The sequence below is a fragment of the Hemitrygon akajei genome, chromosome 14 (genome assembly GCF_048418815.1).
Source record: "Hemitrygon akajei chromosome 14, sHemAka1.3, whole genome shotgun sequence".
NCBI classification, from domain to species: Eukaryota; Metazoa; Chordata; class Chondrichthyes; order Myliobatiformes; family Dasyatidae; genus Hemitrygon; species Hemitrygon akajei.
In genome coordinates this window covers 85,241,319-85,313,407 of record NC_133137.1, presented here as the reverse complement: position 1 = coordinate 85,313,407, position 72,089 = coordinate 85,241,319, and positions in this window count along the sequence as shown.

Sequence of the window (72,089 nt, the reverse complement as noted above, 5' to 3'; positions counted from 1 at the left end):
TACATGTCACAAATAAAGCTTTTGTTTCCTTCTTTCTTTCTTTCATGATACATAGTCACTACTGGACCAGTGGTCTTCTCGGATGTTCTTTATCTCAGCTTTCTAAGCACAGCATCTGCCACTTGTAAAATCAAAAACAGATGTAAGTAACCTTCCAGTTTGTTTTGTTTCTGGTTTTAAAAGGAAGTCAGTCTTCAGTTTTTAAAATGTAAATGGAAAGCAGTAATCAGCTTGAAGTTAAAAACACAGCTTTGAAAACAAGCTCTGCTTATAGCACAGACATTTTGTCTTTGAAAAACAGATGCTAGCTCACAACATCTTATCCTACTGCCCAAGAGTAGAGTACAAGATCACTCAATCTATATATCAGACATGCTAGTAAATCTGTTTGGTGGTGATTGATTGAGACAGGGAATCATTGTTATTATTAGATGGGAATAACAACAGGGTTAAAACTGGGAACTGGAAATAACTGTGATGCATCAGTTTGCAAACTACAGACCAGGAATGGCAAGATCCTTGCAAATGAAGAGAAACCATTCAATTTTTGCAATATGTATAAATGCATTTCTAATCCCAGTTACAATTAATCTGCTGGAGGAATTTAGTGGGCACTTGTGGAAGGAAATGTGTTGATGTTCCAGAATCAGACTCAGATTTATTATCACTAACGTTTGTCATGAAAACTTGCAGGAGTAGTACAGGGTAGAGGCTTGATTGCAGTGGTTTGACCAACAATTCCTTTCCTCCTACAGTTAAGTTCCTCTTGCAGATTGATTGATACTCCAGATTCCAGCATCTGCCAGCGTTTGAGTCTGCTTTGCCTTTTCTAATTCCAAAGTGCATGACTGCAGTTGTTAAACTGCACGCTCTACTTTGTGTATGCCAGCATCTTAGAGAGCACTAATTACATACTTCTGGGCCACACTCACCTACAATAATCTTCAGCCAACATAACAGAATAGAAGGTAGTTTTACAGCAGCATCCAATATGTAATTCGTCAAGATGTGAAGAGTGCAGAATTAGCATATTAAACATGTAGTAAATCTCAGTTCAGGTAAATCCTATCCATTTGCATTGACACAACTGATGTGGTCCATCCCTTGATTACAGGGCTCACAATTGATGTTACTGCACTTAATTATCTCATGAGATTTAGGATGCCATCAGCCATTATCTAAATGAATCTTTCTCCAATGTGAAATGCTCTAACAATCTGCTAAAGCGAATACATAAAGTGAAAGCAAACTACACAGATATTTTTCACAATGTACATTAAAGAACTAATAATGTATGAAAACATTTTGTCTTTGTGGTGATTAATCGAATTCAAATTACAGTTGCATACACCTGTGTCCTGGTCTCATTTTCCATTCTATTCACGAAAGCCATTTCTCAATTGTGCCGGACAGTGATATTTGGCCATTTATTGGAAATGAAGAGCAGCTGGTTTGAAGTCGGTTTGTTAAAGTTGTGAATGAAAGACTCACCAGCTCCAGATCTGTTCATCGTGTGTATGCATTTGTCGAGCTGCCCCTGCAGAGAGTGCACGTCTGGACTGCAGCGAGATGTACAGAAGTCATTTTAGAACTTGACTGGTGATCTGCTAATAATAAAGGAACAGATGAATGTACTTATCACATGCACATTGAAACTTACTGTGTAATGCGTCATGTTAACAACCAGCACCTAAAGGTGTGCTGGGGGCACAGTGCAAGTGTCAACACAGCTTGCACACAATGCCCATCAGAACAACACAGGACACAAAATGACGACAGCAAAACAAAGCCCTTTCCCCTGCACACCCACACAGAGAATCCTCCAATCCTGGGACCTGCCTTCGGGCCTCCAGTCGACTTGCGGACAATGGGCCTTTGACTTCCCCAGTGGATTTCAGACTCGCGGACATAGGGCTTCAGCCATCGGACTTCCACTTCCGAATATCCAATTGACAATTGGCCTTTGAACTTCAGTATCAACCTAAGGATTGGCCGTTAATGGAAACGGAGTCGCTGACCTGCATAGCGTGGGTATCACCTCTCCCAATAACTACCAGAAAAATATTGAAATTCAGTCAATTAAAATAATCCAGAAACAAATAAACTTACATCAACAATAGCACTAACAGCTTCTCTTAAAGAAAATCCATTTCACTATCATTAGGGTAAATCCACAGCAATATGGGCAACAAATGACCTAAGGAAGCACTCTGCACCAGATAATCTGGAGAAGTTGTTGGTTGGCCACACACACAGTTCCATAATACCATAAGACATAGGAGCAGAAATAGGCCATTCGGCCCATCAAGTCTGCCCGTTAATCCATCATGGCTGATTTAGAATTCCTCTGAGTCCCATTCTCCTGCATTCTCCCTGTATCCTTTGATGCCCTTTGAACCAATCAACCTCCACTTTAGATATGCTCAGTGATTTAGCCTCCTCCATGGTCATCCACGGCAATAAATTCCACATTCACTACCCTCGGGCTAAGGAAATTCCTTCTCATCTCTGTTCTAAAGGATGTCCTTCTATTCTGAGGCTGAACCCTATGGTTCTGGACTCAGCCCCTATAGGAACCATCCTCTACATAATCATTCTATCTAGGCCTTTCAACATTTGATAGGTTTCAACAAGATCCCCTATTATTCCGGTGAGTACAACATCCACTAACTTTCCTTTCTGATATAGCAGGCCAAAGTCAGGAAACCAGGCTAACTTTGGTCTACTTCATCATATGCCTCTTATCCCAAAACCTCGCATTCTCATCTTTAATAATAGACTCCAACATCTGCCCAACCACTGAAGTCAGTCTAACTGGCTAGAATTTCTATTCTTCTGACTCTCTCCCTTCTTAAAGTGTGGAGTGACATTTGCAATTTTCTAATGTCTGGAACCATTCCAAAACGTAGTAATTCTTGAAAGATCATTACTAATGCCTCCACAATCTCTTCAGCTACCTCTTTCAAAACCCTGGAGTGTATTCCATCTGGCTAAAATGACCTATTTTGAGCTTACATCTTCCAAAGCATTTTCTCCTTGGTAAAAGTAACTACACACACTTCTGCTCCTGACTCTCTTGAATTTCCGACATGCTGCTAGTGTCTTCCACAGTAAAGACTAATACAAAATACACATTGTTAGTTTGCCTTTTCTTTGTACCCCGTTACTACTTTTCCAGCATAATTTTCCAATTGTCCAGTATCCATTTTCACATCTCTTTTACTCTTTACATATCTTTAAAAAAAATTTTGGTGTCCTTTTTCTATTATTGGCTGGCTTACTTTCATATTCCATCTTTTCTCTCCTTATGGCTTTTTAAGTTCCCTTCTATTGTTTTTAAAAGCTTCCCAATCCTCTAAATTACTACTCATTTTGGCTATATTCTCAATCTTTTGCTTTTACGCTATCTCTGACTTTCCCCTATCAGCCATAGATGCCGAATCTTCCCTTTAGAATCCTTCTTCATCTTTGGGATGTACCTATTCTGCACCTTCTGAATTGTCCCCAGAAATTCCTGCCATTGCTGTTCTGCTTTCATCCATGATAGTGTCTGCTTCCAATCAACTTCAGCCAACTCCTCTTTCATGCCTCTGTAATTCCCTTTACTCCACTGTCATACTGATACATCTGACTTTAACTTCTTCGTCTCAATCTGCAGGGTGAATTCCATCATATTATGATCACTGCTTCCTAACTGTTCCTTTACCTTAAGCTTCTTAATCAAATCAGGTCCACTACACAACACCCAATCCAGAATTGTCTTTCGCATTGAAGACTCAACCACAAGTTGCTCTGAAAAGCCATCTCGTAGGCATTCTACAAATTCCCTCTCTTGGAAACCAGGACCAACCTGATCTACTTGAAAATTGAAATTCCTCATGACTATTGTAACATTGCCTTTATTAAATGCTTTTTCTATCTCCCATTGTAATTTAAATACCAAATCCTGGCTGCTCTTCAGAGGCCTGTATATAAATCTTATCAGGGTCCTTTTACCCTTGCAGTTTATGAATTTTACTCACAATGTTTCTACATCTTCCAGTCCTATGTCACCTCTTTCTAAGGATTTGATCTTATTTTTTTACAAACAGAGCCACTCCACTCCTCTGCCTACCTGCCTGTCTTTTCAATACAATGTGTATCCTTGGGTACTAAGCTCCCAACTGTGATCTTCTTTTAGCTACGACTAGCAATGCCCACTATGCCATATCTGCCAGTCCCTAACTGTGCTACAAGATTATCTACCTTATTTCATTTACTGCGAGCAATTTCATCAATTAATTGAGAAAAAAGAACCTGCAAAGAGATTTGTTTACCCTTGTAAATACTTTAATGATCTTACAATTCCCAGAGATGGAAAGAAGCAGAAATATTCATGTTCCATGCCTAATAAATGTTTATTATTGTCACCTATACTGAGGTATGTGAAAACTTTGTTTTGCATGCCATTCATGCAGATAATTTCATTACAATAGTGCATTGAAGTTGTACAAGAATAAAATTATAAAAGAATACAGTATAAAGTATTACAGTTACAGAGAAAGTGCAGTGCAGACACACAATAAGGTGCAAATCTGTGATGAGGTTGATTATGAGGTCGAGAGTCCACAGCATCACACAAGATGTCTGTTCAGTAGTCTTATAACAGCGGAACAGAAGCTGCCCTTGAGCCTGGTAGTAAGTGATTTCAGTATTTCTGGTTGTCTGCTCAATGAGAGATTCTCCAGATTGGGTGGGGGGTTTTGATTAAGTTGTCCGCTTTACTAATAAATTGAAAAATGTCAACAGAGTCCACACAGGGGAGGCTGGTTTCCATGATGCACCGAGCTGTGCTCACAACTCTCTGTGGTTACTTGCAGTCTCGGTCAGAGCAGTTAACGACCCAGGCTATGATGCTCCCAGAAAGGATGCTCTCCGTGGTGCATCTATAAGTATTAACCTCTCAAACTGCTGAGCTCATGACAGGAGTATGACAAATTTCCTTAGACTCCTGAGGAAGTTGAGGCGATAGTCCGCTCTTTTGGCTATGGTGTCTACATGCTGTTGATGATGTTCACTTTTAGCTACCTGAAGTTCTCAGCTTTCTTTTCCTCAGCCACATCGATGTAAACAGAAGTATGTTCACTGCCCCCCACTTTCCTGAAGTCAATGACCAGATCTTTTGTTGTTTTCTACCTTTGTTGTAATCTACCTTGTTTGCAGACTTCATTTATTTGTGTAAATTACATTTAACTGAGAAACTTTAGGGTAGCTCATCCAAGTGGTCTGGGATTAACATTACTCCTTTTAACCACTTTTTTAAAAAAATCCTGTGATAAGCATATTACCATGTGTAGTGGTTTGCTATGTTTAAATTAGCTGCCATGTTTCATGCATTTCAGAAGTACTTAATTTGCTGTAAAAAATACTGTAAATACTTTACATATTTAAGGATAAAGCACAGTAACAGGCCTTTCCAGCCCAGTGAGCCTGTGACACCCAATTACACCCATGTGACCATTTAACCTACTAACCTAATGTCTTTGGAATGTGGGAGGAAACCGGAGCACCTGGAGGAAACCCACATGGTCACAAGGAGAATGTACAAATTCCTAACCAACAATGGCAGGAATTGAATCTGGGTTGCTGGTTTTGTAATAGTGTAGCACTACTACACTAAATATAACATCTAGCTTTATATGAAGTGGGCACAAATCTTTTATTTAGATGCGGTACAGCCCCTGCTTTTTGTCACCCTGTACTTTGGATAAGCAGGTTATCAAATTTTGGCAAATGAAAATCTTGCCTGTTCTGATACAAGAAGACTGTTTACAAGTTTCCTCTCTGTATCATTTCCTTCTAACACATAAAGCCTATAAAAGAGGTACTTACTGTGCTACGCTCTGTCAGATGGAATCTTCTGTTTAACTTAAAGCAAATATTCATGTTGCAAATTCCCTCCATCTTGCTAAACATTTTTATGTGTTAATTGCTGGTGAATTTGTAATGACTCCCCAAAACGTGCATACAGAATTATTCCAGCAGTAAAGTGGAAGGGGGGAGGTGGGGGTTGGTTGGATGCAAAATGGCAATGGTTGCCTAGGTTACCTCACTGATTTCGGTTTTGATTCAGGCGGTTCTAGATGTGTTGGAGATGTATTTTTGCACTTGTTGACGTCATGCCTGTTTGATCTATGCCAATGCAATAATTTTATAATAATTGATTCCTTACACAGTGCCATTGTGAGAGCTTCTGATATAGCCCACCTGAAATCAGTGACAGCTACACAAAAAGCTCACACAATTAAGAATTAAATACTTTCATCCTGTTAAGCTGACAATCGGCAGCAGCCTTGTGTCAGCTTTTTACTGTTGCAAAGAAAATATCAACCCTATTCGCTGGAATTGAAAGCCAGCGGCACCTAATCAATTGGACCATGGGGCAGGAATCCATCCAAAACAATTTATTTGATGGTGTTACCATGGCAGAAGTTCCCTGTGGGGGCAGAGATGAAATGAACCATCTGGAAAGCTTTCAAAAGACTCTGCGCCCAAATCAAGAGACAAGATGATGTGGTGGGGTTACACTCCAATATCTGAGATCACTGACTGTGATGAGGGGTTAATCATGTGACACACATTGGTGTGACGAAATACTCATGCAGAGCTTGGAATCTTAATGAAGTCAACTCAAATAATGCCTCACTGGATGGATGGTACCATCTTCCTTGAGTCAAACAGTCTCTATCAGACCATAACAATTCACAATAAAACATGAAAAATAGCACCAAGAATAGACCATTTGGCTGTTCAAGTCTGTCCTACTATTCAATGTTATCATGGCAGATCCACCAAAAATGTCATCTCTCCCTCTGCACCAAATCCCACAGCCCGATCTTTCAAAACTGCATCTCCCTTCACTTTAAATACTCTATGGACACTGTCTATACTTCTTCTCATTGCCTTGGTAAAGGAAAAGTTTTGGGCCCCACATCTTAGAAAAGATGTGCTGGTATTGGAGAGGGTTCAAAGGAGGTTCACAAGGATGATTCCAAGAATGAAAGGGTTATCATGCAAGGAACATTTGATGGCTCTGGGTCTGTACTGGCTGGATTTCAGAAGGATGAGGGGGGAGCTCATTGAAACCTTTCGAATGCTGAAAGACATAGACAGAGTAGATGTGGAAAGGGTGTTTCTCATGTTGGGAGAGTCTAGGACAAGAGGGCACAGGATAGAGGGGCACCCTTTCAAAACAGGGATGTGAAGAAATTTATTTATCCAAAGGGTGGTGAATTTGCGGAATTTGTTGCCACATGCAGCTGCGGAGGCCGGGTCATTGAGAGCATTTAAGGCAGAGATTGATAGGTTCTTGGTTGGACAAGGCATCAAAGGTTACAGAGAGAAGGTCGGGATCTGGGGTTGAGGAGGAGATTAAAAAAAAGGATCAGCCATGATTGAATGATGGAGCAGACTTGATGGGCCAGATGGCCTAATTCTGCTCCTATGTCTTATAGTCTTATGGAACGCAAAGGACCCCACCCACCCTGGAAATTCACCCTCCTCCCCCCTCCAAACAAGTAGATACAAGGGGGACTATTATAACACCATTGAATGGATCTGATAAGATGGACTCCTGGTCTCACCGTCTACTTCATCATACACCTTATTGTTTGCCTGTCTACACATTCTCTGTAACTCAAACCCTTTATTCTGCATTCTGTTGTTGCTTTTCCCTTGTATTTCCTTGATGTATTGATATGAAGAAATGATTGGTACAGATAGCATACAAAACAAGTTTTCTCATTCTTCCTCAGTATATGTGACAATAATAAATTAATTTATTAATTTACTAATGATCTAGATCCCTCAACTTTATGGGACAGAGGCTCCAGCGACATGTTATTGCCCTCTCCTTCTAATAAGTTTGTTAACATCCTGATTCCAGCATAACTGAACATCAGCTGTGGCTTGAATACCAGATGAAGAGTAGACGAGAATAAGTTTGTGTTTTAATGGAAGAAAAAAATACTCTGCTTTGAAAGTATTTATCCAAAGTTCAAAGTTCAAGATTAATGTATTATTAAAGCAGGTATTTGTACTGGTAGGTATACAGAGGAGGTGGCGTGGCTCTGTTGATAAAAAAGTGCAATCAAATAATTAGAAAGAGGAGACATAGGGCCAGAAAGGGTTGAATTGTTGTGGGTAGAGCTAAGAAACTGCAAGGGTAAAAAGACCCTTATGGGAGCTATATACAGACTCCCAAACAGTAGTAAGAATGTAATATACAAATTACAAAGGAAGATAAAAAAAATGCATGCCAAAAGGGCAATGTTACAATAGTCATGGGGGATTTCAATGTTAATGAGATTGGGAAAATCAGGTTGGTGCTGGATTCCAAGAATGGGAATTTCTAGAATGCCTATCAGATGGCTTTCTAGAGCAACTCATGGTTGAGTCCACTAAGAGACCAGCTTTTCTGGATTGGGTTTTGTGCAATGAATTGGAATTGATTAGCGAGCTTAAAGTAAAAGAACCCAAAGAGAGAAGTGATCATAAATAGATGCTGACTAGCTTGCTATGTTCCTCTAGCATTCTGGGTGTTGTGTTTGGATTTCCAGCACCAGTAGATTTTCTCATGTTTCTGATAATATGATCGAAGTCACCCTGAAATTTGAGAAGAAGTTAAAGTCAGATATAGCGGTATTATAGTGGAGTAAAGGGAATTACTGCGGCATTGGCCAGAATTAATTGGAAAAGAACACTGGCAGGGATGATAACAGAGCAGCAATAGCTGGAATTCTGGATGATACAATATATATACACCTGAAAGAGGAAGAAATATTCTAAAGGCAAGATGACACAACTGTAACTAGCAAGATAAAGTCAATCCAACATAAAAGCCAAAGAGAAGGCATATAATAGAGCAAAAATTAGTGGGAAATTAGAGGATTGGGAAGCTTTTCAAAACAAACAGAAGGCAACTAAAGAAGTCATTGAGAAGGTAAAAATGGAATACAAAAGTACGCTAGTCAATAATATTAAACAGGATACCAAAAATTTCTTCAGATACAGTACATAAAATGTAAAAGAGGCAAGAGTCGAAATTGGACCGCTGGAAAATTATGCTAGAGAGGTAGTAATGGGGAACAAAGAAATGGAAGATGAACGGAATAAATATTGTGCATCAGACTGCACTGTGGAAGACACTAGCAGTATGCTAATGTCCTGAAGTATATGAAGATGCCATTAACAGGGAGAAAGTTCTTGGCAAACTGAAAGGTCTGGAGATAAATAAGTCACCTGGACCAGATGGTCTACACACCAGGGTTCTGAAAGAGATGGCTGAAGAAATTGTGGAGGTATTAGTAATGATCTCTCAAAAATCACTAGATTCTTGAAGAGTGGAAAACTGCAAATGTCACTCCACTCTTCGTGAAGGGAGAGAGGCAGAAGAAAGGAAATAATAGGCCAGTGAGTCTGACCTCAGTGCTTAGGAAGAAGTTGGAGTCGATTGTTAAGGATGTGGTTATGAGGTACTTAGAGGCACATGGTAAAAGAATCAGATCAGGTTTAATATCACCAGAATATATTGTGAAATATGTTAATTTAGCAGCAGCAGAACAATGCAATACATGATAATATAGGGAAAAATAATTAAGTAAATCAATTACGGTAAGTATATATATGTGTATTAAATAGTTAAATTAAACATAGTGCAAAAACAGAAATAATAAAAGCGGGGTGGAGTTGCTGGGTTCAATGTCCATTTAGAAATCAGATACAGAGGGGAAGAAACTGTTTCTAAATCACAGAGTGTGTGCCTTCAGGCTTCTGCATCTTCTTTCTGACAGTAAGAAAGAGAAGAGGACATTTCCTGGGTGATGGGGGTTCTTAATGATGGATGCTGCCTTTCTGAGACACCGCTCCTTGAAGATGTCTTGGATACGATGGAGGCTAGTACCCAAGATGTCACAGATAAAGGGAGTGCAGAGCAGTGGGGTAAGCACACATCCCTGAGGTGCGCCAGAGTTGATCGTCAGAGAGGAGAATATATTAATACCAATCCGTACAGACTGTGGTCTTCCAGTTCAGAAGTCAAGGAGGTACAGAGACCCAGGTTCTGTAACTTATTGATCAGGACTGTGGGAATGATGGTGCCAAACACTGAACTATAATTAACAAATAGCATCCTGATATGGGTGTTCATGTTGTCCAGGTGGTCTAAGGTCATGTGAAGAGCCATTGAGATTGCATCTGCCATAGACCTATTGTGGCAATAGGCAAATGGCAGGGGGTCCAGGCCCTCGCTGAGGCAGGAGGTGATTCTGGCCATGTCCAACCTCTCAAAGCATTTCATCACCAAAGATGGGAAAGTAAGAACACAATACAGGCCCTTCGGCCCACAATGCTGTGCCGAACAGGTACTTACTTTAGAAATTACCTCGTTACCCGTAGCCCTCTATTTTTCTAAGCTCCATGTACCTATCCAGGAGTCTATTAAAAGACCCTATTTTATCCACCTCCACCACCATTGCTGGCAGCCCATTCCATGCACTCACCACTCTCTGCGTAATAAACTTACCACTGACATCTCCTCTACCTACTTCCAAGCATCTTAAAACTGTGTCCCCTCATGATAGCCATTTCAGCCCTGGGAAAAAGCCTCTGGTTATCCACACAATCAATGCCTCTCATCATCTTATACACCTCTATCAGGTCACCTCTCATCTTCCATTGCTCCAAGGAGAAAAGGCCAAGTTCACTCAACCTGTTCTTATTATAAGGCATGCTCACCAATCCAGGCAACATCCTTGTAAATCACCTCTGAACCCTTTCTATAGATTCCACATCTTTCCTGTAGTGAGGTGACCTGAACTGAGCACAGTATTTCGAGTGGGATCTAACCAGGGTGCTGCATAGCTGCACCTGCACTTAATCCCACAGTTGATGAAAGCCAATGCCTTCTTATGTCTTCTTAACCATAGAGTCAACCTGTGTAGCAGCTTTGAGTGTCCTATGGACTCGGACCCCAAGATCAACCTTTGATCCTCCACACTGTCAAGAATCTTACCATTAAAGCTATATTCTGCCATCGTATTTGACCTACCAAAACAAACCACACTTATCTGGGTTGAACTCTACCTGCCACTTCTCAGCCCAGTTTTGCATCTTCTCATTGTCCCTCTGTAATCTCTGACAGCCCTCCACACTATCCACAACACCACCAACATTTGTGTCATCAGAAAATTTACTAACCCACCCCTCCACTTCCTCATCCAGGTCATTTATAAATATCACGAAGAGAAAGTGTCCCAGAACAGATCCCTGAGGCACACCACTGGTCACTGACCTCTATGCAGAATATGACCCATCTACAACCACTCTTTGCCTTCTGTGGGCAAGCTAATTCAGGTTCCACAAAGCAAGGTCCCCTTGGATCCCATGCCTCCTTACTTTCTCAATAAGCCTTTAATGGGGTACCTTATCAAACACCTTGCTGAAATCCATATAAACTACATCTACTACTCTACCTTTATCAATGTGTTTAGTCACATCCTCAAAAAATTCAATCAGGCTCGTAAGGCATGACCTGCCTTTGAGAAAGCCATGCTGAATATTCCTAATCATATTATGTCTCTCCAAATGTTCATAAATCCCACCTCTCAGGATCTTCTCCATCAATTTACCAACCACAGAAGTAAGATTCACTAGTTTATAATTTCCTGGGCTATCCCTGCTCCCTTTCTTGAACAATGGAACAACATCCTCAACTCTCCAATCCTCCGGAACCTCTCCCATACCCATTGATGATGCAAAGATCATTGCCAGAGGCTCAGCAATCTCCTCCCTCGCCTCCCACAGTGGCCTGGGGTATATCTCGTCCGGTCCTGGTGACACATCCAACTTGATGCTTGCCAAAAGCTCCAGCACATCCTCTTTCTTAACGTCTATATGCTCAAGCTTTTCAGTCCACTGTAAGTTATCCCTACAATTGCCAAGGTCCTTTTTCATAGTGAATACTGAAGGAAAGTATTCATTAACTACCTCCGCTACCTCCTCTGGTCCATATACACTTATCGACTGTCACAGTTGATTGGTCCTATTCTCTCATGTCTTATCCTGTTGCTCCTCACATACTTGTAGAATGCTTTGGAATTTTCCTTAATCCTGCTCACCAAGGCCTTCTCATGGCCCCTTCTGGCTCTCCTAATTTCTTTCTTAAGCTCCTTCCTGCTAGCCTTATAATCTTCTAGATCGCTATCATTACCTAGTTCTTTGAAGCTTTCGCAAACTCTTCTTCTTGACTAGATTTACAACAGTCTTTGTACACCACAGTTCCTGTTCCCTACCATAACTTCCCTGTCTCATTGGAATGTACCTATGCAGAACTCCAAGCAAATATCCCCTGAACATTTGCCACATTTCTTCCATACATTTCCCTGAGAACATCTGTTCCTAATTTATGCTTCCAAGTTCTTGCCTGATAGCTTCATATTTCCCCTTACTCCGATTAAACACTTTTCTAACTTGTCTGTTCCTATCCCTCTCCAATGCTATGATAAAGGAGATAGAATTGTGATTACTATCTCCAAAATGCTCTCCCACTGAGAGACCTGACACCTGATCAGGTTCATTTCCCAATACCAGATCAAGTGCAGCCTCTCCTCTTGTAGGCTTATGGACTGGATGATAGTCATTAAGGCAGCTCACCCTTCTCTTCTTGGGCACTGGTATAATCGTTGCCCCTTTGAAGCAGGTCGGAACTTTTGACTGTAGCTAGGAGAGGTTGAAAATATCCTTGAATACACCAGCCAGTTCGTTAGCACAAGTTTTCAGAGCATTACCAGCTACTCCATTGGGGCCTGCCGCCTTATGAGGGTTCACTTTCCTGAAAGACAGCCTGACATCAGCCTCTAAAACAGAGATCACAGGGCCACTGGGTGCAGCAGTGATCTTCACAGCTGTAGTTATATTTTTCCTTCCAAAGTAGGCCTAAGAGGCACTGAATTCACCTGGTAGTGAAGCATCGCTGCCATTCATGTTTTTGGGTTTCACTAAGTCGGAAGTGATGGCCTGCCAACCCGGACATAGTTGATGTGCATCTGATGACACATCTGACCTCATTTCAGGATTGTTTTTTCACTCTTGAAATAACCCTCCACCAGTCAGGCGAGTTCTTTTCGTACTGCCCTGAGTTGCTAAGTGTAAGCAGCACAGATATAGTCCTCAGCAGATGACAAACATTCTGGTTTATCCATGGTTTTTGGTTTGGGAATGTATAGCAAGTTTCCATAGGTGCACACTCATCCATACAGGCATAGATTCCACAAGGGAAAACCTTACCTGACTAATCTGTTGGAGTTCTTTGAAGAAATAATAAGCAGGATAAATAAAGAATTGGTGGATGTTGTGCACTTGGATTTTCATAAGGCCTTTGACGAGGTGCTACACATGAGGCTGCTTAACAAGTTAGGAGCCCGTGGTATTGCAGGAAAGACACTAGTACGGATAAAGCAGTCGCTGATTGGCAGGAGGCAAAGAGTGTGAATAAAGGGAACTTTTTCTGTTTGGTTTGGCCATGATTATGATGCTCCACAGGGGTCTGTGTTGAGACTGCTTATTTTTACATTATATGTCAATGATTTGGATGACAAATTGATGGCTTTGTTGGAAAATTTATCAATAATACAAAGGTAGGTGGAGGGACAGATAGGTTTGAGGAAGTAGAGAGGCTACAGTAGGACTTAGACAGATTAGGAGGATGGGCAACAAAATGGAAGATGCAATACAGTGTTGGGAAGTGAATGGTCATGCACTTTGATAGAAATAAAAGGGTAGACTATTTTCTAAGTGGTGGGAATATTCAATAACCTGAGGCACAAAGGGACTTGTTTGCTTCCTGAAGCTCCTGTACCTCCTTCCTAATGGCAGCAAGAAGAGAACATGGCCTTGATGGATGCTGCTTTTCTGTGACAGCGCTCCTTGTTGATGTGCTCAGGGGTGGGGTGGGCTTTACCCGTGATGGACTGGGCTGTATCCTTTACTTTTTGTAGGCTTACCCATTCAAGGTTATTGGTGTTTCCATACCAAGCCATTATGCAAACCAGTTAGTATACTCTCCATTACACATGCAAAGAAGCTTTTCAAAGTTTTAGATGAGATCCTGAACCTTCACAAACTTCTAAGAAAGTAGCGGCGCTGCTGTGCTTTCTTTGCAATGGCACATACATGGTGGACGCAGGACAGATCCTCTGAAATGATAAACCCAAGGAATTTAAAGTTGCTGACACTCTCCACCTCAGATTTCCTGATGAGGACTGGCTCATGGGCCTCCAGTTTCCTCCTCATGTAGTCAATAACTAGTTTTTGGGTTTGCAGACATTGAGTGAGAGGTTGTTGTTGTGGCACCATTCAGCCAGATTTTCAACCTCCCTTCTATATGCTGATTCATTGCCACCTTTGATTCAGCCAACGACAGCAGTGTCATTAGCAAAGTTGAATATGGTATTGGAGCTGTGCTTAGTCTCACTGTCACTAACTACAGCAAGTAGAGCAGGGGCTAAGCACACAGCCATATGGTGCACCCGTGTTGATGGTGGTTGTGGAGATGTTGTTGCCAATCCAAACTGACTGGGGGTCTGCAAGTGAAAGGAATCGAGGATCCAGTTGCACAGGAAGATATTGAGTCCAAGATCTTGTAGCTTATTGATTAGTTCTGAGGGGATGATAGCATTGAATGCCGAGCTGTAGTCCATGAAGAACAACGTGATGTATGTACCTTCACTGTCCAGATGTTCTAGGGTTGAGTGAAGAGCCAATTAATTGGCATCTAATGTTGTCCAATCCCTGAAAAAGGATGAGAATTCTTACAATAGAAATAAAACTTTTCAAAAGAGCAATGGCTTAATCTCCAAATCATTTACCTGACTTTCAATAAAATTATTTATGAAAAATAGTTGAAGTTCCAAATTAAATAATTCCCTGCCTGCCTTTGCATTGTAATGGGATTTGGGTGAGTAACAGATGCGATGATAAAATAGTTTTGTCTTCATAATATAGGATGCTGCATTATTTGGCATCAAACTAAGACAGAGTGTATTGTTCAAATAATTCAGCACAAAAATGAAAATAATGGATTTGGGGTTTCATAATTAATAGGAGAAATTTTTGGGAGTGTTGTTTACTGAAGTCCAGCAATTTAACTGAACTTTAATGATCCTATTACTGTACATGAAGCAGCATGCTATCCTCCAAATGTCCTGCCCCCCTTCAACATAATGCCACTAAAGTGCAAATTGGTCGATCCTCTCACTGTTGCTCAAACTGTGCACAGAAAAGATTTCCCACCTCTTTGCAATATGTAAAGATATCATCTATTCATTGTTTGTGTTAGCTCTTTGCTGGCACGTTCAACAAAGTTCCACTTACAGTGAGTCCACTCACTTTCAAGGACTCTACAACTCACGTTCTCAGTATTATTATTTATTTATTTCTTTTTATTTGCTTAGTTTGTCTTCTTTTGCACATTGGTTGTTTGTCAGTCTTTTGTGTGTAGTTTTTCATTGATCCTACTGTGCTTATTTCTTCTACTGTGAATGCTTGTAAGAAAATGAATCTCAAGGTAATATATGGTAACATATACAGTATGGACTTTGACAATAAATTTACTTTGAAATTACAGAGTGTAATATAACTTGGAGTCCTGCCATGTGCAGAAGTTCGCTGATGACACGGCCATAGTGGGGTGTGTCAGGAATGGACAGGAGGAGGAGTATAGGAAGCTGATACAGGACTTTGTGATATGGTGCAACTCAAACTACCTGCGTCTCAATATCACCAAGACCAAGGAGATGGTGGTGGACTTTAGGAGATCTAGGCCTCATATGGAGCCAGTGATCATTAATGGAGAATGTGTGGAGCAGGTTAAGACCTACAAGTATCTGGGAGTACAGTTAGACGAGAAGCTAGACTGGACTGCCAACACAGATGCCTTGTGCAGGAAGGCACAGAGTCGACTGTACTTCCTTAGAAGGTTGGCGTCATTCAATGTCTGTAGTGAGATGCTGAAGATGTTCTATAGGTCAGTTGTGGAGAGCGCCCTCTTCTTTGTGGTGGCGTGTTGGGGAGGAAGCATTAAGAAGAGGGACGCCTCACGTCTTAATAAGCTGGTAAGGAAGGCGGGCTCTGTCGTGGGCAAAGTACTGGAGAGTTTAACATCGGTAGCTGAGCGAAGGGCGCTGAGTAGGCTACAGTCAATTATGGAAAACTCTGAACATCCTCTACATAGCACCATCCAGAGACAGAAGCAGTTTCAGCGACAGGCTACTATCGATGCAATGTTCCTCAGACAGGATGAAGAGGTCAATACTCGCCATTAGGCTTTACAATTCTACCGCCAGGACTTAAGAACTTTTTTAAAAAGCTATTATTAATGCTTTTTGAGATAGTGATTTAGATGCATATCATATTTTTTACTGAGTTAAGTATTGTATGTAATTAGTTTTGCTACAACAAGTGTATGGGACATTGGAAAAAAAGTTGAATTTCCCCATGGGGATGAATAAAGTATCTATCTATCTATATATCTATCTATCTTATATTATAAAATGTCGGAAGATGCTTCACTAGAGTGTTACCAAACTAAGCTTGACATTAAGCTGCTTAAAAGAATAGTGGAACAGGAAATCAAAGGCCGAGACAAAAAGGTAGGTTTAAAGAATGGAGAAGTGGAATGGATTGGGTGGCAACTTCCATTGATCATGGTCTGATGAAGCGTCCAGATGAAGTGTCTCAAGCTGGAAAGTCAACTGGCCATTTCTGCCCATAGATGGTACCTGACCTGCTGAATTCCTCCAGCATCTTCTATGCTGCTCCAGATCAATCTCTCTGCAGTCTTGCGTCTCCTCAATGCCTTCATGCTGTTGTCCTCTCTTAGGAACTTGATTACCTTCATAAGCTCAGACCCTCACTTTGAGTTTTCTTCTGCGTACTACTGAAACAGGCACCCTATTTCATCATACCGGTGTTTTCAGTCATCACCACCTGCAGAATGGCAACCAAGGCCAGAAGTCTGTTTTGTGGGTAATTAGAATGGGGATGAAGTTATGTTTATACCTTTTTTTCTATTCAGTTGATGTTCTTTGAGGTTTCAAAGGCATTTGGTCATGAAGAATAAAGAGATCCTCATTTCATCACAGAGGACTTACATTTGAAAGAGTACATTTGACAGCAATCTTTACACCAAACACTTTATTATGTAAATATTATATAAACTAATTCGAAAGGTGGGTTGGGTAACAAGAATTGCTGAGACCTCGGAGCGAAGTGCTTCTTTCAAAAACGAATCAGAATCAGAATCAGAACCAGGTTTTATATCACTGGCTTAGAGTATGTGGTGAAAATTGTTGTTTTGCAGCAGCAGTAATCTGCAGTTTGTAAAAAATAAAAATTACAAGAATACAATGCATTATATTAAAAAATTAGGTAAGTAGTGCAAAAAAAGAGAGCAAAAATAGTGAGATAGTGTTCATGAGCTAGTTCAATATCCATTCAGAAATCTGATGAAGGGACGAAACTTTTCCTAAACTGTGCCTAAAATTCCTAAAAAGCTCCTGTACCACTTTCTTGATTGTCGCAATGAGAAGAGTGTATGTCCTGTGTGATGGAGGTCCTTAATGATGACTTCTGCCTTTTTGAGTCTTCACCTTTAGCTATGCAATGTCAGGAATGCTGTCCTGCTATGACCAATGGTCCAGTTTGTGCTATTGACTGGGAAAGGTTCATTTGTTTATTGGGTCACATTCTATCAAGAGAATTAGAGTCAACAGGCAGTGAAGTGAGCATTGCTGGAATGTCCAGCTGACCTCTAACTTCTCCTGAAACAAAGGAAACAGAATATCAGGGAATTGCAATAAATTATGCCATTAGGTCTTTGACACACCATTGGTGAGAATCAGGTTGCCATGGTCTTCATGCCATTGATTGGCCAGTTGAGCAGATAGATTTCAAAAGTTGTCGGAGACGATAAAGATAGGGAAGGATGATTGATTCATCCCTCTTCATTATATTGAATGTCCAATGTTTTCTATTCTTTGACTCTGCCATTTCCATTGCCACACATGGTTAGACTTTTAACCTGCTTTAAATCCGTCATGACATTGGTTGTTTTGTGGCAGCAGTACAGTGTAATTCATGAACATTTACTATAAATTATGATAAGAAATACAAAAAAAAATCAGTGGTGAAAAAGATAGTTAGAAGTGAGATATTGTTCATGGGTTCATGGTCCGTTCAGAAATACTCAGGCTCCTGAACCTCACTCTTAATGGTAGTAATGAGAAGAGGACGTGTCCTGGATGATGAGGGTCCTTAACAATGGATGCCATCTACTTGAGGCATTACCAAATGAAAATGTCCTCGATGTTAAGGAGACTAGTGACCATGATGGGGCTGGGTGAGTTTACAACCCTCTGGAGCTTTCCTCAATCCTATGCATTAGTTTCTCCATTCTGGACAGTGATGCAACCAGTCAGACTACTGTCCATGGTACACCTCAACAGTTCAATATTAATCTCAGTTCTTGGGAATAATGGTGCCTTGCTTCATATCACAATAATATGTTTGTTTCTTTTTGCAGTTGTATAACAAATCTATTTCAAAATGCAGAATAAATTCACCCCTCTGCTGCAGTATTTAATTCAAATTAAGTTCCAGCCTTTCTCTTGTTAAAAGATGAACAGCCAAGTTGTTGTTGATACCATGGCAGGATTGCTTTAATTTGCATTGTCGTCATGACACTGCTCTCCTCGTTAGTGGAATAATCTGGCTTCTCTTTACACGGCCTCAGTTGGTTTGAGATGACAGCACTTATTGAATTAGAAAAAAAAGCTGGTGAGTAGTTTATTTCCACCGATCACAGTGGCTGACAAACTATGGATAGCATAATGAAAGGAGAACGACTTATTGGAGTTATTTTACAGATCAAGAGGTGAACTCGTATAAGAAAGGCTCTTCACATGCTTAATCTTCACTTGCAATATTCTCTCCTGTGTAAGAAGTGTGATATCATGGAAAACAACAGTTAATAGTTTGTGACACAACTTCCAAGCTGAAAAATTTTAAATCCAAGGGTGGTGATGAGAAGGAGAACTCTGAGATATGCACACATATGAAAGAACATGTTGTGTATGGTGAGAGAGAGAGAAGGGTGGGGAAGGGAAAGGCAGACAGACAGATAGACAAACAGAGAGAAAGGGGGAGAGAGGCAGTGGAACAGAGGGAGCTAGGAGCAGATGGGGAGATAGGAAGAGAGATAGTAAAAGAGTGAAAGAGTACGGGGTGGTGCTGAGAGAGGGAGGGAGCACAGCGGAAGAATTTGTGGGTTATAATGAGGGAGGAAAAGGGTGCAGGGTGTGTACTGAGGGCATTCAGCATTGTAATGACGGAAGTACATGATGTGCACTGAAGGGGGTACAATGTATGTCCTGAGCAGCTACAGAGTGTGTGCTCAGAGGTTCCAGGGTGTGCACCGAATGGGTACGAGGTGCCTACAGTGAAATCCAGCACCACAACATCCAAAAGTTTACAAAAAGAAGTAAATATAGCCCAGTCCATCACGGGCAAAGCCCTCCTCAGCACTGAGCACATCTGCAAGGAGTGCTGTCGTAGGGAAGCAGCATCCATCATCAAAGACCCCCACCACCAGACCATAATGTCTTCTCACAGCTGTCACAGGAATAAGGTACAGGAACCTTCGGTCCCACAGCACCACTTTCAGGACCAGGTGTTACCCCTCAGCCATCAGGCTCTTGGACCAACCCAACACTGAACTGATTCCATAAGCTATGGAAGCACATGCAAGGACTCTTCAACTCATGTTCTCTATTTTTATTGCTTATCTATCCATCTAAGTATTTATTTATTGATTAATTGATTTATCTATTTTTTTTGTCTATCTATTTAGTTATTTTTATTTATTTACTTACTTTTTTACTTATTTACTTACTTTCTATTCAATCATTTTTGTATTTATTTATTCTTGTTTTGCACTATTTGTTGTTTTCTACACTTTGGTTGTTTGTCCGCCTTTGTTGTCTGTATTTTTTCATTTGTTATATTTGTGTTTCTTTGTAGTTACTGTGAATGTGCTGAGGAAAATGAACTGCAGGGTAGTTTCTGGTGACGTATATGGTGACACATACTACCCTGCGATTCACCTATGGTGACAGTACAAAGTATATGTACTTTGATAATAAATTTATTTTGAACTTTGAACCCTTGGGCCTTAGTGATGGTGCTGGGCCAGCAGCTTTTCTAGACTATTGGATGTAACTCGCGTTACAGAGTACTTTAATAATTTTTCCAGTGAGCCATTGAGCAGGAACTATGCAAGCCTTCTAGACTGCAGCCACAGCCACTAACCACTAACCTGCTCACATTACTCACCTCAGTAATGGCCTTAGTCCAGACCACACACCCAACTCTGAACTCTCAACTCACTCTCCTGACTAATGAGTGAGCTAGTTGCTGAAGCACTGGGAATCAGAGTCAAAGAGTGATTCCCAGAGAGAAACAGGCCCTTCTTCCCAGTTCATCCATGTTACCTCCCAAACTAGTCCCCTTTGCTCATCTCTCAGATTCAGATTCAGGTTACAGATTTATTTGTCATGTGTACATCGAAACATATATGGAAATGAGTCAATTGTGTTGACAACCAACATGCCCCACTCACACACACATTCAGGCCTCCAACCCCAGGATAGGCCTCAAGTCCTTGTCCCTGGGTTCTCAAACTTAGACACAGATTTGGCCTAAATCCCTCTAAACCCCTCCAATCCATGAATTTATCCCAATATCTTCATATTCCTGCTTCATCCACCTCTTCTGGCAGTTTGTTCTGAATGTGCAATGTGCTCTGCATGAAAAACCTGCATCTCAAGTCCTTTTTAATTAAAGTCATAGAGTCATAGCAAAGTACAGCACAAAAACAGTCCCATCAGCCCAATGTCTTTGCTGAGCCATATAAACTGCCTACTCCCATCGACCTGCGCTGGCAACATAATCCTCAATACCCCTACTATCCATGTACCTGTCTAAACTTATCTTAAGCATTGAAATCAGGCTCACATGCCCCAGTTGTACTGGCAGCTCATTCCACACTCTCATGACCCATTGAGTGAAGACGTTTCCCCTCATATTCCTCTTAAACCTTTCACCTTTCACCCTTTGCCCATGACCACTAGTTGTAGTCCCTGTGACTTCAGTGGAAAAAAAAAACCCTGCTTACATTTACCTTATCTATACCCCTCATAATTCCGTACACCTCCATCAGTTCATCTAATCAATGAAGATGGTGGCGCGACACAGCGCGCGCAGCCTCTGTGGAGAATGGATATCTGTTACGTGTTAAGTAGGGATCCGTGCACAATCCTGATTTGATGGAGGCAGACGTGAGAGCGCAGAGGAACATCTGGAGAAACTTCTGAAATGCCCGCTTCGCTGTCACTGCTACTGTGCGGTCCGGAATCTTCGGAGGAGAAGGCCTCCAAGACCTCGGCTTTGCTTGTTTCGGCAGCTGGGGTGAGGTCAAAGGCGCTCAGGAGGCTGTATCGGAGGGGCTGGTCGGAGGCTCGAAGTTTTCGGACGGACTCAGAGTCTGCTGTCGTCGGGTGCTTCCGAGGCATTAATTGTCAGTGCCTGGTGGTTTATGGCAGGGAGAGTTTCTCCCTTTTGCTGCCTGATATCGGGACGATCGGAGTCGATCGGGACTTGAGACTTTTTTAAAAACCGCCGTCATGGTCTGCGTCTATCGAATTACGGTATTGGTTTGCACTGCTGTAACTATATGCTATAATTATGTGGTTTTGTCAGTGTGAGTCTTGGTTTGTCCTTTTTTTTGTTTTGTGATATCACTCCGCAGGAACATTGTATCATTTCTTAATGCATGCATGAATTTCTAAATGACAATAAACGAGGACTGAGTGTCCTCAAAATCTAAAATTCTCCTCTCAATCTTCTTTGTTTCAAGGAATAAAGTCCTAACCTATTCAATCTTTCCATATAACTCAGGTCCTCCAGACCTGGCAATATCCTTGTAAACTTTACTCTGTACTCTTTCAACCTTATTTACATCTTTCTTGTTGGTAGACGGCCAAAACTACACATAATACTTCAAAATAGGCCTCACTAATGTCTTATACAACTTCAATATCGCATCCCATCTCCTGTACTCAGTATTTTGATCTATGAAGGCCAATGTGCCAAAAGCTTTCTTTGTGGCTCTATCAATCTATGATGCCACTTTCAATAAATTATGGACCTGTATTCCCAGATCCCTTTGTTCTACCTCTCTCGTCAGTGCCCTGTCATTCACTGTGTAAGACCTACCCTGTCGGTCCCATTGAAGTGCAGCACCTTGCACTTGTCTGCGTTAAATTCCATCAGCCCTTTTGTCCAGCTGGTCAAGATCCCACTGCAAGTCATGATCCTCTTCCTCATTGTCCACTACACCCCCAATTTTAGTGTCATCTGCAAATTTGCTGAATCAGTTAACCATATTATTATCCTTCACTTTTACAAATCAATGCCCTCTAGTTTGTAGCTTGTGAACAACTCAGTGGTGGGTTTTTGGAGTTTACTGTGCAAAGGGAGGAGTGTACAGCCTGTGGAATGAGGGAGGAAGTAATTCATGGTATGTACTGATGGAAGAGATGTGTGCGTTGAGTATAAGCTGTAAGGAATATTTGATGCTTAGAAGACAGAACAGTTTAACACAGGAACAGGCCCTTCAGCTCAAGATGTCTTTGCCGAACATGGATCATTGACCTGTTCCCTTAACCTGCCCATGATCCACATACCTCCATTCCTTATTTATTTGTTCATCTAAAAGTCTTTTGAGCACCTCTATTGTATCTGCCAACTCCAGCAACACCCTCAAGCCACCTATCGGTCTCTATCTTATAAACTTGCCCCTCACATTCCCTCTAAATCTCCTCCTTTTCAACTTCAAGCTATGTCCTCTGACATTCAGCATTTGTACCCTGGGAAGAAAGATTCTCCCTGTCTACTCAATCTCCATCTCTCATCATTTTATAAACATCTATTTGTTCTCCCTGCCATCTCTGACACTCCAGAGATGTAAACTCAGCAGCCAATGAGTGTAAGTTCATGGTCTTCTGCTGCTGTAGCCCATCCATTTCAATGTTCAACATGCTGTGTGGTCGGAGATGGTCTTCTCCACACCACTGTTATTTGATTTACTGTTGCCTCCCTGTCAGCTTTAACCAGTACTACCATTCTCCTCTGACTTGATTCATTTTCAAAGGATTTTTGCCCACAGAACTGCCACCCACCGGATGGTCTTTTATTTTGTTTCTTGCACCATTCTCTTTCATCTAGAGACGGTTGGGTGTGAAAATCCCTGGAGATCAACGGTTTCTTTGATACTCAAACCACCCCGTCTGGCACCAACAATCATTCCACGGTCCAAGACACTTAGATCACATTTGCTCCTCATCCTGCGGTTTGGTCTGAGCAACAACTGAACCTCTTGATTATGTCCATATGTTTTTATGTATTGAGTTGCTGCCTCACAATTGACTGATTAGATATTTGCATTAAAGAGCAGGAGTACAAGTGCACCTAATAAAATGGCCACTGAGCGTTGATTCACAGAGATATATTCTGTGTTTGAGAGGGGTTAACAAGTAACAGATTGCAGATTGTATTTTCTGTCATACTGAAGGTTCCCGTATTTGTGAATAATGATTGGATTATATCTGTATTTGAATCATCTGCTCATAAACCCACTAAATAATCACAGCTAAAGATCCTTCTCTATGAAATGACAGATGGTGAATTTTGCTTCCTTTGCCTGCAGGCTTGGACTAAATACCACTGTCAAATGTTCTGCCGATCTACTAACTTTGCTGCAATCTTTACTCTGATTAACTTTATTGTGATCTAACATTCTCTCTGAAAATATATTCTGCTACCTTCCTACCCTGCATGGATTCTTTATTGCTTTCTTTGAACAATGTATAAAATTCTCTCGTTTACATCTATTACAATTAAATACCATGTCATTTCTTTGTGATTTTTATACATATGTAATAATTTGCTATAAAATAGATGTAATTAAATTTGAACACCAGAGATTATGCAGATTCTGAAATACTGTACCACCTACAAAATGCTAGAGGAGCTCAGAAGGTCAGGCAGCATCTGTGGAATGGAATAAACAGTTGACGCTTCAGGCCAAGACTTGTTGAAGGGTCCTGATGAAGGTCTTGGCCCGAAATATAGCCTGTTTAATCCCCTGCCTGATCTGCTGAGTTCCCCAAGCACTGTGTGTGTGTGTGTGTGTGTGTGTGTGTGTGTGTGTGTGTGTGTGTGTGTGTGTGTGTGTGTGTGTGTGTGTGTGTGTGTGTGTGTGTGTGTGTGTGTGTGTGTGTGTGTGTGATATTCCATAGTTACTGTTTTGCCTTGTTCTACCTCAATGCACTGTGTAATGATTTGATCTGTATCAACAGTGTACAGGAATACAGGATAGACTTTTCATTGTACCTTGGTATACAGTATGGGCCAATAATAAAGCAATTCCAAAACCAATTGTAATGTGAAAGCAGGAAAATCTACTGGTGAAGAAGACACATCATCAGATCCATGTCTTGTCAAGCAAGCCTCACCAGGAACTCTATGTCACGGTGGCATGGCTGACAGAGCTCTTCTATCACATTTCCAGCAACCCAACTTCAGTCCTGACCTCTAGTGCTGTCTGTGTGAAGTTTATGTGTTCTCTCTATGACCGTACATAAATATTCCCTCCAGCAGCATCCTCCCACATTCCAAAGACTTGTATGACGATAGGTTAATTCGACACTCTAAATTGCCCGTAGGTGTGCAGGAGAGTGGTAAAGTCAGAAAACACTTGTGGAAATGTTTGGAGAATAAACTGGGGTTTTATGTAAGAAGACAGCAGCTGCTGGAATTCAACACAACACCCAAAATGCTGCAGGAAAGCAGTGGGTCAGGTACCATCTGTGGAGGGAAATGGACAGACAATTTTTCAGGTCAAAGATTTTCACCTGGATTGAAAGGCAGAGGGAATATAGAGACGTGAGCAGAAGGAATCAAGCCAAAGCTGTCAAGTGATAGGTGGATCCAGGTGAGGAGGGGAGGATGAAAAGAGTGACGGAGACTGGAATGTGGGATGTGCAGATGGTGGAATCTAGTAGCAGAGGATTCTGGAGCACAGAGTCATGTGAGGGAGGAAGGACAGGAAGCTTACAGCTGTGTGGGCGGAGACCCAGTTAGAGGGGGTGTACTAAGTGAAGGAGGGCAAAGAATCAGGCATAGGCAGCTGGGAGAAGTGGAGGAGATGGGATTGAAACTGACTAAATCAGGCTGCTAGACTTCGTTAGGAGTTTGAGGAGATTTGGTATTGTCAGCAAAGACTCTGGCAAATTCTTGGGGATGCATGTTGGACAGCATTCCGACTGGTTGCATCACCACCTGCGACGGAGGCTCCAATGCACAGGATTTGAAAAGCTGCAGAGGCTTGTAGTCTCAGCCAGCTCCATCTTGGGCATTAATGTCCCCACCATCAAGGACATCTTCAGAAGGCGGAACCTCAGGAAGGTGGCATCTATTATAAGAACCCTCACCATCCAGGAAATTCACTCTTGCCACTACCACTAACAGGGAGGAGATACAGGAGCCTGAAGACACTCTATTTTAGGAACAGCTTCTTAACCTCCGCCATCAGATTTTTAAACGGTCCATGATCCCATGAGCACTATCTCACTATTTTGCTTTCTTTTTGCACCATTCAGTTATATATTATTTTATTTCATATCATAACCTACAGTGTTTTTAATACAGTGCACTGTACTGCTGCCTCAAAACAACAAATTTTATGACAGATCTCAGTGATAATAAAATTGAGAAATAAAAAGTAATGGGGGGGAGCATGAAGTATATAGTTATGCAGTTTCGGTTAGTAGATTACAGCAATTGATCTTTGTAAATTGCTGCATGATTTACAGTCATATAGATATGAAGCACCACACCACAGAAACAGGCCCTTTGGCCCATCAAGTCCATGCTGGACCATAATTTCCCCAGTTCCACTCTCTCACCAGTCTCTGAGTGAAGAATTACCCCCCATGATCCCCTTAAATATTTCACCTTTCATCTCAGCCCATGACCTCTAGTTGTAGTCTCACCCAATCTCAGTGGAAAAACCCTACTTGCATTTACCCTATCTATATCCCTCATAATTTTCCATACCTCTATCAAATCTCTCCTCAATCTTCTACATTCTAGAGTATAAAGTCCTAACCTAGTCAACCTTTCCCTGTAACTCAGGTCCTCAAGTCCTAGCAACAGCCTTGTAAATTTTCTCTACACTCTTTCAATCTGATTTACCACTTTCTTGTAGGTAGGTGACCAAAACTCCAGACTATATTCCAAATTAGGCCTCAACAACTTCTTAAACAATTTCAACATAGCATTCCAGCTCCTGTACTCAATACTCTGATTTTTGAAGGCCAATGTGCCAAAAGCTTTCTTTATGACCCTATTCACAGATCCCTTTTTTCTACCACACTCTCTGGTGCTCTTCCACTCAATGTGTAAGACCTACCCTCAAGTGCAACACCTCACACTTGTTTGCATTAAATTCTATCTGCCATTTTTCCAGCTGATCCAGATTCCGTGGCAAATTTTGATATTCTTTCTCACTGTCCACTACCCCCCCAATCTTGGTGTTATTCACAAATATGCTGATCCAGTTTACCATATTAACAGTCAAACTGTTGATATAGAGGGCAAACAACAATGGATCCGGCACTGATCTCCATGTCACACCACTATTCATAAGCCTCCAGTCAGAGGCAACCAACTCACACCACTTTCTGGTTTCCCCACAAAACCAATGTCTAATCCAATTTACTACCTCATCTTGAATACCAAGGCACTGAACCTTCAAGACCAAACTTTCATACAGGACTTTGTCAAAGGCCTTTCTAAGGTCCATGTAGACAACATCCACTGCCTTGCCTTCATCAACTTTCCTGGTAAGTTCCTTGAAAAAAGACTCTATAAGATTGGTTAGACATGATCTGCCATTCAGAAAGCTGTCAGAACTTTCAGATATGACCAAAGTGCAGAGAGACACAGAAGTGAATCGACACTTCTCAGATTTTAATGAGAATTCTTGGAGAATTTAAAAGAAAAGGAAAATAGTGAACACTAAACCAACAAGGACATTAATTAAAACTCTCAAACTGGAAGTTAAATGCCAACAATGCAGCTGAATGCAATATGCAAATACTAAAAGAATACTGCTCCTCTGCAGTGCCAGTTGAAATGGTAGTCTTGACAATGAAAAGGAGGGAGTTAAATACCTCCATAAAGAGACAATAATTAGCTGAAATGTACATATTCATGAACACAATTGAACAGATGAACCTGTTGTGCAGCCCGCCAACGGGGGCACCTAAACCCCACAGAAGAGTCCATGGTTGTGACAAGGCACTCCTCCATAGCCACAGAGCTGTGCCCACTGGAAGTCCTGAATGAGAGATTTGTCCAGGATGTCAGCGGCCAGGATCTAAGAATGTTCCTGGGGACCATACCCCTCCCAATCCTTGCCCTGCACCCGAGGAGAAGCCAGGAGGCACTGCAGAGTATAGACCAGGAACCATACACCATGTATAGAGATGGCAGACTAGAGCCAAGTGGGAAGCAGTAAGCAGCTTGTGGGAAACATGGAACACTGGGTGGATCTTCATTGATGCTACTAGGCGCAATCTATAGGAGACCTTGTTGAAAGCCTTTTCCACTCCAAATAGTCCCATATAGCGTGGTGCCAACTTGTTGTTCTTGACTTTCAGGGGCAGATCCCTCAATGCAAGCCAGCTTCCTCTTCTGGCTTGAGAGGCCTCTCCTGTCGGTGGAGCCGATCAGCCTGCTGGGCATGCTGTTTTTGAACACGCTGCAGAGAAGCCCTGGTGCTTCTCCACGTGTGCTTGTACCATTGGATCAACAGTTCAGCAGCAGGAACTCCCACATGAATCACTTGGTCAGGGAAGAGTGGTGGTTGAACTCCCTTCTGACATTCAAAGGGGAACATGCCAGTGGAAGATGACTGAAGGTTAGTTTGGGCAATCTCTGCCCAAGTCAGTTGGGAGTTCCAGGATGTGCTGTTGCAAAAGGCGAGGCAGCACAGGGTTATCTCCGACTCCTGATTCTCTCTCTCAGTCTAGGATTAGATTGGGGGTGGAAACCAGATGAGAGGCTGGCTGTAGCTCCCACAACAGAACAGAAGCAGGATGTGAACTGTGGTCCTCGATCAGACCTCTGTTCTCGTTCCCATCTCCTGTAACTCCATACAGCACTGGCAAACCTTCCAGCAAGGGTATTAGTCCTCAGCTCAGGTGCAAACTGTCCCTTCTGTACAAGTCCCACCTTTCCTGGAAGAGAGCCCAATGACCCAAAAATCTTATTCCATCTCGCTGTAGCCATGTGTTAAATTGTATGACCTTCACAAGCGTGTGCCACATGTTACAATCCTGAGATTACAGTCTTAGAGGTCCTATCCTTTAATTTTGGCTTGGGTTAAATCAAGAGTTGCTGAATGATGCCATTTTCCATTATGGGGTCAAAGGGCCAAAAGAGCTTATTCTGCACTGTCTCTAAATAGAATAGCACTGTTTCTGTGCTGAATGACTCCACAAGTCGAGGAACCACTTACGAGTGGGGACTCTGACTGGTTTCACTGATGGTAGGTGAGGATGTCATTCAATCGGAAAGATTGCTATTTCCCTCTATCCATTGTCATGGAGCTATGGTGGTTTCACTCCTGGCCGTAACACAACAGTCATTATATGTTCCATCAGATGCCATTTGTGCGCATGTTCACTGTTAGTCATGCAAAGCTAGGGACATGGTCAGGTAAAACTGAGAACACAAGGAATATCATTGAAGATTAAGAGCACAAGTTTGGGGCCCCTTATCTAAGAGAATATGTGCTGGCATTGGAGAAGGCCCAGAGGAAGTTCACAAGAACGATCCAGGGAATGAAAGGGTTAACATATGAGGACCACGTGAGGACTCTGGGCCTGTACTCAACAGAGTTTAGAAGAATGAGGAGGATCTCATTGAAACCCACGGGGTATTGGAAAGCCTAGATAGAGTGGTGGTGGAGAGGATGTTTCCTGCAGTGGGGAAGCCTAGGACAATAGAGTATGGGCTCAGAATAGAAGGATGTTTCTTTAGAACAGAGATGAGGAAGAACTTTTTTAGCCTTAGAGTGGTGAATCTGTGGAATTCATTGCTTCTGACAGATCTGGAGGCCAAATCACTGGGTATATTTAAAGCTGATGTTGACAGTATCTTGATTTATAAGAGTGTCAAAAGTTACAGGGAGAGCTTACAGGTTACAGTTTGGAAGACAGGAGAATTGGTTAAAGGGAAAATGAGTCAGCCATGATCAAATGCTGGATCAGACTCAATGGGCCGAATGATCTAATTTTTGCTCTTATGTCTTATGGTGTTAAGTTCACATTGCGCCATCAGCTGATGCAATTGAGCAGATCTGCCACTGAACCCAAGGTCACTGCCATTTCTCAGTGTTTCTTCCAGTGTCTGAAAGCCTTGTGTTCTGCTGGGGGGATCCCAGCTCACGGCAGATTCCAGTGTAAGTGGTAGGCCTCACTCTCAGAACAGATTTGACAACAGAAAGTTCTTGCCCCAGGATGACTGGCTGTCAAAGCTGTCACTGAACATTTGTGAATGCTTGTTAGCATCCAGAAAGAGCTCAGAACTATTAAAACATTATTTGCAACATTAAACTATTAGCTATGGATTTGGAAATTAAAACAGATATTTTAAGCAACTAAAAAGATTTAAAGTAAGTTAAATAAATTAAGAAGAACTAATTGAAGAGAGCAGAATTAAGTAAAATTAACATTTATGAGAAGTTTAGATAGATGCATGAAAGGAAGGACCATTGTCGGTTATGGTCCAGGTGTAGATAGATGGGACTAGGTAGAAAACCAGCTCAACATGGACTAGATGTGGCAAAGGTCATAGATTCATAAAGCTACAGAGTCACAGAGAAGTACAGCACAGGGAAAGGCCCTTCAGCCCATCTAGTCCATGTCTGTTTCTGTGCTGCAGTTCCCTACAGCTTTCTGACTCCAATAGTTTTTGGTGGCTGTAATTACAAAGTATAATTATTGGGGGTTTTTTTTGCCGAATTCCAGATTATTACAATATAGGTAAAAGGTCTTGACTGTCTAATTTCCCCCATAGGTGCAGCCTGCTCTGTTGAGTTCCTCGAGCATTTTGTATGTTGTGATTGGTAGCTAGCTGCAGGACTGGGTTTTAATTCCTACTGCTGTCTTGAAGTAGCTTGTACATTTTCCCCGTGACCATGAGGGTTTCCTCGCACAATCCGAGGATATACGGTTAGGGTCAGTGAGTTGTAAACATTCTACGTTGGCATCAGAAGTGTGGCACATTTGTGAGCTGCCTTCAGCACAATTCTCACTGATCTGATTTGACGCATAATGATGTATTTTAATATACATCAAAATAAAATAAAACAAGCAACAAATAAAGCTAACTTTAGTTCTTCTCCAGCATCTGCAGTCTCTTCTGTTCGCTCCAATACCACAGACGATGTCACTCCTACCTAAAGCCAAAACTTGTTCGGGACTACAGGACTTACAGTGCGAGAGAGCTCCTGGTCAGACAGATTAGAAACAGGCCCTTTAGCATAACTTGCCCATGCTGACTAAGATACTCATTCAAACTAGCTCCATTTGCCTGCATTTGGTCCGGGTCCCTCTATTTCACTAGCTGTGTACCTGTCCAAGTAATTTTTAAAAGTCGTTAATGTACCTGCCTCAATTACTTCCTATGGAAGAAGCCTGGGTAATACCTCCCAGAGCAGGGGCGTGTGGGCAGAAGGGAATTGCCGAGGTTTGTTTAGTGTTCTCACTTAATTGTGTTGGCTGTCAACTTTTAAAAAAACATGGATTGTATTCTGCTGAATAGTTTGCTTGATGTGCAGCTTGGATCAGACGCCAGTAATTTCATTCTTAACTGACAGTTCTCCGGTTTAATTAATGTCAGCAATGACACGCTGAAAGCCGGACATAGCCCAGAGCTCCGAGCTGCTTCAGCCTTGCTGTATTTGATTGCAGCATCCAGACATGTGGGAAAAGGGAACCTCATCATAACACAGGACCTTTGGGGAGGGCACTGATGCTTGTTGGGAAGCCAGAGAGACGAGGATTTGAGTGCCAAGGTCCCTGATTAGTTGCTGTACATTGGTTGTATGAGACTTTCAGCTCCAGGCTCGAATGGTGGGTTTCAGCTGAACATTGATCAAGATAAGAAGAAGGAGTTTCAAAGTCCTGGTCTCAGAACACATCATTCACAATCAACAAAGATCAACAATGCCTCTACCTTCTGAGGAAGCTGAATGGAGCTGGTCTATGCACGTCTGTACTGATGGCCTTCTACAGATGCACAGTAGAGAGCATCCTAACATGCTGCATCCTTGTGTGGTACAGGAATTGCACTGTGCAGACAAAAGGACTCTGCAATAGGTAGTTAAAACTGGTCAATGCATCACTGGGACAACCTACCTACCATCAAGGCAAGGACCTATATACAGAAAGGTGCAGGGTCTCAAAAAGAATCTGACACGTACCTACTGACCCAACCCAATTTTTATCAATGCACCACCATCTGGATGCGTAACATCGCGGTATGACAGCTGCTCTACATGCGACCACGAGAAACTGCAGAGAGATGCGGACACTGCTCAGAACATCATGGAAACTTGACACTGCTCTATGGACTCTATCTATGTTTCTCACTGCTTCAGCAAAGCAGCCAGCATAATCAAAGACCTTGGACATTCTTTCTTCTCATCTCTTCTATTAGGCCAAAATTACAAAAACCTGAAAGCACTTAACACCAGGCTCAAGGACAGCTTCTACCCCATTGTCAAAGTCCATTATCTGGTTCCAAACTATGTTAAGGTGGAGTCTTAGCCTCACAATGTAGCTTATTATGATTTGCAACTTATTGACTACCTGGGTTCCACTTTCTCTGTAGCTCTTGCACTTTATTCTGCATTCATTCTGTTATTGTTCTGCCTTGTATTATCTCAATGTATTGTGTAATGAATTGATCTGTATGTACGGTATGCAAGGCAAGCTTTTCTCTGTGCCTTGGTACATCTGTCAATAATAAACCAATCCAGTTCTATTCCAGTCCATTTTTGGATGTCTCATCCAGAGGAGGTCACATATGAAAATACAAGCATCCACCTGTTAACCCATCCACCGCCCCCTGCTCTATTTGTGCAAGAGTCTTGAGCTTCTACCTTGGCTTTACTGGTCGTGTCACAACTGGAGAGGAAACAAATCATCCTTGACACCAAGGAACTGCAATAGGAAGGATTCAATCAGCACAGAAGATTTCTTTACCTTAAGAGCATTGTGCACTGATTATGCTTTATGACAATCCAATCACCTTTGGTGGTTGTGATGACTAAATAAGGTTCCAAATTCCAGATATTTACAATAACAGCATCAAGAAAAAGATCCTCTATCAACCTGTTGCTGCTGCACAATACTGACTCCGACAAGAAGATCATCAATGGCCTTGGTGGGATTTGAAGTTAAGTTTTTGGATTATTAGTCTGGGTCACTGGACCACTGGCCCCTACATCATGAACACACCACATGTGGATGGGTCATTCCTGAACAGTTGTATAGTGTTGCTGGCACATAATTACATGGGGCTCAGTTTTGACCTCAGACACTCTCTGTGTGCAGTTGTCACATGCTCCCTGTGACTTCTTGGGTTTAACCAAAGTGTTTTGGTTTCCTCCCACATGTAGAAATGTGCTGGTAGGTTAAATGACCACTGTAAAATGCTCCATGCCTAGCAAGGTAGTAAATGAATAGGAGTGTGGGATCTGGTGATATTGATCCAGAGGTTCTTCAGAAGTCAAGAATGTGGTATAAGACTTGGTGATTCTGGCCAGCTATTAGATGCTACAGGAATAAAGAATGAACAGGGAAAGAACTAAGAATGAAGAAGTCATGTGTGTGGATCAGCAAACATGAGGAAATCTGGAGATGCTGGAAATTCAAGCAACACACACAAAATGCTGGTGGAACGCAACAGGCCAGGCAACATCTATAGGGAGAAGCACTGTCGACGTTTCAGGCCGAGACCCTTCGTCAGGACTTCAAAACAGGCAGGCCTTGTTTTCTTATTGTTCTCTTTCTTGCTTGTACTGTTCTGTAGAACATTGTGAGCGCCAGAGTGTGGCCAACACTTGTGGGCGGCATCCAGCTCATGTACTGGTTGCCAATGCAAGTAACACGTTTCACTGTATGTTTCTATGTCCATGTGACAAGTAACTGAATCTAAATCTGAATCTGAATAACTGGTCCACCAATACCCTGTTTATGATTTCACTAGGACTATTTGGCTCCAGACCTCTTTGAAGATCTGAATTCCAGATGTGAGAAAATAATAAGTGCTGGAACCAACTTCCAGTAGATTAGTTAGAAGCAAGCACAACAGCAATGTTTAAGTGGAAATTAGACACGTGATCAAGCGGTAACTAGAGGGATATAGCAGATGGAATTAGTTCATCATGGCTAGCACAGACCACAGTGAGCTGAAGATCCTGTTACCATGCCGTATTTTTCCACATTCAAAGTGATCAAGTTTGAACTTCTTCTGGACTCATCACTTCTGCTCTCCCAGCTCTGCAAATGCCGATATCCAAGCAAGCTAAATATGTCAAAAAAAAGCATTGACCCCTGTGGAGCACTGCTCTTCCAGTCTGAAGAGAAGTTCTCTAGATTTGTTGATTCCTGTTCTGTCTAAACTGACAAGACCCGTCTGTGACATGAGCTCAGCTTTTACCTCATTCTCTGCTCGCAGTACGAAGCTCCATCATTAGGTGCACCTTTGGAAAATGCAATACTTGATGCCAGAAGAATATCTTGTTAAAATATTTATGAAGTTTCTATTTTGAACCCTTTGATTATTCGAAAGGTTTGGCCTTCTGAGAGCTATGGTCGAACCTGTCATCAATCCGGAACTCAATACCTCCCATCGCATTCCAACCTGAAGCAATTGTTCCTTTGTCTATCACATGCCCATCCAACTTGGCAGCAAAAGCAAGTCACATTTTAAAATAAAAGACAATCTCAGCAACCAGCATGTCAAATGTTAACTGGTTTCCTTGGAAAAGGAGTGAATTAGTCACACTACCACAGGTTCCAACTTTAGACTGCAAACTTTCCCTTTCAAATGGCTTTTGGAAAGTCACAGTTGAGATTTTCACTTTGAAAAGTGTGGATGAGGGAAGGACTGAGATGGTGATATAGATGAAGTCCTGCATTACTCTGGCAAACCTCACAAGAGCGGATTAAGGGAAGATTGCTTTCCATCATCTTATACAGAGTGCAAGCCAACAAAGTCAACGTACAATCACCCCACCTTTCCTACCCAACCACCTACAAAGACACAAAAATCCTCCTGAGTTGACTGTCAAGCCCTCAAATGTATATTCACACACACACACACACGCATACATGTAAAGACATTTTATATGCACATGGCTTCACAAGCAGATTTGTCCACATTCATGGAGACACACCCTGGTCCTACGACAACACATCAGGTTTTATCGACAGTCACCCCAGCAAACACATGCACCTACACGTTCTTCGCTTCAACGAACTGTAGTACATTTACAATGTGTAAGGAAGACATTCAACCCATCATCTCCATTCTATGTTGTGCTAACCTTTTAACCTACTCTAAGATCGACTTCATCCTCCCTCCCACATAACCCTCCATTTTTCTATCATCCATGAGCTTATTCAAGAGTCTCTGAACTGTCCATAATGTATCTGCCTCTACCACCATTCCTGGTAGCGTGTTCCATGCACCCACCACTCTCTGCTTAAAAGACTTACCTCTGACATTTCCCCTATACACCTTTCTCCATAAAGGTGGCTAATATGAGGGGGTATAACATTAAGGTGATTGAAGTTTCCCACAGGTGGCCTGTTTTCCTACTGCATCCCAAAGGTGTGATGGCTGGTAGGTTCACGGGTTACCGCAGATCGCCCCGTGTAGACAGGTGATCGGGGAATTAGAGTGATGATGGAAATCTAAGAAAAAGGGTGGAAAGGAAATAGGTGGGGATTAGATTGATGGCTTTCCTCTGGATCACGACGGGTCAATGGCCTCCTTCTACATTGTAAGAAACAATATTGAGAAAGATATTCGTAGATCTGCTCTGATTTAATTAAACATTAGATCACAGTGATTGATTAGCTTATTTCTGTACCAGAAGTACAATTTTCTAATACACTCCAGAGTGGCGTACTTCTGAGGTGTAGTAAGTGGAGGTTTGAAGAATGAAAAAGGGCGGCACGTGATGCACCGTCACGTGAGGTGAGATATAGGCTTTTATTGGCTGGAAGAAAGAACAAGCAGCAAGTGACCACCACACTACATCCTGGAGACTGAGGAAGGGGCAGTGCCTCCAATCGCCTTTATACCGGGGTCTGTGGGAGGAGCCACAGGAGCAGTCAGCAGGGGGGGGGGGGGGGCGTGTCCAGACAGGTATATGTAGTTCACCACAGCACGGTAGTGTTGGGTTAATACAACGCGAGTGGCCTGGGTTCAGTTCCGCTGCTGTCTGTAAGAAGTTTGTACATTCTCCTAGTGAGAATGTTGGTTTCCTCCAGCTGTTCTGCTCTCCTGCCACATTCCAAAAGAGTATGGGTTAGGGTTATTACATTATGAACATGCTAGGTCGGTGCCCAAAGCACGACGGCACTTGCTGGCTGCCCCCACCACATCCTTCGACTGTATTCGTTGTTGACACAATCGAACATATTATTGCATTTTTGATGTACATGTGACAAATAAGGATAATCTTTCATATTTTAATCTGAATCTCTTAAAAATGTGCAGCAACCTACAAACAGCTGAAGGAAATAAGCAGGGCAGGCAGCATCTATGGAGAGGAAGTGGGGAGTCAACGCTTCAGGTGACCAGTCCAGATGAAACATTGATTGTCCATTTCCCTCCACGTATGCGGCCTGGCTCATTGAGTTCCTCCAGTGTTTTGTGCATTGCTCCAGATTTCAGAACCTGCAGTCTCTTGTGCCTGTAAAATGTGTAAATGGCGATGCCCACATCCCAAAATTTAACAATTAAAAGTGAAAATGTGCTGCTATTTATGGCAGATTGTCACCAGATTCACAGAATCTAGTCGCCTTGGCAACAGCGCTACAAGCTGATTTATTTTATATTTGAATTTTTTTATACATGCAATCCCTGAAAAATACGAATGTAAATCAAAGGTGTAGCCAAGTCGCCCTGATAGTCCATTCAATATTCCATGAAAATTCAATTCTAACTTCAGTGACTCTTTGGCAATTGTCCCGCTGCTGATTTCACAGCTCTGTTTCACTGATGTAGCATTTTTCAGGTACCCTGGGAAAAATGATTGCATTTGAAACCAAATATTAGAAAAAATATCATTCCTGGAATGTCTGTGATCTAATCCTCCTTGATACACTCTGTGTGAGACCATTTGGAACCTTATACTGCAAGTGAAGCAAGGATAGTTCTCTGTAGCGCAGAGATTAAGGTGAGATTTAATATAGGTTATTCAAATGATAAAGGGTTTTGATAACACACTTCAGAAAAAAATTGGTTCTGAGGGCAGTAACCAAAGGATATCAGTTTAAGGGAATGGACAGGGGAATTGGTCAGATCCCTGGAGAGGAGTTTAAATTCACTAACTCCTGATTCAGAGGGAGAATTACTACAAAGTAAACCACAGCTACCAACACTCTGTACAATAGAGTTGTCTTGTAAGAGTGCAGTGAAACAACGGATTAATCAGGCTTTCCACCCGATCTTTCATTCCACTAAAAGTTGTTTCAGCTCCAAAACTACAGTTTATGGGATTTCTTTGCTCCCAGGGTAAATCTGTTAGTCATTCATAATTTCCACAAGACCTGCTCACAGTTTATTCATGCTTTAGTTCAAATGCTAATCAGCGGCAGAACCTTGGCTTTCACATTGGTGTGGGTTTTCCGGTTTCCTTTCACACCCCAAAGGTTAATTGGCCTCTGAAAATTCCTCGTAGTATACAGGTTTTGTTACAAACTGAGGAAGTTGATGAGAATACGGGAGGAATTATAAAAATAGAATAAACACAAGAGATTCTACAGAAGCTGGAAATCTAGAGTAACACACAAAAAATGCTGGAGGATCACAGCAGGTCAGGCCGCGACTACGGAAAGGAATAAAGAGTCAATCTTTCAGTCCGAAAACACTTAATCAGGACTAGGAAGAAAGAGGGAAGAAGTAGATAACAGAAAAATAGAATAAAGGTACGATTAGTGTACGTGTATACTTGATGTTCAGTGCAGAATCGATATGACAGAGGAACTGTTTCCATGATGTATTTCTGTGTCTCTTTAATGACGTGACTCTTTTTAACACTCGTCAAGTTTTAATTCTGAGTCTAGCATGTCTCCTTATTAAATGTCAGCACTGGATAATTAGCTTAACATTTCACCGTTAACATCTATAATGATTTTAATTTTGTAGTCACTCCCTCCTGACCACAAATAAGCCTATTACTCAATGGAGCTGCAAATGATCTATATGCCAATTGCTCTGTGTGAGGCTTTAAACTTGGAAATTTGTGAGTTTAAGCTGCAATACATTTCTTAAGTTACAATGCAGGTTCGATTTCAACATTTAAGAGAATTTTGGGGATAAGTACATGAGTGGGAAGGATGTGGAGGGCTATTGTCCAGGTGCAGGTCAATGGGACAAGGCAGAATAATAGTTTATCATGGACTAGATGGGCCAAACAGCCTGTTCTTATGCGCTAGTGTTCTATATTACAGCTTTAAAATGCAGCTGGCACTTTAGCCCATAGCAAATGGCAGAATACCTCAAACTTCCACTGTTTAAATTATCATTCTATAAAATCATGGCTGATGGTATTGCAAAACTTTTCATTTCTGCAAAAAGATCTGCATAGACAGACAGATTGAAAGGCCTAGACAGAGTGGACATGGTGAGGATGTTTCCAATACTAGGAGAGTCTAGGACCAGAGGGCATAGCCTCCAAATTGAAGATCCTCCCCTCAGAACAGAGATGAGGAAGAATTTATTTAGCCAGAGGGTTGTGTATCTATGGAATTCATTGCCACAAATGTGTAAGTGTGTGTGAAGGGCAAGTCATTGGATCTCTTTGAAACAGAGGTTGATAGATTCTTGATTAGTAAGAGTGTCAACGTTTATGCTGAGGAGGTAGGAGAATGGTGTTCTGAGAGAAAATAAATCAGCCATAATCGAATGGCAGAGCAAACTCAAATTGCCAATTGGTTCTGCTTTGCCTCTGTGTCTTATTGCATTGGCATTAGTGAAAATGGAAATGAGATAGCAAATGGAATATTTTACACTGCATGTGCTGACTGCAGCAAAACCATTCTATACCCACCCATCTCAGACAACCTCTCTTTTCCGCTCTCCCATTGGACATAAGACAGAAACGCCTGAAAGCAGGTACTCCCAGGCTCAAGGACAGCTTCGATCCCACCGTCGTCTGACTTTTGAAAGGATGAACTCTTGGCTTCACAATCTACCTCATTATGATCTTGCACTTTATTGCTTACTTGCGTTGCATTTTCTCTGTAGCTTTTACACTTTATTCTGCATTTGCTTTACCCTTTACTCCTTCAGTGTAGTGCATGTGTAATGATTTGATCTGCATGAAGAGTATATGAAGCAACATATCACTGTATCTTGGTACATGTGACAATAATAAAGCAATTCCAATTCCAACTGAGGGAAAGGAAGTTATCCAAAGCACAGAGATGGAAGTAGCACAAGCGTTCATCAGATTATGGTCGCAATATTACACAGATGAGCTGGAAGTTAAAAGCACAGCACAGGGTGCTGTGATGAGGACATTTCAGGTATGTTGGAAGATGCTGATGTGAGACTAACCAGGTCTTGGGAAAGAGTCTGATGTCTACATAGATTTTGTTGTTCATTAAATGGACTGAAACAAGCTTAGATGGAGTTGGATATTATGAGGGAGCGTGTATTGTGCTGAGTCAAGAATTCCGAAGATCACCTAAGTGAGCTTGGACCTACTGCTATCAGATCAACGCAGTACAATGACTAATCATGGCTGAACACCTATGTTACTGAATAGAGCAGCTGAGTGAACTCTAGCTCACTGCTCCAGAGACCCAGTTTAATCCTGACCTCTAATGCTCTCTGTGTGGAGTCTTCACAGTCTGCCTGCAACTTCTTCTGGGTATTCCAGTCTCTATGACCATAGGCCGTAGGGTCATAATTAGGTCATTTAGCCCATTGAATCTTTTCTGCCAATCCAACATGGTGGTGGCATCCGTCGGTCTCGAGAGACCATGGATCTGCGCCTGGAGTTTCCAAGGCGCAGGCCTGGGCAGGGTTGTATGGGAGGCCGGCAGTTGCCCAAGCTGCAGGCCTTCCCTTCTCCACGCCACCGATGTTATCCAAGGGAAGGGCACTAGGACCCAGTGGTGATGTCATTGGCACCGGTGACGTGGCAGAGCAATGTGTTGTTAAGTGCCTTGCTCAAGGACACAAACACGCTGCCTCAGCTGAGGCTCAAACCAGTGACCTTCAGGTTACTAGACTGATGCCTTGCCCACTAGGCCACGCGCCAACACTCAATCCAACATAGCTAATTTATTATCCCTTTCAACCCCATTTTCCTGCCTTCCCCCCGTAACCTTTGAGGTCCTGACTAATCAAGGACTTATCAAACTCTATTTAAATATACCCAATGACGGCCTCCACAGCCATCTGTGGCAATGAATTCCACAGATTCATCACCTTCTGGCTAAGGCCTCTCTAGGTACAGGCGAAGTCCGGAAGACTGGCGAGTGGCTAATGTTGTCCTTCTATTTAACAAGGGATCAAAGGAAAATGGAAACTATTGACTGGTGAGTCTAACGTCAGTTGTAGGGAAATTGCTGGAACAAATTCTTAGCGATGGGATATTTGAGCATTTGGAAACCCATGGCCTAATTAGGGGGAGCCAGCATGGCTTTGTGTAGAGCAAGTTGTGTCTTACCAATTTGATTGAGTTTTTTGACAAGATGACAAGAGAAATTGATGAAGGTAGAGCAGTGGATGTTGTCTATTTGGACGTTAGTAAGACATTTGACAAAGTCCCCCATGGCAGGCTATTCCAGGCGATTAGGAAGCTTGGGGTCCTTGGCAAATTGGCTGTTTGGACTCAGACTGGCTTGTACATAGAAGACAGATGGTAGGGGTTGAAGGGACATATTCAAGCTGGAGGTTTGTAATTAGTGGTGTTCTGCAGGGATCTGTGCTGTTTGTGATATATGCAAATGCCCTGCATAAAAATGCAGATGGCTGGGTTTGTAAATTTGCGAATGTTACCAAGATTGGTGGAGTTGTGGATAGTGTAGAAGACTGGCAAAGAATACAGCACAATATAGACCAGTTGCAGATATGGTCTGAGAAAAGGAAAATGGAGTTTCACCCAGATAAATGTGAGGTGTTGCACCTTGATCGGGCAAACGCAAGGCAGGCAAGATCATTAACAGTGTTGCTGAGCAGAGAGATTTCGGGATCCAAGTTCATAGATGCTTCACAGTGGATACACAGGTGGACAAGGTGGTTGAGAAGGCTTATGGAATGTTTGCTTGTCTTAGGCGAGGCATTGAGTTCAAAAGTCAAGAGGGTTATGTAGCAATTTTATAAAACTCTTGTTAGGCCACACATGGAGTATTGCATACAGTTCTGTTCGTTCCACTATAGGAAGGATATTGAGGCTTTAGAGAGGGTGCAGAAGAGGTTTGCCAGGATACTGCCTGGGTTAGAGGGCATGTGCGATCACGAGAGGCTGGAAAATTTTGGGTTGTTTTCTCTGGAGCGGCGGAGGCTGATCTGATAGATGTTTGTAAGATTATCTGAGATAAAGTTAGAGTAGACAGCGAGTATCTTTTTCACAGGACAGAAATGTCTAATACTTGAGGACATCCGTTAAAGGTGAGAGGGGGTAGGTTCAAAGGGGATTTGAGGGGTAAGTTTATTACTCAGAGAGTGGTGGATGCCTTGTGTGGTGGTGGAGGCAAATACATTAGAGGCTTTTAAGAAACGTTTAGATAGAAACATAAATATGTGAAAAATAGAGGGATATGATCATGTATAGGTAGGAGGAATTAGTTTTTGGGTTTTTATGATTTATATCTTAACTGGTTCAGCACATCATTGTGGGCTGAAGGGCCTGTTCCTGTGCTGTACTATTCTATGTTCTATAGTATGTTCGACGTTCTGTATCTCTGTCTAAAGGGACCCTCTAGTTTTATGAGGCTGTGCCCTTTGGTCCTAGACCACTCCACTACAGAAAAGATTTTCTCCATCTTTCAATATTCAATAGGTTCCAATGAGGTCTCCTCCCAGGTGCCAAAGGCAAACATAAGGACTGTGGTTCGAATAAAATGAGATTGGTGCAGGATTATCACAAATGGGTGGATAATGGTCAGTGCAGATTCAACGGGCTGGAGGGCCTGCCTCTCTGCTGTATGTCTCTCGGAAAACTCTATTTGTATTGGAATCGATATTGACTTATTATTGTCCACTATAGAAGGGTGGCTGATTTCCATGCTGAGCTCTGACCGCCACCCTGTGCAGCTTCTGTTGATCATGTGTAGAGTAGCTGCCATACCAAGTAGTTATGCATCCAGGCAAAATGCAATGATAAAAATTGGTAAGAGTTGATGGGGGCATACAAAATTGCTTTAGTACCTGGAAGAAGTAGAGACATTTGTGAGATTTCTTGTTCATGACATCAACGTGATTGGACCAGGACAGGATATTGATGATGTTCATACCTAGGAAATTGAAGCTCTCAGTCTCAACACCAATGATGTGGACGAGAGCATGTGCACTGCCCTCATCCCCCTTCTGAAGTCAACTTTGAGGGAAGTGTTGTTGCCATGACACCCTGTTATTAAGCTCTTGATGAACATAATACCAGCCACAACATCTTATTCTTTGGTTCCTTATTAAAATTCATTATCTCTCTCTCTACCTGTCATTCTGATTTCTTGTGGACATCAAACATGAACCTTATCTTTCAACAAGAAATTTATTGGGTTGAGCAGCCTCTGTGGGAGGGAAGGAACTGTCAATATTTTGGATCAAAACCCTAGAACAGGAATGAGAATAGAGAGCAAGAGGGCCAGTATAAAAAGGAGAATGTAGGTGGTGAGAAATGTTTCTGATTGTTCGGTGGACCGAGGAAGGGTGTCATATGACAGCAAAGTTAAGAAGTCAAGTTCATGTTCACAGTAACACAGACAAAATACTGGAGGAACTCATGATGCTTGATGCCAAGCAGCATCATGAAATGCTCTGGCTCGAAATGTTGACTGTTTATTCTTTTCCGTAGATGCTGCATGACCTGTTGAGTTCCTCTGGCATTTAGTGAGTGTTGCTTGGATTTCCAGTATCTGCAGATTTTCTCTTGTTCATGTTCTCAGTATTAATTTATTTGCAAAATTTATCTTCTTTTGTACATTGATTGTTTGCCAATCTTTGTTTATGTATCATTTTTCATAAATTCTATTGCATTATTTTTCTGTAAATGACTGCAAGAAAATTAATTTCATTGTAGTGTATGGAGACATGGAGAGATCTTAAATTTACTTTGACTCTGAAATAGTGCAAGGTAGGGGAAGCGGGGAAGTTAAACTAGAATTGTAGGGCATTGGGAAGGAGAGTCCTAGAACAGATAGTGGAGTAGTTGTGGAGAAAGTTATTAAAAGTTGTTAAGCCAAGAAACAAAGTCAGGAATGAAAGGTTGAGCATGGTGTGAATAATATTCTGAGCTGTGTATATTTCAATACAAGGTGTATTGTAGGAAAGGTGAATGAACTTAGAGCATGGACCAGCATGTAGAATTATGACATTATAGTCATTAGTGAGACTTCAATGTAGGAGGAGCAGGACCAGCAGCTCAGTGTTCCGGGGTCATGATGTTTTAGATGTCATAGTGCAGAAAGAAGTAAAGGAGAGGGATGGCATTATTATTACTCAGGGAAAATATCACGGCAGTGCTCAGTCAGGCCAGACTGGAGAACTCATCTAGTGAGGCATTATAGGGTGGACATGAATAATAGGAAAGGCATGACCACGTTAATGGGGCTATATTACAGAGCACACAACAGTCTGAGGGATTTAGAAAAACAAGTTTGTCAGAAAGAACGCAGACTGTTGCAAGAACTAAAGGCTGTTATAGTAGGTGATTTTAACTTTCCACATATTGACTGGGAATCCCATACTGTAAAAGGACGAGATGGGATGGAGTTTGTCAAATGTGTTCTAGAAAGTTTCCTTAATCAGTACATAGAAGTCCCAACAAGAGATTGTGTGATACTTGATCTGCTGTAAGGGAATGAGACAGGACAGATGACGGAAGTCTGTGTAGGGGAATACTTTGCATCTAGTGATCACAATGCCATTAGATTCAAGGTAAATATGCAAAAATATAGGTCTGATCTGCACGTTCAGATTCAATACTGAGGTAAGGCCAATTTTGATGGTATCAGAAATGATCTGGCAAGTGTGTATTGGGACATGCTATTTAGGAGGCTTTCAAAAGTGATATTTTGAGAGGTTAAAGCTTTTGTGTGCCTATCAGAATAAAAGGCAAAGATAATAGGTGCAGGGAAACTTGGTTTTCAAGAGATGTTGAGGCTTTGGTTCAGAAAAAGGTGTACAGCAGGTCTAGGCAGGTAGGAACAAATGAGATGCTGATGGAGTATAAGGAATGCAAGAGAAAACTTCAGAAATCAGGAGGGCTAAAAGGAGGCATGAGGTTGACAAGGTGAAAGAGAATCCTAAGGGATTCAACAGTTAAGGGCAAATGGATTGCAAAGGGACAAAATTGGTCCTCCTGAAGATCAGAATGGTAATACATGTGTGGAGCCAAAAGAGATGGGGGAGATCTTAAATCCATTTTTTGCATCTGTGTTTAGTCAGGAGTGGACACAGAGTCTGTAGAAGTGAGGTAAAGCGGCATCAACTTCATGGACCCTGTACAGATTACAGAGGAGGAGCTGTTTGCTACCCTGAGAAAAACCAGGATGGTTAAATCCCCAGGGCCTGACAAGTTGTTCCTTCAGACCCTGCGGAAGGCAGAAATTTCTGGGGCCCTAGCAGAGATATTTAAATTATCCTTAGTGACAGGTGAGGTACCAGAGGATTGGACGATAGCTAATATTGTTCCTCTGTTCAAGAAAAGCTCTGAAAACAAACCAGGAAATTATAGGCTGCTGAGCCCTTAATCAGTAGTGGAAAAGTTATTGGAAAGTATTCTGTGGGACCATATGATTATTAGAATAGACATGAACTGATAAAATACTCATCATGGCTTCATGCGTGGTAGGTCATGTCTAACCAAACTTACAGAGTTTTTCAAGGACGTTATTAGGAATTTGAGCAAAGCAAGGCAATGGATGTTGTCTACGTGGACTTTAGCAAAACATTTGACAAGGTCTCGCATGGGAGGTTGGTCAAGAAGATTCAGTCACTCGGCATTAAAGATGAGATAATAATTTGAATTAGACATTGGCTTTGTGGGAGAAGCCAGAGAGTGAAGGTAAACAGTTGCCTCTCTGACTGGAGGCTTGTAACTAGTGTAGTGCCACAAGGATCAGTGCTGGCTCCATTGTTGTTTGTCAGCTATATCAATGACCTAGATGAAAATGTGGAGAATGATCAGCAAATTTGCAAACGACACCAAGATTTGGGGTGTAGTGGACAGTGAGGAAGACTATCAAAGCTTGCAGAAGGATCTGGACCAGCTGGAAAAATGGGCTGAAAAATGGCAGATCGAATTTAATGCAGACAAGTACAAGGTCTTGCACTTCGGTGAGACCAACAAGTTAAGTCTTACACGGTGAACTGTCGGGTACTGGTAAGTGTGGTAAAACAAAGGATTTGGGAAAACAGGTCCATAAATCATTGAAAGTGGCCTCACAGGTTGATGGGGACATAAAGAATGTTTTTGGCACATTGCCTTCACATTGCCCAAGAGTTGGTGTGTTACATTGAAGTTGTATAAGACGTTAGTGAGGCCTAATTTAGAGTGTTGTGTGCAGGCTTGGTCACCTACCTACAGGAATGATGTAAATAAGTTTGAAAGAGTACAGAGAAAATTGACACTAACATTGCTGGATCTGGAGGATCTGAGCTGTAAGGAAAGATTGAATAAGTTGGGACTTTAATCCTTGGAACATAGAAGATTGAGAGGAGATTTGATAGAGGTATAAAAAATTATAGATAGAGTCATTGCAAGCAGGCTTTCCCCACTGAGGTTGGGTGGGACTACAATTAGAGGTCATGGGTTAAGTGTGAAAGGTGAAAAGTTTAAGGGGAACATGAGAGGAAACTTCTTCACTCAGCAGGTTGTGAGAGCATGGAATGAGCTGCCTCCACAAGTGATGCGTGTGAGCTCAACTTCATTGATTAAGAGAATTTTGAATAGATACATGGATGGTAAGGATATGGAGGGCAATGGTCCCAGTGCAGGTTGATTGGTGTAGGCAGTTTAAAGGGTTTCACACAGATTAGATGGGCTGAAGGGCCTGTTTCTGTGCTGTACTTTTCTACAGTCTGTGACTCTTATATGAATGAAGCTTATTTGTAGACTTGTAGACATTACAGATCCATGAAATTGCTCCTGCAGAGGTGTCCAGTTTAGTTTCTAAGGCAGGCTTTCCACTCAAGCCAAATATAGTCATCCAAGGTCAGACTCTTTGCAGATGACTGCATAATCTAGTGCGCGATAAAAAATGACCAAGATGCTCAGCTGCTGTAAAACGATATTGATTCATTATGTCAATGGGAGTCTCAATGGCAAATGTCCTTCAACTCATCTAAATGTTATGCTATGCATGTCAGTCACAAAGCTAAACCAATCAACACGACATACAACATGAAAGGAAAGATTCTTCAACCAATCACCCACCATCCATTTCTCGGTGTTGAAATTAGCAAGGATCTTAACTGGGCATGCCACATCATTCAGATTACAGCCAAAGCAAACAAAATGCTCGGTATCCTGCGCAGAAACCTCCACTCACGTAGTCAAGTCAAATCAAGTCACTTTTTTATTGTCATTGCGACCATAACTGCTGGTACAGTACACAGTAAAAATGAGACAACGGTTTTCAGGACAAACAGGTGGGTTGCTGGGTAGCGCAACTGCTACATGAAACAATACAAAAACTACACTGAACTACGTAAAAACAACACAGAAAAAAACTACACTACACTACAGACCTACCCAGGACTGTATAAAGTGCACAAAACAGTGCAGGCATTACAATAAATAATAAAAAAGACAATAGGCACAGTAGAGTTGGTGTCAGTCCAGGCTCTGGGTATTGAGGAGTCTGATGGCTTGGGGGAAGAAACTGTTACATAGTCTGGTCATGAGAGCCCGAATGCTTCAGTGCCTTTTCCCAGATGGCAGGAGGGAGAAGAATTTGTATGAGGGGTGTGTGGGGTCCTTCATAATGCTGTTTGCTTTTCGGATGCAGCATGTAGTGTAAATGTCTGTAATGGCGGGAAGAGAGACCCCGATGATCTTCTCAGCTGACCTCATTATCCGCTGCAGGGTCTTGCGATCCAAGATGGTACAATTTCCAAACCAGGCAGTGATGCAGCTGCTCAGGATACTCTCAATACAATCTCTGTAGAATATGATGAGGATGTGAGGGTGGAAGATGGACAGTTACATGGATCAAAAAAGTTTAGAGGGATATGTATCGATCATAAACAAATGGGCAAACACTGCAGATGCTGGAAATTCAAACAACACACACAAAATGCTGGTGGAATGCAGCAGGCCAGGCAGCATCTATAAGGAGAAGCACTGTCGACGTTTCGGGCAGAGACCCTTCGTCGTGACTAATTGAAAGGAAAGATAGTAAGAGATTTGAAAGTAGGAGGGGGAGGGGAAAATGCAAAATGATAGGAGAACACCAGAGGGGTTGGGGTGAAGCTGAGAGCCAGAAAGGTGATTGGCAAAAGGGATACAGAGCTAGAGAAGGGAAAGGATCATTGGACGGGAGGCCTAGAGGGAAAGAAAGGGGGAGGGGAGCACCAGAGGGAGATGGAGAACAGGCAGGGTGATGGGCAGAAAGAGAGAAAAAAAGAGGAGTGGGGTAAAGCTAAATATATCAGGGATGGGGTAAGAAGGGTAGGAGGGGCATTAATGGAAGTTAGAGAAGTCAATGTTCATGCCATCAGGTTGGAGGCTACCCAGCCGGTATATAAGGTGTTGTTCCTCCAACCTGAGTTTGGATTCATTTTGACAGTAGAGGAGGGCATGGATAGACATATCAGAATGGGAATGGGACGTGGAATTAAAATGTGTGGCCACTGGGAGATACTGCTTGCTCTGGCGGACAGAGTGTAGGTGTTCAGCGAAACGGTCTCCCAGTCTGCGTCGGGTCTCACCAATATATAAAAGGCCACATCGGGAGCACCAGACACAGTATACCACACCAGCCGACTCACAGGTGAAGTGTCGCCTCACCTGGAAGGACTGTCTGGGGCCCTGAATGGTGGTGAGGGAGGAAGTGTAAGGGCTGGTGTAGCACTTGTTCCACTTGCAAGGACTAGTTTGGATCAGTATTTCAGCTGGAGTGACTGAAGGGCCTGTATCTGTGCTTTAGAACCACATGACTCTGTGAAAGAAGGTTACGAGTTTGAGTGCATCTTTATAACTCCATGCAAATCAGAATTAGATTAATTGTCATGAGCATGTTGAGTGAACCTGGCCTTTTCTGCTTGCAGTGACAGAGGATGAGGGGTAACATGACAAAGGTGTACAAGATGATGAGAAGCATCAATTGCTTGGATAGCCAAAGGCTTTTTTCCAGGGGTGAAATCACTAACACGGGAGGTCATAGTTTTAAGGTGGTTACAGGACGGATGTCAGAGGTAAGTTTTCCACAGAGAGTGGTGGGTGCGTGGAATGCACTGCCAGTGACTGTGGTAGAGGTGGATACAATAGGGTCTATTAAGAGACTCTTAGATACATTGAGCTTAGAAAAATAATGGGCTGGACAGTAGGGAAACTCTAGGCAGTTTCTAGAGTAGGTTACATGGTCAGCACAACATTGTGGGTCAAAGGGCCTGTAATGTGCTGTAGATTTCTATGTTCTACATTCTATGACATACTATTTGCTGTTTTGAACAACAGTACAGTGCAAATGCATAAAAATCTACAAATTACAAACATTAATAAATAGTGCAAAAAAAACCAAATAATGAAATAACTTTCATGGGTTCAGATAGTTCAGAAATCTGATGGTAAAAAGGAAGAAGCTGTTGCTGTATCCTTGAATATGGGTTTTCATGCTCCTGTACCTCTGCTCTGATGACAACAGCACGTCCCAGATGGTGAGTGTTCTTAATGATGGATGTACCTTCTTTCGGGTAGATGGATCTCGTCAGCCTGGGAAGTCATTCCATCTAAGAGAGGGAAAACTCGGATTTCAAACCTCCGCTGCCTTGCGGCCGGACCCACTCATGGGAAAGGCTTCGGGAGTAAACCCTGATGACAAATCCGGAGCTGGAGTCCCTAAGGCAGTCTGACATTGCCTTCAATCTCGTTCTGGCAACTCCTGCGACGACACTGGTGCCAAGCTGTATCGGCCCTTGCCCTTCCCTTGGACAACATCAGCGGCATGGAGAGGGGAGACTTGTTGCCTGGGCAACAGCCGGTCTTCCTTACGACTTTGCCCAGGCCTTCTCCTTGGAGAAGACTTTCAAGGTGCAGATCCCGTGACTTGCGAGACTAACGGATGCCATTGAGGCACTGCCTTTTGAAGGTGTCCTTGATGACGTGATAGGGTGTTGCCTAAAGTATGTTTAATCAGGACCTGTATCTTATCTATTTACATATTTAGAGATAAAGCGTGGAACAGGCCCTTGTTGGCCAATGAGTTGCGCTACCCAGCAACCCACCTGTTTAACCCTTGCCTAATCACCTGACAATTTACAATGGTTAATTAATCGACTAAGTAGTATGCCTTTGGATTGTGAGAGGAAACCAGAGCACCCGACAGCAACCCCCACAGCCATGGGGAGAACACACACACTCCATACAGACAGCTTTGGAGCTGAATTCCAAACTCCAACACCCCGAGCTGTAATTGCATTGTACTCAATGCTAGGCCTGAGTCAAAGAGCATCCAAATGCTACAACAGGCAAGGCATGTTGACTGTGCTCCAATCTGATTATCCATGTGCAGGGATCTGCAATCGATAAAAAGTTTCTTCTCACAATTCCTCCATCTCCACCGCATCCGCTCTCAGGATGAGGCTTTTCATTCCAGGACGAAGGAGATGTCTTCCTTTTGTAAAGAAAGGGGCTGCCCTTCCTCCACCATCAACTCTGCTCTCAAATGCATCTCTCCCATTTCACGCACATCTGCTCTCACCCCATCCTCCCCTCACCTACCACCCCACCAGCCTTCAGGTCCAACATATAATTCTCCATAACTTTCACCTCCTTCAACGGGATCCACCACCAGGCACATCTTTCCCTCCCCCACCTTTCTGCTTTCCACAGGGATCGCTCCCTACACGACTCCCTTGTCCATTCGTCCCACCCCCCCATCCCTTCCCACCGATCTCCCTCCTGGCACTTACCCTTGTAAGTGGAACAAGTGCTACACCTGCCCTTACACTTCCTCCCTCACAACCATTCAGGGCCCCAGACAGTCCTTCCAGGTGAGGGGACACTTCACCTGTGAGTCAGCTGGTGTGGTATACTGCGTCCGGTGCTCCCGATGTGGCCTTTTATATATTGGTGAGACCCGACGCAGACTGGGAGACCGTTTCGCTGAACACCTACGCTCTGTCTGTCAGAGAAAGCGGGACCTCCCAGTGGCCACACATTTTAATTCCACGTCACATTCCCATTCTGATGTGTCTATCCATGCCCTCCTCCACTGTCGTGATGAGGCCACACTCAGGTTGGAGGAACAACACCTTATATTCCATCTGGGTAGCCTCCAATCTGATGGCATGGAACATTGATTTCTCTAAATTCTGTTAATGCCCATCCTCCCCTTCTTACCCCATCAATTATTTATTTATTTATTTGTTTGTTATTTTTTCTCCTTTTTTCTCTCTCTGTCCCTCTCACAATCACTCCTTACCTGTTCTCCATCTCCCTCTGGTGCTCCCCTCCCCCTTTCTTTCTCCCTAGGCTTCCTGTCCCATGATCCTCTCCCTTCTCCAGCTCTATATCCCTTTTGCCATCAACTTAACAGCTCTTAGCTTCATCCCTCCCCCTCCGGAGTCTTCTCCTATCATTTCGGATCTCCCCCTCCCACTTTCAAATCTCTTACTATCTCTTCTTTCAGTTAGTCCTGACGAAGGGTCTCGGCCTGAAACGTCGACTGTACTTCTTCCTGTAAATGCATTCAGCCAGCATTTTGTGTGTGTTGATAAAAAGTACATAGTGTTTTTTTCCTATCCATTGCATGTTACGCCTTTAATATCCACGCTGATTTGAGATGTTTGACCTCAGGATTCTTTACCCTTAGGAAAAAAGAACGCTCCAACTCTAGGTGTGCTGGGTAAGTCTCTGCTGATGATAAAAATTCTCAGCTGAACTGTCACTTTGCATTCCACAGACATAAATCATCAGAGAGCTCTCTGGCAATCAAACTCTGAAAGTGAGAAAAATGCATGATTATAGAATTTCAGGCTGCGGAGATAATTGGGACAATCTAATTTTTCATCCTGTGCTTTAGCTTGTCTCTGCTGACCACACTTTCTGTTCTTAGGATTAACCCCTTGAATAGCAACTCAGTTTTGTATGCTGTGGGGAGAGAGATGGAACAGTTTGCCCCATGAAAACGCTCGTGAAAATTGCCAGTGCTCCTGGTTCTGCTTGTTAGTTTGCTTAATATTTATGCCTTATTTCGGGATCACTATATCAGATCATCTGCGCATTATGCAGTAATTCTGATGGCAAGTCAATGGAAGCAGATTAGAGATCGGTTTATTGCCATAAGCACAATGAACTAACCTGCATGTGTGAAGTTCACAGGGTAAACAATGTACCTGGCAATAAAACAAGTGCAAAACAGCGGAATGGTGCAAAGTGCTATCGTGCAATGTGAAGAAGTGCATAAAGAATTCTTGAAATGACAATAATGGAATAACTGAGAGATATTTAGTTATGAGTTGGAGAATATGGCAGCACCACTGCGAAGGGGATATGAAAGAGGTGATTGGTTCAGAAGTTTGATAGCTGTTCTTGGGTCTGGTCTACTGGGCTTTCAGGCTCCTGTGTCATACTAAAGTCAGTACATTCTAAAGCATGCATAGTAAAATAAATCCAATTGCTGTATCATTTCCATTTTCACTGACCCCAGCAAAATGGAGCTGGCTTTCACATTTAGCTTGCAGGAATGGATATCAGCAACACAGAATTTGCCATGATTTTATTGTCTGTTTGTTTGTATGTATGTATTGGTTGCAAATGTCCAATTTCACTGGGATTTGGAGGGTATTCAGCACTGAAGGAATGAGATTTGTTAATTATATGTGAGCTAGTGCTGGGGTTCTAGAATTTGGCCATCAAATCAACTGCTTTATTTCTTTATTGCACTTCTTTCTTGATCCAGCTAAACTTTATATAAATCTCCCAACTTAAGCTTCCAAAGATTAGGTGCAGGCTTTTAAACTCACTCAAAACCTTTCTAAATCCATTGAGAGCTTCTGGAAAATCTTTTGGTTTAGGTGAATCTGATCTCAACTAACTTAAAGTTGTGTAAAGAGAATCTAATTTCAAATGGATTGACTGCCACATTTTTGGGATTTGGTGAACATATCACTTCCATTGAAGGGATTTGTTCAGAAAGACTCACATTGGGCTGGATCTTTCATTCTGCGCTGGCATTTCAACACAGATCTGCAGACAGTTTTAGAGCTGGCAAGATCCAAGGCTCCTGAACAAAAGTCCCTAGCTTCCTGCCCAAATCCTGTCAATTAATTCGCAGCTCCATCCCACTGACGGACATCTCATAGAGTCTGAAGGTGGACTAGGAGCTTAGATAGTTCACCCAGCACTGCTTTCACATCATTCTTCATGGAAAACAAAAAGTCCGTTCACATAAATGATGATTGCAGAGCTGTGTGGCAGAACAGTATAAATAAGACCACAAGACTATAAAACATTGGAGTAGAATTAGGACATATTGAGTCTGCTTTGCTGTTTGATCACAGCTGATTTATTATCCCTCTCAATGCCATTCTCCTGCCTTCTCTAAATAATTGGATTTCGCCCTCATTTGGTTAATTCAATGGATACCATGTTAAGTGTTAACACCTGCCCTGCAAATTTAGAGAGAAAAGTTTCCTTTAATAAATGGCTAGTGTGGCCTTTATCTGCTTTGTGTGTTAAAAGGGGATCCAATGAGCTCTTAATGGCAGAGATATTAGTGCTGTTACTCTGCCATGGCAAAGCATGGAGAAATCTTGCCTTGGTTTCCACAGAGATGGATGAAAATGCAGAGGTAGTGGCCACACATAACTCTAATCCATCAATCCCTATCAACACTATTCATACAATCATCAGAACAGTACGATACTGTAGTGGTTAGTGTAACACCTTACAATACCAGCTGTAAGATCAGAGTTCATTTCCTACTGCTATCTTCAAAGGGTTTGTACCTTCTCCCCATTGACTGCATGGGTGTCCTTGGGTTTTCCAGTTTCCTCCTACATTCAACAAATGTACAGGTTGGGGATAGTAAGCTGTGGGCATGCTATGTTGGTGCCAGAAGCATGACAGCACTTGTGGGCTGACCCATGCACATCCTGGACCATGTTGGACATACACCAAAAAACATATTTCACTGCAGGCTTCGATATTTCAATGTACATGTGGCAAATAAACAGATGTAATTCTGCAGATGCTGGAAACCTAGAGTAATCCACACAAACATGCTGGAGAAACTAAGCAGGTCAGGCAGCATCTATCAAAATAAAGTCAATGTTTCCAGCCAAAACCCTTCATCAAGACTGGAAAGAAAGGGGAAAGATACCAGAATAAGAAGGTGGAGGGAAGGGAAGGAGGACAAGCTAGAATATGATAGGTGAAGCCAGGTTGGTGCGGGAGGAAGGATGAACCGGGAGGTGATAGGCGCAAAGGCAATGGGCTTGAGAAGAAGGAATCTGATATAGGAAGGAAGAGTGCACCATGGAGAATGGGAAGAAGGAGGGGCACGAGGGGGAGGTGATAGGCAGGTGAAGAAAAGAGATAAGATGCCAGAGTCGAGATTAGAAGAAGAGAGAAAAAGAATTGCCAAAAGGAGGAATCAATGTTCATGGTGTCAGGTTGGAGGCTACCTAGATGGAATATGAGGTGTTGCTCCTCCACCCCTGAGAAGTGCCACATCACGGCAGAAGAGGAGGTCATGGACCAACAAGTTGCAACAGGAATGAGAATAGGAACTAAAATGGAAGGCTCTGGGAAATTTCACTTCTTGCAGATGGAGCAGAGGTGATCAACGATAAAAACAATGAAAAAGATCAAAAACCTAACCTTTACCTTTTTAATACATGGGAGATTCAACAGAGGCTGGAGATCCAAAACAACACCCGCACAAAATGCTGGAGGAACACAACAGCATTTATGGAAATGAATAATCAACATTTTGGGCTGAGACAATTCATCAGTGCTGAGTTCTTCCAACATTTTGTAAGTGTTTATTTTTTGTCCCATTTTTCATTCTCCCCACGTTCTCATCACCTCTCTCAGATTCCACTACTAACCTAGAAAATAGAGGCAAATTAGAGTGTCTTTTAAACTTCTGGCCTGCACATCTCAGGGACGCGGGAGGAAACCAGCTCACCCAGAGGAAATTCATGAAGTCACAGAGAGGACGTGGAAACCCCTGGCAGACAGCACCTGACACTGAAGCCGGGTCTCCAGCGTGCAGAGTGGATTCTTGCTCTGCCACTTTGGCTGCCCTTCGTCACACCCTCGGTTGGAATCCTCTCTGACTATCCCAAAGCCTTTGTGTAAGTGGCGCAGCATGATCATTATCCAGATGGAGACCACAGCCCACTTGCTTAGTCTGACTTTAGAAGTCTGCAAAAATTCAATTTTTTACATTAAAATAAACTTTATTCATGATAAAAAATACTTTCGATAATAAACCACGCAATACCATTTTATTCTTACTTCCATAGTCAATGTGTTAAGCAGTGTTTTATTACATTCTTTAAAACCAATAGGACTCACATAGCCCTCTGGAGTGATACTTTACTTACATTAATTGAAGGGCTTCCTCACCCAGTGGGTGGCAGGTGGCGATAGGTCTCTGCAAAAGAACGTGTGAGGCTTTCCTTCCCTCCACTAGCCTGCAGTGTACCCTTGGGCAGAGTGTAGCACCTGCTTAGCCACCAATTTTGGTCACATGAAGCCATGGGAGCAGGTGGTGGATGGTCATATGAGCAGCTGGTGCCCATCACAAGACCTAGTTATGCAACTACTGACACCAGGCAGGCAATCTCTAAAGAGTATTGATAATGACTGGTTCCACTCATCTTGTAAAGATACTGTCCAAAAAAAGACAATGGCAAAACACTTCTGTTGAAAAATTTGCCAAGAACAATCATATTGCCCACGTCATACGACATGGTATATAATGATATTGTTTATGATCCACACCAAACCCAATCCCTCCTGACCAGCAGAGGAAGAACCCCGTACTGCTGTCCTTCCACACGGAACCCTTGTGGTGACTGCAGCAAGCTTCAGTGCGCACCCAGCGTGTAATCCTGGAGCCAGGAATGTGACAGTCAGTCGCATTTCTCAACGGAGATCTCAATGTGCTAGCAGACCAGCAAGTTTCAGGCTGACCAAAGGGCATCCTTCACCCAGCTGATGATCTACCAGCATGACTTGTTGTGTGTGTGTGTGTGTGTGTGTGTGTGTGTGTGTGTGTGTGTGTGTGTGTGTGTGTGTGTGTGTGTGTGTGTGTGTGTGTGTGTGTGTGTGTGTGTGTGTGTGTGTGTGTGTGTGTGAACAGCCCACAGGTCAGATGCTCAGGATGAACCGTCACACAGGCCCTTGCATCTTTCTCCACAACCTCTTTGCAAACTGAGAGTTTGCAAAGAGTGAGCAAACGTTTTGCCCCCAAGATGGTCATTCTGTGGGAAGCACAAGGTGTGAGTGATGGCCTGGGCATGCAGGAAGGGTCTGACAGGGAGGGCCCTTCTCATAACCACCAGGCAAGGTTGAGATCTGGCAATGAGGCATTCTGCCAGATATTCTATTTTTTTATATTTTAATTCTTAATATTTTGATGTAAATGTGAGACCCAGTAATAACATAAAAATATGCCTAGAATTGAAAGCTCAAGAAGGCCAGTGCTCATAGGAACACATTAATGTCATGATTGGAAGTATTTTATTTGCGTCTTTTAGCCAGCTGTATGGACAGTTTGTGCAACACACACAAAATGCTGGAGGAGTTCTGCAGGCCAAGCAGCATCTATGGAAAAGATTACAGTCGACATTTAGTGCCGACACTCTACAGCAGGACTGGAGAAAATAAGATGAGGAGTCAGAGATAGAAGGTGGGGGAAAGGGGAGAGGGAAACACAAGGTAATAGGTGAAACCGGAAGTGGGGGCAGGGGTGAAGTAAAGAGCTGGGAAGTTGATTCATGAGATAGATACAGGGCTGGAGAAGGGGAATCTAATAGACAAGGACAGAAGACCATAAGAGAAACAAAGGGTATGGAGCACCAGAGGGAGGCAATGGACAGTTAAGGAGATACGACGAGAGAGGGAAAAGGTGATGGGAATGGTGAAAGGGGAGGGGAGACCATTACCAAAAGTTGGAGACATTGATGTTCATGTCATCAGGCTGGAGACTATCCAGACAGAATATACGATGTTGCCCCTCCAGCCTGAGATTAGCCTCAGGGCAGTAGTAGAGGGAGGAGGTGCAGGGGCAGGGGTAGCACTTGTTCTACTTGTACGGATCAGTGCCAGGAGGGATATCAGTATGGCAGAGATGGAGGAATTGAGAGAAGGGGATTTTTACCAGAAACAAGGTGGGAAGAGGTACAAGTAGCAGGGTTACTTGTAAAAACACAATCCCCTTCTCTCAATTCTACCGTCTCCACTGCATCTGTTCTCATGGTGAGGCTTTTCATTCCAGAACAAAGAAGATTCCTTCTTCTTCAAAGAAAAGGGCATCCCTTCCTCCACCATCAATGCTGCCCTCACCTGCATCTCTTCCATTTCGCATATGTCTGCCCTCACCCCATCCTCCCACCACCCCACCAGGGATAGGATTTCTTTTGTCCTCACCTACCACCCTTGCAGCCTCCACGTCCATCATATAATTCTCCATAACTTCTGCCACCTCCAATAGGATCTCACCACCAAATGCATCTTTCCCTCCTCCCCATTCTGATGTCCACAGGGATCACTCCCTATACAACTCCCTTGTCCATTCATCCCCGCCTCCCCCACCCCCCACTGATCTCCCTCCTGGTACTTATCCTTGCAAGCAGAACAAGAGCTACACCTGCCCATACACCTCGTCTCTCACTATCTTTCCGGGCCCCAAACAGTCCTTCCAGGTGAGGCGACACTTCACCTGTGAGTCTGTTGGGATCATCTACTGTATCCGGTGCTCCTGGTGTGGCCTCCTGTATATCAGTGAGACCCGACGTAGATCGGGAGACCGCTTCGCCGAGCACCTACGCTCCATCCGCCAGAAAAAGCAGGATCTACCAGTTGCCACCCATTCCCACTCCAACATGTCAATCCATGGCCTCCTCTACTGTTGTGCTGAAGCCACACTCAGGTTTGAGGAGCAACACCTTATATTCCATTGGGGTAGCCTCCAACCCGATGGCATGAAGATCAATTTCTTGAACCTCTGGTAATGGATACACCCCCTCCCTGTTCACCATTCCCCATCCCCTTTTCCCTCTCTTACCTTATCTCCGTACCTGCCCACTGCCTCGCTCTTGTGCTCCTTCCCCTCTTTTTTTTTCTCCTGTGGCCATTTGTCCTCTCCTATCAGACCTCCCCTTCTCTGGGCCTGTATTGCTCTCACCAGTTGGACAGATTGTGCCTTTTGGGGAAGGGAGTTGTTTTTTGACAAGAGAAAGGTTGCAGGTTACATGTTATTGTTTGAGTTTACATTACAATAGTGTGGTGAACTACATATACCGGTCTGGACACGCCCCCTGCTGACTGCTCCTGTGGCCCCTCCCACTGACCGTGGCTCCTCCCACAGACCCCAGTATAAAGGCGATTGAGGCCTGAGCCCGGCCCTCAGTCTCCAGGATGTAGTATGGTGGTCAACTACTGCTTGTTCTTTCTTCCAGTCAATAAAAGCCGATATCTCGCCTCACGTCTCAGAGAGTTATTGATGGTGCATCAAATAGTGTCGATAAGCATCACACAAGGTGATGATGTCATCTCCTCGCAGCTGTTCACCGCCATCAGAGATCTCTGCCTGCTGCCCAACCCCATCCCTAACCACCCCCCACTATCCCACCCTCCCTGTGGTTTAATAAGCTACTTTAGTCTCCTCCCCATCTTGAATGAAGTGTTAGCCAAGCTTCACCTTCTAATGATTTGGTCTTTATTTGCTGAATATTTCACCATGTTCTGTTATTACTTTAGATTGCCATCACGAGCGGATTTCCTGTTTTAAAGATATTCAGCACAATAACAGGACTTTCGGGCCCAATGAACCTATGGCACCCAATTACATTCATGGGAGCAATTAACCTACTAACTGTACATCTTTGGAGTGTGGGAGGTAAGTGAAGAACCCAGCTAAAGCTGACACAGTCAGAGAGAGAACATACAAGCTCCTTACTCGTAGTGGTTAGCAGTGAGTCTTTAATATGGCTCGCTGGCACTGTATTTGTGTTATGGCAACCACTACGCTGTGGTGCCACCCCCTCTTTTTTGATTTTTAGCTTCTTGTAGTACTCCGACAATGAAAGACAAACCACCCATTGTTAAAATGTTCATAAAAGATGCTGAATGGAGCATTAAAACAGATTTCCTCTAATCATAAACTCAAGCGATTCTGCAGGTGTTGGAATTCCAGAGTAACACACAAAATGCTGGAGGAACTCAGCAGGTCTGACAGCACCTGTGGAGAGAAATAAAGAGTCAATGTTTTGGGCTGAGACCCTTCATCAGGCCTGGGGAAAAAAGGGGGATGAAGTTAGAATAAGAAGGTGAGTGAGGGAGAGGTGGGGGAAGGGGCATAAGCTGGAAGGTGATAGGTGAAGCCAGGTGAGGGAGAAGATAGGTGGATGGGAGATGGCAATGATTTGAGAAGCTGGCTGGTTTTAGGTAGAAAAGATCGAGGATTGAATAGGAAGAAATCTGATAGGAAAGGAGCGTGGACCATGGGAGAAATGGAAGGGTGAGATGCACCGGGGTAGGTGAGAAGAAGAGAAGGGGTAAAACAGGAACCAGAGTGGGGAATGGAAATGGAGAGAAGGGTGAGGGAGGAGAGATTACTAAAAGCTGGAGAAATCAATGTTTGTGCTGTCAGGTTGGAAGTTACAGAATTGAAATATGAAGTGTTGCTCCTCCAAGCTGAGAGTGGCCTCGTCATGATAACGGAGAAGGCCATGAACCCACATGTCAGAAGGGGAATGGGGTGTGGAATTTCTTCTAAAACTGGTTTGCAATGTGCTAGGCATAGAGTAAATACAGGTAAGTATTCCTTCTTTTGACACAGATATTACACTTGGAATATTCCAAAACCACAGTGGGAAATAGAAAATTGCATTTTCACTTGCCAGTTCAATCTTCCAAATGAAATTCTGAAGAATCTGTTTATCCTGCCTATAATTTAGAAGCTACCTAAGCTTTCAATATAAGACAGCAAATATTGACTCCTGGATCACATAATATGACATTTTCTCTAGACCTTTACAATTATTACTGGAGTAAAGAGTTGTTCAAGAGATAAAATGTCATTCTCAAATGTCTCTATTAGCTCCAGTGTTTTGTTTTCTTTCTGTCAGAGCATTTGAAGAAATGAAAATTACTGTTAAGTGTGGCAGCAGTATTAATTTTATTTCTTAACTTAGTTTTAATATTTCCACCCTTGATTTACAGTGCTTGCTGGCTGACGAGCAGTCTCTTGAGGCTTCTATCATTGGTTATCAACAGATTTCTGCAAGCTCACTACCTCACAAACATCCAAAAAAAATACTGCACAGAGCCATTGGATGTGGGCCTCCACCAGTAACATTAGTGCCACTGAAGAGGTCTTACATTCTCATGGTGGCAAAACTATTCTCTCAAAGGACTAGGTGTTCTTGGGAAGTTCCTCCATTGCCCAGGCATGCCCAACAACGGTTGCTCCTGGGACAACCTTTTCTAAGTTCACACATAAAATGCTAGAGGTACTCAGCAGGTCAGGCAGCATCTATGGAAGCAAATAAACAGTCAATGTTTTGGGCTAAGACCTTTTGTCAGAGGAGGTTGGGATGAAGTAAAAAAGCTGGGAGGTGATGGGTGGTAGAGATAAGGGGCTGACAAAGAAGGAGTTTGTTAGAAGAGAATGGGCTGTGGGAAAAAGGAAGGGAGGAGGGGAACCAGATGGAGCTGATGGGCAAGTGAGGAGAAGGGAAGAGATGAGGTTGGAACCAGAATGGGGAATGGAAAACGAGAAAAGGGGAGGGGGAAGGAATTACCAGTAGGTTACGATACTGATGTTCTGTATACCCAGACAAGATATGAGGTATTGTTCCCTCACCCTGAATGTGACCTCATTATGGCATTAGAGGAAGCCATGGACCAAACAATTCAGAATGGGATTTTGAAGTCTAATTGAAACTGGTGTTCACTGGGAAACCCCAACTTGTGACATATTTAAAGGAGTGAGTGTCAGAATTTGTCCCGTTAGTTGCAGAGGAATAGTCACCAGGAGTAGGGTAAATGAAATTGGGGGTGGAACGTGGCAGAATACAAAAGGCACTGAGTCCGAGGAATAAGCCAAGAATTTAAGGGGCTTCGTGGTGTTTTATTCATAGTGTGGGAGTTTAAAACCCATAGGGTGTTTAAGCACTTCAACAGCTGAATTTGGGACTGGTGCGTAATGGTGACCTCATGATTAGGTAGTTACCTTGTTTAAGTTTCCAGCAATTTAAATTTCTAGCAACAGGTGTTGGAAAGATTTAGAAAGTTATGGGCAAAACATCTCATCCTGAAACATGAACTGTTTATCCCCTTCCATTGATGCTTCCTGACCTGCTGAGTTGCTCCAGCATTTTGTGTTTGTTGCGCTGGTAAGTGAGACCAGATTGGACGAGCCGTCTTTATTGGCATAGAACAGTCGGAGCAAAGGGCCCATTTCAATGTCGTATGGCTCTATGACTCTGTGAATTCCCTTTACTGTTTAAGAGGGGAGAAAAGCTGCAACATAATGAAAGACATCATGGCTAGAAATTTGTCCACCTCTGTGAGCACCAACTCACGTATCAGGAGTATGTGAAATCAGCCTCTAGAGTTCAGTTCAAATATGTACCTCCCCCAACAGAGCAATGTCTACCACTTCTGACTCTCTGATGTTAACGCTCTTTATTTATATTTTTCTGATGTCTTCTTCATTCAAGGTTTTGGTCTCTTATGCAATACCTGAATAAATAGGATTTGTTCTCTTGTGAATAGAACACGGCAAGTCAGAACCAGATGTACTCAGAAGCACACACTTCTCACTAAAGGCTGGGGGAGAAAAAAAACATTTGTTAACTCATCAACCGCACAATGACTGAAGTGTATATGCTGGGGATTTTCACAACAGAGTCTTGATGCAACCCTGCCTACAGTACATGAAGTTCAAATGCTACAGTGATTTTGTCAGTAAAGGAGAAACCACTAAACCTGAAAGCACTGTGGGCTGGTCCACTCCTTGCCCGTGTCTTCGTCTTTCCTTCTAAGACTTTGTACATGAATGACATTATCTCCAAAGGCTGTCAAACAGCCCATCAACAATTGATCACACACGGTATATCAAATAAAGATTAAAGCAAATCCTCATGAGGGGTATAGATATAGTGAATGTGCACAGTTTTTCTCCCAGAGCTGGGAACCAAGAATAGAGGACAATATCAAAAAATGTAAAGGCTTGACCCAAGAGCAGAGCAGCAGAGACGATTCAGCAATGAACGACAACTTCAATAATAGACTGCAAAATAAAAAGTCACAAGGGGTCACAAAACAAGCGGGAACAGATACTAAATTCATAGACAACAAGGTAACTTAAGGTTAGGAGCAACTGGCTGAGCCTGGCTGGGACATAAGGCTGACTAAGGACTGTGGATGAGAGCTCAGTTTAAATAGGCTGCAGCCAATGAATTGGAAATACGTGGCAGGTGATTCCCTTTAGCTGGGTGGAGACTGCGAGGTGCCTGTCTGCGCAGACCTGATTGGAACCCTTTCCTACAGTTGACACCAGATGGCCTAGAATGATCTGGATGGGTCTGCTCTTTGATGAGCAATGGATCCACAATGAAAACATCAACCCCAAGACTTCTCCTCCAAGCCTTATCCTTCCTAGTTGGCCAGGTACTGCACATCTCATCCGTGACGATGTGAATCCCTTCAACTACCTCCCAGCATCCTAGGTTCTGGAGGTACAATGTCAGTAGGGCTTAGTGGCCCATGGCCAATGGGATTGATGCAGGGTGCATGGAAGGTAGCTGTGATCCTGAAGGATAGTGGCAGCTGGAGATGGTAAATGACTGGATTGATGTGATGGATGATCTTAATGGGACCGAAGAAATGGGGTAAGAGCTTGCGGGATTCAGTGCATAGACGGACAACCAGACATGGTCCTCAGGCCAGAGTAGTATGGCTGGGTGCCGATGGTGTTCAGCCTGATGGCAGTAGGCATGATTGACGGCTAGAATGGCCTTGCATACCCTCTTCCAAGTACGCCATCAGTGGCAAACCAGGGATCCCCACGGAGGAGCCAACAGGGTTTGGTAGTCATGAAACACTTCAAAGGGTGACAGATCTGTGGCAGGAGAGCCATGTATATTGTGGAATAGCTATGTCCAGAGCAGGTATTTCTTTCAACGGGAAGGGTTAGAGATGGCAAAGCATCACAGAAACTTCTCCACTTGCTGACTGGCTCTTTACTACTGTCCATTGACTTCTGGAGGATAAACTAACTGAGATGTAGAGAAGGGAGCAGAGGGTTTGCCAGAAATGGGAGACGATTTGTAGTCCCTGGTCCGACACAATGTCCTGGGGGAAACCACGGAGGCAAACTACATGTTAGAGAACAAGGCCTGGCGTCTCAGTGGCAGTTTGGGGACAGCAATAAGTGGGCCAATTGGAGAGCTGGTCCACCATTGTCATCATCACTGTGGCCCCATTGCATGGTGGGAAACCTGTGACAAAAACAATGGTAATGTGGCACCCTGGGCATTGAGGAACTGGTATGAGTAGCAGGGAAAGGCTGCTGCTTGGAGGAATTGGACTGGGCATATCGGGGGCAGGTAACAACAAACTGACATAAATCTGCAATTATGGTGGGCCACCAGAACCGCCAACACAGAAAATCCAGAGTCCGTCATGTGCAGGGATATGCAAGGAGGGTTGAGCAGTGTCTCAGACTGCATGACTGCTGGCATATACATCTGGTTGTCAGGCTCTTCACAACTGCCCATCGACTGCCAGAGGATGAACTCACTGAGATGCGGGGCAGGGGGCAGAAGGGTTGCCAGAAGTGTGTCGGCTGGCACAGGCTTGTGCTGTAGGGCCTGGAAGATCTGGTTCTCAAGATCTCAGATGATTGGGGTGAGGATCTGGAGGATTGAATTGTGGACTGAGGGCCGATCTCCATTTCTGCTCGGTCAAGCTATCATGACAGGATGTCCACCTTAATGTTCTTGGAGCGTGATTGATAGGAGATGGTGAAGCTGAATTGCTTGAAAAAGAGGACCCAGCAAACCTGACATAGCTTGAATTAACAGCTCTGTTTAATGGATATGAGGATCTGGTGGTCAGTCTGGATCAGGAAAGGCTTGGTGTTCTACATCACCCAATGTCTCCATTCCTCCAAGGGTCATTTGATGGTGAGTAACGCCTGTCCCCTACTTCATAAAGGCACCATGTAGAGTTGAACTTGTACAAGAAGAAGGTACAAGGGTATGTCTTCCTCGCTAGGAGAGGATGTCAATGTCAGATGCATCCACTTCTATAAGGAAAGGTACAGAGGGATTCCGATGGTGGAGAATGGGAGAGTTGATGAAGTGTCTCATGAGCTCCTCAACAGTGTTGTCTGCAGCACCAGACCAGGTAGGGGACTTGGTGCAGTAATTTGGCTATAGTTTCTGTTGAATCACCGATAGAAGATAAAGAGGCCAAGAAGCACTGTAGCTGCTTGAGGGAGCATGGTCAGACCACTCAACAACGGCATGCACTTTCTGTGAGTCCATGGTTATGTCTTGGGTGATAGGAAGGAAATGACAGGGGTATGGAACTGGCATTTTTCTAAGTTGCAGTACAGTTGTTTTTTGATGAGATGCTGAAGGACTGATTGGACTTAACAAACATGATCTTGGGGGCCCTTGGAGAAGCTGAGGATGTCATCGAGTTAGACGAACTCATACCAGTGTGCAAATATGGAGGATCTCATCGATGAAGGTTTGGAAAATGGCTGGACTGTTGCAAAGTCCATAAAGCATCAGCAAGTATTTGTTGTGGCCAGTGGGTGTTATGAATAGCATCTTCCTCTCTTCAGTGCAGATCAGGTTGAATACACTCCGTGGATCCTGTTTGCTGAAGATCTGGGCTCCCCAGAGTGTTTTGAATACACTATCCAGCAAGAGGCAAGGGTAATGGTTCCTAATGGTGATTTTTGAGTCCACAGTAGTCAATGCAGGGATGAAGACACCTATCTTTCTTCTTGACAAAGAAGAATCTTGCATCGGCTGCAGACTGGGATGGTCGAATGAGGCCATGCTACAGTCATTCATAACTTGGGTCTCAGAAGGGGAGAGGGGCAATAGATGACCTCACAGAGGGGTAATGCCCGGGAGGAGGTCAATCGTGAGGCAGCAGGATGCTGGCCTCCCTGTTACTGAAGCTGATGGCTAAGTCAGTGGTACACCTGTGGAAGTGTGGTGAGGTCGAGCAGTTTCAACTGTCTCCACGGATTTACTGGGTGAGGACAACTGAGGCTGCAGGCAGATGGTCCAGCATATGGGTCCCGAGCTCAGCAGAAAACTAGATGACCAGGTGAAGTGAGGGTCAGGAGTGGAGAGCTAAGGTGAGGGGAGAGTTGGGGGAGTCTATCAGGAGGCATTGATTGGCTCACGATGCTCTTGGATTCTCATGTGTGCAGGCCATGTGCACGCTCTGACCATCCTACATCCCGAGGGACATCAATCAATGCCGTGATACATAAGGGGTAAGGGATGGGCTCAATAGGGAGTCCAAGCTGCTGACACACAGAGTCCGGTCCAGAAAGTCGTTTGCTACACCAGAATTTACCAGAGCATCCTGTACGCGTAGAGCCGTCAAGAGGCTTGGGGGAGTTCACCTGATCGAAGGCCCCCCATATCCATCTGGTGGCGCTGTTTCCTGGATGTAGTGGGCATTTGATGCATGGATGATTGGCAGCTCCACAGTAAGTGCACAAGTTATTTCTCCATCAACACTCCCACTCCTGGTGGGGTTAAGGGAGCTCTAATTAATTGCATGGGTTCTGGAAGCATTTGATGATGAGGGTCCTGGAGCCTGAAACAGCTCCGAGAATGGAACTGGGGTCTGGCTGATGACCTAGAGGGTCTTTCCATAAGATGCTTGTCAATTGGGAGGGCCTGAGTGATGAGGCTTTTGTGGTCGGTGGGCATTTCACAGGTAGACAGCACATCTTTCAAGAATTCTCAATGGCTCTGATAGTAATAAGCCAACAGCATTGGTGCATTCTTCTGCAAGAGTCCTGAATCCCATGGTGTAATCCAGCACTGAGCATGAGTCTTGATCCAGGCAAAGTATCTGATCTGGTGCCCTCCACCCTTTTCCACTTCCCAGATGGTCAACAGCCCTGTGCATTTCAGTGGTGAATTACTCATATTTACTGCAAGTGGTGGTTTTATTATCCCAGTAAGTAGCGGCGTAGGTCAGAGCTTGCGCAATCAAGAGAGAAATGGTGAAGGTAATCTTGGCTCGGTGTCCGTGGCATATAGAAATGACTGGAGCTCGAAGTGTAAGACACACTGTGGCAGGAAGTTGCAGCATTGAGCTGAGGATCCATTGAAGAGTTTGGGCACTGGAATCCAGGACTAAGTGTGAGGGGGTTGACTCTCACAGTGTTAGTGTATTGAGACGGAGAGTTGGAAGAGAGTGGCAAACAGATGGTTTCCTGCAGCTTCTAGATTGCGTGCTCATCTCAATGAATGACTTCCTTCAGGCAAACAAACTCTGCTGAATCAATCATTGATTCACTCATCCTATCAGGAAATGTAGAGATGACTTGACCCAAACAAATATTAGCAGAGAGGATTCAGCGATTAACGATGACTTTAATAATAGACTGCAAAATAACAACCATGAGGGGCCACAAAACGAGAGTACAGATACTAAATTCACAGATAAAAAGATAGCTGAAGGCTTGGAGTAACTGGTTGAGTCTGGCTAGTCCATATGAGTGAACAAGGACTGTAGCTGACAGCTGGGTTTAAATAGGCTGCAGGTGATGAACTGAAAATGAGTGGCAGGTGTCTCCAGATAGCTGGTGAAGACTGGGAGGTACTTGCCTGTGTAGGACTGACAGGCAATGGTTTAGGATGGGAGGGAAGGATTTAATAGGAACATGAGGGGCAACTTTTTCATTAATGTGTGGTCAGCATGTGGAATAAGATATCAGATGGGGCAGTTGAAGCAGGTACATTAATAATTTTTAAAAGACAGTTGGACAGATACCTGGATAGGAAAGGTGTAAAGATAAAGAGATTAACTTTATTTGTCACATGTACATTGAAACATACAGTGAAATGTGTCATTTGCATCAAATCAAATCAGCAAGGGTTGTTCCAGGCCTCTCACATGTCTTTGGAGGTTTAGAGGTTTCAAAGGATATGGGCCAAATGCTGGCAAATGGGATGAGCATAGATGGGAGCCTTGGTCAGCCTAGACTAGTAGGACTAAACATGCTCTATGACTCTTCGACTCTAGGTGATATTCTGTAGAAGAGATTTACAAGGCAAAGATGAACTATCAACATAGTAATTTTTCCATCCATTTTTGTTTCCACACCTGACTCCAGGGAAATGCTTCTAATAATCCACTGTAAAACCAAGGGAGTGCTGCATTGTCAAAGGGACCATCTTTTCCCAAGGATTGAAATGCCTAATACCGGAGGGCATGCATTTAAGGTGAGAGGGGGTAATTTCAAAGGAGGTGTGAGGAGTACATTTTTTACAGAGAGAGAGAGACGGGTGCCTGGGATGTGCTGGCTGAAGTGGTGGTAGCTTCAGAACATCAGTCACATGAATGTGTGGAAAATGGAAGGATATGTACGTTAGGCAGAAGAGATTAGTCTATTTGGCCACTTGATTTACTGATTTAATTGGTTCAGCACAATATTGTGGGCTGAATGGCCAGTTCCTGTGCTGTACTGTTCTATGTTCTATCTTTCAAACAAGATGATGCATAAAATCATAAAACAGCTGAGACACAGAAGGAACCCATTTGCCTTCTAGCAAAGAAATCCTGTTACCTCTCATTGAATTATCCACTTGTTTGTCTGCTCAAGCAGATACAGATTCCTGTGTAAGTAGATATGCTGATAAAGAAGGCTTATGGTAAGCATGCTTTCATTGGCCAGGGCACTGGTTAAGGATGTCATGTTGTTGCAATGTAAAACTTCGTTTAGGCTGCACTTGGAGTATTGTATGCAGTTCTGGTTGGCCCATTACAAATTTAACATTGTGTCACATGGACATGGTGGGATAAGGGCCTGTCACTGTCCTGTTTCATGTTCTACGTCTAATGTCATTAGTTCAAAGTTGAGCAGGTGAGCTATCCTAATAACCCAATATTTCTGTATGAATCATTATCATCACTACAGAAATGTTTTCAATTATTGTCACACCACTGGTTGTCAGAGCTTGCTATGCTTGCTGTGCTTGCTGCATTAAAAGTAGGAGCTGATCTCCTGTGATTATCGTGAAGGAGGTACAGGAACCTTAGGTACCACACCATTAGGTTCAGGAGTGGTTATTACCCCCTCAACCATCAGGTTCCTGAACTGGAGTGGGTAATTCCATACACCCCAACACTAAACTGATTCTACAATCTATGGACTCACCTTCAAGGGTTCGACAACTCATGTTCTCAATATTATCTATAAATTAATTATTTACTATTAATATTTTGTTTTTATTTGTGTATTTTACAATATGTCAAATTTTGCATGTTAGTTGTCTATCCAACTCTGTGTAGCTTTTCATTTGTTTTATCATGTTTTTTTGTGTCTACTGTGAATGCCTGCAAGAAAATAAATTTCAGGGTAGTATAGTAAATGGTGACGTATATGTAGTTTGATAATAAATGCACTTTGAATTTTGAACTTCTGAACTTTGATATACAATGAGGTAAGTCAATATAAAATGCATGTAGCAGCATAAGCTTCAAGCTGAAGATTGGAAATTGAAATTGGTTCATCGGCACGCCAATTATACAGCTGGTTCATTCGTACACCAACCATACAGCTGTAGAGATGCTTTGGAATATAAAAGGTGTTAGATAAATATCAGCCCTTCTACTGATTTTGCTGTTTTACTTTGTATTTATCCATAGGATATGAACAAACAGTGAGGCATTCCCTCGGTGGCTGTAAATTGCCTGAGATTAATTTGTACCAGAACTTGAAAAAAGAACACTTGCATTGAAACTTGACACAAAAGACACAGGAAAGTAACTGAGAGATCAATGGTTGGGAAATTAATTTGATCCTCATCCACTTTCAACAGTTGCTGGGAGGTTCAGAGTTTTGATGTAGCTTGAAAGAGGTTTGTTATGATTTTGTCTGGGATGGAGCAGTTCAGTTATGAGTTCAGTTATGGTGAGGCTGGATCTGTTGTCTCTGATGGGAATAGAAGGAATTTATAGTCCTTATAATAGTGGAAGTATAAATAGGGAAGATTGCAGGAAATGTTTCCCCATATTGGAATTAGATAAAACTTGCGGATGGAATTTAATGCAGTTAGAGGTGTTTCTTTTTGGCAGGACAAACCAGGTTAGGACTCACACAATGAACAGTAGGACACTCAGGAGTGTGGAAGGACAAAGAGATCTGGGAATGTAGATCCAAATTTCCTTGAAAGTGGCATCACAGATAGTGTCATAAAGAGAGTCTGTGGCACATTCACCTTCTTAATTCAAAGTATTCAGTACAGGCGTTGGGATGTTATGTTAAAGGCCTAATTTAGAGTATTGTGTGCAGTCTGGTCACCTACCAACAGAAAAGATATCAATAACATTGGAAGAGTACAGAGAAAATTTACAAGGATGTTGCCAGAACTTAAGGTATATAAAATTATGAAGAGTACAGATAGGGTAAATGCAAGCAGTTTTTTTCCCACTGAGCTTGTGTGAGTCTAGAGCTAGAGTTCATAGGTTATGGGTGTGATGCACCATCAATAACTCTCAGAAACGTGAGGCGAGATATAGGCTTTTATTCGCTGGAAGAGAGCAGTCAGCAGCAAGAGATCACCTTACGACATCCTGGAGACTGAGGGAGGAGCAGTGCCTTCAATCGCCTTTATACAGGGGTCTGTGCGAGGAGCCACAGGAGCAGTCAGCGGGGGGGGGGGGGGGGGGGGGGGGGGCATGTCCAGACAGGTATATGTAGTTCACCACAGGGTGAAAGGTGAAGTATTTGAGGGAAACCTGAGGTGGAACTTCTTCACTCAGAGGCTCGTGAGAGTGTGGAATGTGGTGCCAGAGGAATTGGTGGATGTGAGTTTTATGACAACAATTAAGAGAAGTTTTAATAAGTACAGGGATGGGAGGGGTATGGAGAACTGTGGTCCAAGTGCAGGTCGATAGGACTGGGCAGAATAACAGTCTGACATGTTCTGGATAGACTGAACGGCCTGTTGTTGTGTTGTAGTGTTCTATGACTCAAAGATTTAGGGTGAAAAGGTTTAGACGGGATTCAATGGTTCCTTCTTCACCAAGGGAGTGGTGAGTACCTGGAACACACTGCCTGAGAGAGTAATGGAAGCAGAGTCACTAACAACATTTAAGAAGCTTCTGGATGAATACTTGAGTCACTCAGGCATAAAGGACTATGGACCAATTGCTCGGTGATGAGTTTGATACTTTAGGGCCACTGGTTGATATCAACAAGTTGGCACAAATAGCCTATTTCCATGCTGTATGAACATCTGGAGAGGGGTTCAGGGAAACAGATTATACCTTCATATATAATATATTAAAAGGAAGCAAGTTATGCCATTTTTGGACCAAGACTCAGCCAGGTCAGAGATATCACCTTTAGTAAACTGCTGCCTTGCAGATATAATTGTAAATAGGTTGCTGCTTCTCATTTGGTCTGATCACTGCTGACCCTGCCTTAAAGCACACTCCTTGCCAGAAAGAGGAGGAGCCACTAATTGCTGTTCCCCTTCTCTTGCAGGGAAAGCTCTGACCTAGCTTCACTTCTACTCATAAGCAGATACAATTACAATGTTTAAAAGGTATTTGGACAGGTAATACACACTCAATATGCTGGAGGGACTCAGCAAGTCAGGCAGCATCTATAGTGGGAATTAACCAGTCAATGTTTCAGGATGAGACCCTTCATCACAAAGCGTCGATGGTTTATTCTCCTCCACTGATGCTACCTGACCTGCTGAGTTCCTTCAGCATTTTGTGTGCGTTGCTTAAGATTTCCAGCATCTGCAGAAACTCTCGTGCCTGCATTTGGACAGATACTAGGAGAGGAAAGGTGTAGAAGAATGCAGACATATGGGTCTGGATGGGTCATCATAGGCATTTGAGCCACGATAGGCATCAGGGTCACGATGCACGAGGCGGGCAGAGAGGGCATGCTTCTGATTCTGTAGAGTTCATGATTTTATGATTCTAGAAATAATAGCGGCACGGAGTTAAAGAAAGATACAGCAAAGTTCAAAGTTTAAAGTAAATTTATTATCAAATTACATACAGTATATGTAAGCGTATACTACTTGGAGTCTCATTTTCTGGCAGGAACTTCCAGGGAAAAAAATAAGTATAATAGAATTTTATGAAACTGTATGCATAAAAAGACAAGGACTGACAAGCAACTAATATGCAAAAGAAGACAAACTATGCAAAGAAAATGTGTTGCAGGGAAAATTGATTTATAATTGTCACTTACTGAGGGACAATGAAAATCTTAAGTTTTGCATGCCATCCCTGTATAGATCATTTCATCACATCAGTACATCAAGGTAGAACAAGGGTTAACCGATAACAGAATACAGAAAAGGGTGCCACGGTATTGGAGCAGTTAGCACGACACTATTACAGTTTGGGGTGCCGGAGTTTAGAGTTCACTTCCAGCACTGTCTATAAGGAGTTTGTATGTCCTGCTCGTGAACACGTGGGATTCCTCTGGGTGCTCCGGTTTCCTCCTACATTCCAAAGACGTGCTAGTTAGTAGGTTAATTATTCATTGTAAATTGTCCTGTGGTTAGGCGAGGGTTAAATAGATGGGTTGCCGGGCGGTGAGGCTTGTTGGGCTGTCAGGTCCTGTAACTCTAAGTAAATAAATAAAATGTTAGAGTACAGAGAAAGTGCACTGTAAGCAGACGATAGGGTTCCAGGCTACGACAAAGTATATTGTGAGGTCAAGAGCGTTGCTTATCATACAAGAGCCTTATAAGTTCAGGATAAAAGCAATCATTGTGCCTAACAGTATGAGCTTTTGGGCTTTTGTATTTGATTCCTGATGGGAGGTGGGGAAAAGAGAGATTGAAAGGGGAGGACTGTAAAGATTTTATAAGTTCTTCCTGTGCCTGCGTTGGTTTTCTCCAGCTGCTCCGGTCTCCTCCCATATCCCAAAGACAGATAGGTTAGTAGGGTAATTGGACAGTGCAGGCGTATTGGGCCTGAAGGGCCTGTCACCACACTGTGTCTCTTATAAACAGAAAACAATATTAATCTCAATTTCTTCTCCTCACATTCTATCAATTTCTTCATTTTCCACCACTCAACCAAATGCAGATGCTAAATAACCTAACAAGCAGCATGTTTTTGAGGTGCAGGAGGAAATTGATAAATTCATTGGCCACTGTAAATTGCCTCCGGTGTATTTGAACCCTGGGGCTCAAATTAATAAACCAGTTCCTGTTGGAGGGGGGATATATTAATGGGAATATGGGAAGAATAACATAAGACTCATATATGTTGAGTGTGAATAGGTCCTTCCTTTGTGTTTGGCATGGGCTTCATGGACTGAAGGCCATGTTTTTGTATCCATGGCATGGTGTCTCTGATCTGTTATAATTTGATCTTCACTGCACCTTCGTCTGCTCCAACAGGAACAATTGCACTCCAGTCAATCTTACTTCATAGCTAACATGGTCTAGTCCTGAAAACTACCTTTTACATCTCCCCTGTAACCTCCTTTTCTAACCTGATATCCCGCCTGTAAGGTGGTGACTAGAATATAACCATCCATATATTTAGGAAAGTGTGATTTGTATGAATCATGTAGTAGGAAGGATTTTTTTCAGGATAACAAGGGTATCTCGGATAAGGGAATATAACCTTAAATCCAAACCGCAGAAGTTCTGAAACACTTCCCTGAAACATTTTCTACAATGCTGAACTCCCTCCCTCAAAAAGAGCAAAAGAACCTAGCCCAATT